Source organism: Astatotilapia calliptera, chromosome 13, assembly GCF_900246225.1.
Source record: "Astatotilapia calliptera chromosome 13, fAstCal1.2, whole genome shotgun sequence".
Taxonomy (NCBI): domain Eukaryota; kingdom Metazoa; phylum Chordata; class Actinopteri; order Cichliformes; family Cichlidae; genus Astatotilapia; species Astatotilapia calliptera.
In genome coordinates, this window is record NC_039314.1 from 28,610,957 (window position 1) to 28,673,811 (window position 62,855).

General features: G+C 42.4%; 1 protein-coding gene across 4 annotated transcripts; it reads left to right on the forward strand.

Annotated features, from left to right (window-relative positions):
• Window positions 1-19,039: 19,039 nt before the first annotated feature.
• On the forward strand, window positions 19,040-43,105 carry LOC113034800 (polycomb group RING finger protein 5-B). 4 transcript variants are annotated; one of them, XM_026189850.1, is made up of 10 exons: window positions 19,040-19,405; window positions 24,286-24,369; window positions 24,534-25,261; window positions 26,117-26,213; window positions 26,615-26,670; window positions 28,830-28,889; window positions 30,239-30,414; window positions 30,692-30,790; window positions 32,556-32,645; window positions 42,655-43,105. In XM_026189850.1, exons 3-10 carry the CDS (start codon window positions 25,147-25,149, stop codon window positions 42,700-42,702), a joined length of 741 nt encoding a protein of 246 aa, XP_026045635.1. In that variant the 5' UTR covers window positions 19,040-19,405; window positions 24,286-24,369; window positions 24,534-25,146; the 3' UTR covers window positions 42,703-43,105. The 4 variants fall into 4 exon arrangements, with proteins under 4 accessions (XP_026045635.1, XP_026045636.1, XP_026045637.1 ...); XM_026189852.1 differs by lacking the exon at window positions 19,040-19,405 and adding an exon at window positions 19,573-20,316; XM_026189851.1 differs by lacking the exon at window positions 24,286-24,369.
• Window positions 43,106-62,855: the final 19,750 nt, after the last annotated feature.

Below are 62,855 nucleotides of genomic sequence, written 5' to 3' on the forward strand. Positions count from 1 at the left end.
TTTTGGTTGTTAACTCCAAACTCTGGACTCTGGTTTAACCTACACTTCTGTGCAAAGATTCGTGAAACAAAGCATTAGCTGTCATGAAATTTCATCTATTTGTGGATTTTTATGAAGCATATCGAATATATTTGCAAGTTACTTCGATTTTATTTTCATGATTACAGACATTTTTTATGATTTAAAAGAGTGTGTATCTTTGCTGAGGAACAGGCATCAGCAGACATGGCCGTGAAATATCTCAAGACCTTCAAGACAGACCTGTTGTAAGATGACTGGAAGTGTTTAGGATGTTAGTTTAAGGTATATTTGGTGTTTCAACTATTAAAACAGGCAGGTATAAGTGTTTTCAGAGGGGGTCTCAAGTACTGAAGGATTTCTATTTGGAGGTGGCTGTGTGTCCCTTATTTTTGATTACGAGGAAATAGAGATATGCAATATGTAGTATAATATTATGAAGTACAATATTCGTAATGTATACCATAAAGTGCATAATCTAAAAATTACAAAGACAAATACAAACTTAAATAATCACTGACTTTCTTCTGGCTCTTTTTTGACCCTTCCCATCAAACTGGGCTGTCACTCATATTTGCTCTGTGCTGTTCCGACCCCTCAGTTCCTCTGAAAGTGCAAAACCTAGCTGTGGGCTATTTCTGAAACTGACCTTGTGACTGAAATAGATGGCAAAAGGGGGAAATCTTTTTGAATGGAGACCTTCACAGTTACTGCACCGCCTACAGATTACAGAGAGAACTGCATGAAGGAGAGGCTGAAGGAAAGCAGGAGTCCAATGAAGAGCTTGCGGATCAATGCTGTATAAGCAGTTACTAAACACACTAAAAGCTTCACAGCTGAGGTATCCTGTTAACTGGATAATGTTCAGCTGGGAATTTTGTATCCACATGTTGTGTTGTAGCACAGTGTTTATGTTGGTCAAAGAGCTCGTTCCTGATTAAAGAGCAGGCTGGTTTAATCAGCTGAGACTCTGCGACTTGCTTAGTTCACTTTCAGTCAGAGTTGTCTAAGTATCTACGTTTTTCGACTCGTGACAGCCCGAGTTTCAGACACAACGAACTTAAGCAAGTCGTGGTCTCTGTTATCTGTGTACACTCTTATGTTTTGGGCTCAGTGTGGGAGTCTTTGCAGCTTCTTTCCCTCCTGTGCTCCTTGTTTTCCTGTATGTCTGCGTGCACCTCCTCTGGTGAGGAGTTCCCCCGTGCTTTAGGGTCATCGACAAGCAAGGTTTGCTGCTGAACCACAAATGTGTAGTTTGATCTTAGTGGGGAGTAAAGGGTGGGCTCAAAACTAATCAAGCAAAAAAATCCAAAGTAAAAACTAAGACAAGCACACTAACAAATGGCTCTTATACCTCCACCACTCATCCCTCCTCCAGATGCAGACTTATAGCTCTTTAAAGATGACTGTCACCTCTCTGGGTTCAGTATTTCCACAAAAAAGCAGCAGCTGAAGGTAATAAAGGTTGGTAGAGACAGCACTCGCACTGATGTCCGTGGATGCAACGCTTCACTGATAGCAAATGGTTATTTTTCACCCAAGAGTCAAAAGTCTTGTCACGGTACTGGATCTGCGACACAATATTTGTGTTTCAGGTTTTGAATGAATATTCTTTGATTTGTTGTTATTCAGGGTCTTGATCCTCTTTATGGGTTTGTGCGATAGTTTTTGTCCTTAGGTTTCTGTGTCTTCCCGTGTTTCACCTTTTTGAGCCGCCGTGTTCCTGTCTCAGTTAGTGGCTCTTGTCTCCGTTCGCCCTGTCAGCCGTGTCTCCTTGTCAAATCCGCGTCTCGTGCCCGTCTTATGTTTCCTGTTTTACTTAGTCTCACGTCCTTTGTTAATGTTTTCAGTTTTGCTTCCTTTCCGTCTCGTTATGTGTGATTAGTCACAGCTGTGTTTCCCATTCCCTCCTTACTCCCTGGTGTATGTAAGCCCGGTGTTTTCCTCTGTCCTTTGTTGTGTCATTGCATCACTGCTCTGTGTTGTTTTAAATAAAGCTGCCTCCCTTGTTTCATTCCTTTGCTTTTGGGTCCTACATCCTGCCTGCCGCAGCACAGACCATGACAAGTCTTTATATGTACAGTTGTGTGCATTTGTCCGATTAGTTTTCTGCCTCTAAAATATGGAACCGTGTATAAAAACAGTTAATACAACACTTTTGTGAAACCCTTGAAATAAAGCTGAAAGTTTGCAATTCAAGCTCAACTCTTCTGTCTAAATAGACGCACAAAGTTCTGTGTCATATCTGTGAACTGACTTTTATTTGTGTTTGATACCAACACAGAATCGCAGCCATCGGATGGATTTCCTGAGGATCCTTTTCTGGAAGCAGCAGCTCTGACCAGAAGCTGTGAACAGGCGTGAGCAACAACGTCTCACTCAGTTATTTCTGTTCTGTGATGAAGTCTGTGACCGCCTTGCTGACAGCTCCATGGCTCGATCGCGAACAGGAGTATCTCACCGCTTCAACACCAACGCTGATGTTGACTGAAAAAAGGTGCAGCCCACCAAAATAAAGCCCCTCGTGCCTATTTAAACTGCCACTCCCTCTTCTAAACACCCATTTTATATCCTCCTCCTATATATGTCTGTATGTATGTTATTTATTTATATGTCAGCAGTCTAAAGGAGAGTGTGAAGATCACAGGTCTGTATACTGTATGTGTCAGTTCCCGTGCCGGCAGTCTGAGCGTTGAACCCCAGGGGGATACATCATAGGATTCAGTAATTATAAATAGACCCTGTGCAGAATTCCTTCTCTGGAAATATATCTAGTTTATTATTAGCCACGTAAATCCTCATCTCACCCGGTATCCTCATTCGAGGGGGGGCGGGCGCTGCATCTGTGAGATGGATGGCCGCTCCTCGGCACTGTTTACGAGTGTGTCATCGTATGAAGATAATCCTTCAGTCAGAGAGACGAACCGTCCGGTTGTAATTCACAGCACTGTTGGCCTTCTGACAAGTGGCTGCAGCCTGCGCAGCCCCCAACCGTCCTCCGTCAGCCTGACGGAGCCGTAACTCTGACAGGGATGAAGTAATTTGTGTGATTTCAGATATAAGTTTGGGTATTTCTGCAAATGATTCAACACTTAGTTGTTGCTGAAGGCTGGAGTCACTTCCTCTTCCTTCCTTCCTCTCTGTGATGTTGTGTCCAGTGTGTGCTGACCGCTCCAACCTCAGCTTTGCGGGTGTCTTCGCTGGCATCACAAAGGCAGGACTACTTAATCATTCCAACCTGTCGATGGTGCTCAGGAACAGATCAACTTCAGCTGTAGTATTTAAAATACTGAGCACATTATAATCATAATTTTACTATTACAGGCTTGAGCTGCTGGGGGACTTTCCATGACACACTGAGTGCTTCTTCTCCACTCCCCATGTTTCCCTCCACATGCATTTATACACCATATTTGCATGCTATTCATTCCTGTCTACTCTGTTCTGTCCTGTTTGTGATTCATGGTTGCTGAACTGTATGTATGTCCCTCTGTTATTTCTTCTCTCTCCTCTCACCCTCCAAAGAGCCTTAAAAAGATAAAGAGATGACTGTTGATGTGGACTGGCCACCTGAGGCCTAAAGCAGAGGATTTGCTTCCATCGCTATCTTAGTGTTTTGGTGGCTCATATAGTAGCAACTGGTCATGAAGCAGGCCTAAGCCCTGCTCTCATTTTCAACTCTCGAGAGACCACAAACTACACAATAAACATAATTTTTTATTCAGTTAGATTTGAATCTAATGGCTCATTTATTTTCAGCCAGAGACACAAATTCCCTTTGGGGTCATGTGACGAAGAACATCCAGCATCAAACTACCATGTTTTTTACTTTTCATGGTTTTCTGCACAACCGGGCATTTCTGTGCTGCAGGCCATCAGGAAGAATCCAGATTTAAGAGTGAAGCCATTCACTCTTAAATCTGGATTTAAGAGTGACCTGGAAGCTATGTTCATTTTTTATTTACAGTCTGTGATCTTGAAGACTCATAACAGTGTGAAGCTGCAGCGAGAGCTCGTCCACCCACAGCACCGATGCTCCTCGACATACTGGTTCAGGTGTTCCCTCCAGGAAATTACTTATGGAAATAAAGTTTGTTGCTAGGCAGCATCGTCCAAAATGTAGTTTACTGGAAAATAACTTATTAGTTGCCCAGCAACATTATCTCATTGGCTGTGCTTGGAGACGTTGAGAAAAACTGAGAGGTCCGCAGTGAGGGGCGTAAACTGTTTCAGTTCATGATTCACACTTATTAACATGTTCATCATCGGGTCGAGAGGACACGGAGAAGCTGCAGCCTCACAGAAAAACAGAGAGAAGCTGGACCACAGTGAAGACTAACAATGATGAGATGAGACAAAGGAAAGAGTTCGCATTAAAGGAGTTTCCAGTTTATTCTTAGTAGTTTTTACTTTACTTCATTTACTTACAAGAAAATTGTTGAGGGTACAAAACTCTTCCTGTCCTGTGAATGTGTACTGTTAGATCTACAGGTGTTTGTTTTTGTAGCTGTCCAGTGTGCAGCAGCTGACGGGCATATTAGCTATCTGGCCTCAAAGGTTCAATTAGCACTGTATTTTTAGCCTATGCAGGAAAAGACATGTCCACAGGTGACTGCTTGGCAACAATGGCAACCATGTGTTTGTACAGTCATGTGAAACTGTGTCCCTTATGCACCACAGTGTCTCAGTCAGGTTCAGGTCTGGACTTTAACTGGACCACTGCAGCACCTTGATAGTTTTCTTTTTCGGACGTTTTGTTGGAGATTTGCTGCTGTGATTGGGACCTGCAGCAGGACAGAGACCACACCCCAGCCACACACATTTAACAGTTAATGAGCTCAACTAAACAAAAACCTCTGAGCATAGTTAAACCCAGCAATTGATTATATAGCAATACTTTTACAGTGATATATGCTACAGTTAAAATTTCCAATAATTACGTCAACATATATATATATTATGTAAGTAATTACAGTAAGAGAAAAATTCTGATTCCAATCTGATTTCAAACTATTCTAAATACTCAATTTTTTTAGTTTTTACTGTCTTTTGTAATCTAAGAAGAAGAGTTCTGCCTTTAAGTACAGAAGCCCCGCCCCCTTCTGTTGTCCATGTCCAAACCTTCTGTTTGTTAGAGGCAGCCAATCATGAAAAACTTGGCTAAAACTGTTGTTTTGTTTTTGTTTTTTTCAGTGGATGAACTTGGGGCAGGACAAAGGTCCAGTATGAGATAAACAGGGACTATTTTGAGATGTGAATCAGGAGAGAGGCACCCAAAGCAAGCAGCGTGAACAGCCATCGTATTTATCTGTTAACCTTTCTTATTTCATTCCTCACACATCACTTCTGTCGTTTTCCATGTTTACAGCTCAGTGAAACATCCTGAGTGTCTCTGAGGGGAAACTCTCCCAAAGTGTGCAACACATTTCGTGTCACGTCTCGTCACAGCCAGGTGTTGTTAGGGTCTGTGACACCTGTCTACAGATTCAGAATGTAAACATCACATTCACGCTGCTCCCCGAGGTAGTCTGACACAGAAATGTAATCAGCTTTATCACTTCATGTTTTTCTTCTCTATATTATCAAATGTGATAGCTCACTGCATTAGTCATGCACCTCACAGTCTGTAAGACGTTTGGATTCATTCACTACAGATTTCTCTTTAACGCTTCAAGAAAATTAACAAAAAAGTGCAACAGCAAAGTGAATACAGGCACCAAAATCTGTGGCTGGTCCCTCTGCGGTCAGTAAGATGATACGAATTTTCAAAATGACCACAAATATTTACCTAAATGTCCATTACTACAGAATTTCAATCACCAGATCAATTCAATTTAGTTTTATTTATATAGCACCAAATCACAACAACAATCGCCTCAGGGAGTTTTATATTATGCAGTAAAGACGCTACAATAACAGAGAGCAAAGCCCTCGACTCTGATGGCGTCCACAGGGGCTACTGCGACTTGTACACGTAGCTGTTCATACTTTGCTTTCATACTGGCAGTAGTGTGAGCTAAGGGATTTTCAACTAGGTACATAGATGTCATTGAACTGTAGCCCCAATGACATCTTTCATATTTTTTAAATAAAACTACCGGGTCAAAATATGGATCACAAGTCCCCAGAATTATAGGTTCTCTCCATATCTTCCTTTTTGCTCCATGGACAGATGACACTGTTTTCCTGCAGTACTACTGACTGTTCACTATTAGCAATCATAATGGAGTAATGCTTTGCCCGCCAGGGTAGCAAGTAGGTCACATGACTGAAAACTATGACTATGGGGTTCAGTATCATGTCCAGTGTAACACTGGAGACTGACCTGCCAACATCCCAATTAGTTAATTGGCCACTCTGTCTCCTGAGCAGCTTCTAAAAGTCATAAGTGAGAGTTGGGCAGGTAGTGAGGAGTGCTTTCTAAAGTCATCACCTGCACATGCCATTAAAGATGATATGAAAATGCTCGAGTCACTGGTCATCTAAAACTTATAAAGGTTTCCGGGCTTTACCAAAAAAATGATCTGCATGCCAAATTTGGTACTTTCCCTGGAATATGAAGTCATCTGTGGGACTAAAAATCCTGTAAAATACAAATAACCATGTGTTTGTTATTGCAGAGTGCATGTCAGTGTGTTTGTGAAGCAACTGTTTTCTGCTACAGCTGATAACAAAGACCGTGAGGTCAGCTTGGATGTTGCTGTTTGAGTCTGAAGCGATGTGAGGACCTGTCATCGCCACCTCCCTGTAACCCCCACCACACGGCAACACACATAAACACTTCATGTGAAAGCTTAAAGAGAAACATCTTGGTGTGTATTATTAGACACGGGGAGCTTGATGGCAGTAATGAGGGTCTTTAAGAGAGTGGAGATGTGTCGAGATTATCCACAGGTGTTATACTTGCACAGGTCTGCATGTTGGCGTATGCAGGCATATATGGACAAACACTAAAGCAGCAAATCAGAGAGATTCATTCCTCAGGTTGAAGGGGTGACTGTGACTTCAAGTGTGCACATGTGATCATCCTCATAAAATCAGGGGCAAAGATCAAGTTCAGAAAGCCAGCACCTGCTGTAGTTAGACACACACACACACACACGCACGCACGCACGCACGCACGCACGCACGCACGCACGCACGCACACACGCACACACACACACACACACACACACACACACACACACACACAACACCCTATACAAGCTATTTCTGTGTGACACCTCTGATGGTAAACAATTCATAATTCCCCTCTAATCTCCTTCCTGCCTGATAGAGTCTGACACAATGGAGAGAAGTTACTCAAAAGAGAAATAACATAAATAAGTAAAAAGGAAAACAACAGCATCTGGATTGAAATGTTTCTAATTTTCATTTTCATGCATGTTTCCTATGAATTTCGCTATAATAAAATTGTAATCATTATGATTAACATGTTGGAGCAGACGTCACAGTCAACCCACTGCAGCTGCTCATAGATTCTGTTGGCAGAAAAACAGAAGAAACGACAGACTCGTGTTCTGTTGGATAAGTGTAAGGTGAATTTCCAGCTTTCCCCTCTTTCCCGGCACACTCAGTCCATTTGTATGTTCGCGTGGATGCTTCACCACCAGTGCTGTTACCAGTCCTCCATCACCAAGTCCCACCACTAACCACACTTCACATTAGTTGCAGCAAAATGTTCTTTTCATCTTCACATTATCTCAAACTGATTAAGTAGCTTTGGGACAATCTGGACCAGTGTGTTACACGGTGCTAACTTGAGTTTTGTGTAATTACTTCACGATTGTGTCAGCAATGAAAAGATTTTGTATATTTGGAGGCCTCGATGAACTGTTCTGAGAGACAGAGGCATACATTGCCTCGGATGTTCTGTTTTCATTGAAGGAAGGTGAGAAAGTCCCAAAGCTTGCTTCAGTATTTCAACCCTTCATAATTATGAGATACTTGACCTGCTGCAAGGGTGACCACACATGGACTTAAACTTGTCACAGAGTGGGTGGCATAGGAGATGGACTTGGTTTGGGTTCAAAAATGCTAAAGAGTTAGCCTCAAGAGATCCAGTGACCAAACTACAAGATTAACCTTTGCTAAATAAGAGAAGCCTGATGAATAAGGCAAATGTCTGGTTCTTATTTTGAGCTATAAACACAATCTTTTTTTTACCTTTTAAAGAATCCCTTCAGATGTAACTTTGTTTCTATTTTAAGTCTTTGCTCTACATGCTGTGGACGGCACAGAAGCTAAACCAGACAGTGAGTCTACAGTCCTGTGGCATGTATGCTGTGTGAGTCTCGTGGTGTGTGTTTTCGTGAATACGTATCCTGAAGAATGCCAACTGCTCACCATGAACAGGTGGAGCGGGTGCTGGAATGGGTCCGTGTGGAGGAGAGGCTCGCCGGCGGCGAACAGCAGCTCCAGAGGAATCCGAGCTGGTCCTCAAATTCAAGGTTAAAGACGGGAGGAAGGGAGGGGAGAGCTAATAATTAGAATAATAAAATGCTTCTTGTGTGACAGCCTCTGCAGTGTGTGCTTATACCCATGATTGTGATATAGTTCGACTTTTATTTTCAGTCCCTTCATAAAAAGGCTCACACAGAAAGAAACCCACAGTATTAAGTGACCTGTCCAAATTTCAGCAAACAAATTACTTAAGAAAAATTGTCTGTTTTATTTTAAGACAGAAAAAAAATGCTTGTAGATTCATACAAATAATTTTTATTAAAAAATAACTATATGAATTACCCCCTCCCAAACACACACAAAGTCTTGAGATAATATTAAGTGATAATATTAAAATGTTATCGTTTCATACACACAAACATGTTTCAGTTGCCTCCTGCCAAATTGTGTAACTGCAGTTCCCATAATGGCCACATGAGGTTGGCTCCAAAAGTGAGTCAATCCCCACAGACTCAGACAATGTTACTCAGTGGGTAATGTCATGGTGGTAAACAGCAGTCATGAGATACACTTTGTTGTCAAGTTGTGAAACTGAGTATTAAATAAAACTGAAACTGTCCACTGCAGTCATTACCCGTTCTCTTTACTCGTACTTCCTTGTTCTCTGTCCTCTCTTGTAGTTCTTCGTCTTTGTGGAGAACTTGGCTATGGTAGTTGACTTTCCAGTTACAGGTCAACACTGAAACTACGCTGTTGACTTGTCTCTGTGTAGCCTCTGTGTTCATTGAATTGCCATAATCCATCTCTCAGACATGCACGACACCCAACAGAGTAACACCGTTGCTTTGTTTGTGTGACACATGCAGTTCTTCCACATCTCTCGAAAAACCTCATAAAGAAGACAGTGAGCTTGCAGATACGAATGTGTATGGATGTTTCATAACTGGTTAAATCTATACAAATCCTTATTTGGCGTACTGATGTCTACATGTTTTATTTTACTGGCCATTCATCCATCTATCCCCTACCGCTTGGTGCAAGCAAGCAGTGATGTCTATACTTCTGTCTTCCTCGAGCTTCCAGGTGGATTGCCACCTCATGATAGCAGTTGGGGTGATTTTTAGAATAGAATAGAATAGAATAGAATAGAATAGAATACCTGCATTTATCTTTGTGCAGGTGTGCCCAAAGCAAACGGAGGTGTGATAAAACAAACTCAATGAACAACAATATCTTGCTGGCACAGGGTTACTGGGGTCCAACCCTGGAGCCATGCTTGGGGAGCAGCTCATGGACACAGCACCTGGTAGCTCAAAAAAGCCGATGAGCTTCTCTTCCTGAAGCCCAACACCTGCAGAAAGACAGCGGCCCAATTCCCAGTTCCCTAAACTAGCTGTAGAGAGCAGTTTTTCTTCTCGCTGTGTTTTTTATTGCATTTAATACTGGCGAGATTAACCTCAAACATAATTTTTCTTACTTTTCTTTCTAGAAATATGGTGAATAAAGTTTTTCATTGCAATATTGTTACAAAGCAGAAACATTTACTCAGACAACTGACAATTTGTCAGTTGTCTGAGTAAAGCTAACATTAGACCTGATAAGCTTCACCAGACTGTGGGGTAGTATAGCAACAAAACAGCTGAGCATCTTTTAGAGAAATGGGGTGTGTTTTATCACTTCAGTCAACTTTTGTCTGTTTTCTTTTTTAATCACAGGCTGAAATATTCAAGTATCACATTATAGGAGTAATAGAAGGAGGTGGTAAACGTTTACTGATTACTCAAAAGTAATTAATCATGGTCCTCTTTTACTACCGCCCTGCTGCCCGGAGCATAGCTGTGGTCAGAGCTGCAGTGCAGAGGGATTTTCGTGCAATAGTACCCATCACACCCTGATATTAATCCCAGTTTGGTATTTTCTGACTCAGCTGCTGTTCAGCTGCTGCACGCTTCATCAAGAGGGATGGCCACTCAGCCCACACATGTGGCTGCCTACGATGGATTGCTTGTGCTGATGGAGCAAAGGGACTCAAACGTTCCTTGGTACGACCACAACGATAATTTGGGTAAAGACATCAACATTTTAAAAGATTAACAAAATTAGTGCCACTTCTTATCAACAAGGGTTTTTAATGTGAGGTAAAGTACTGAAAACAACAAATGCTCACTGGTGAGCGAGCACTTGGTGATCGTTGGGGAGAAGAACTCCTTTTTAACAGGAAGAGCTTTGAAAGATGAGGAACAAATCCCACTCAAATCTCATTTGGACAGTTTCTTGTACCACTGCATGTCCACTAATATGTTGAATTTGATAGGAAAGATACGCTTGTGGACTGAAAATTAAATTTAAAAAGAAAATGGGCTGCCATCCATCCCAGCATGCTCTGGGCAGGAAGTAGTCTTTCTCTCTGGATGAGAGGCCAGACTGTGACATGGCAAAATGCAGTTTGGAGCTAAAAGCTGAAGCCTGATTTCTTTGTTTCTCTTCAGCTCACTAACAGAAACTTTGCACATGGCTATGTAAAACCATCCATCTGTGGAAGTGTCTTTGTGAATGTGACTGATGTAAACCGGAGAATAATGAGTCATTCAAAGTAAAAGGATAACTGAGGATGAGTCAGTCAGCCGGGAAACTATTGAACGAGCCTTTGAGACAGGAAATAAAGATGAGGGGTAGAGGAATAGACGGGGCGAGATGAGGAGCAGGAGAAGAAAAGGAATTGTCAGAATGAGAAAAACACAAAAGAAATCAAATGCATTGAAGTGCCAGAAAGGAAAAGGCGGCAGTGAAAATGAAAAGAACGGAGTGGATCAGATTGGGAAAAAAGAGGACTGGAAGAGAAGCATTCATGAGGCAGTGGTCAGTAATTGGGGGTTCAGAAGTCAGCCCACATTCCTGTAGAGTGAGGATATAGAACAATTGTGGCGAGCAGTGTAAGCAGGCCACTGAAACACCCCGAGATTGTCCAAGACAGAGAAATAAGGAGGACAGATGCTACTCCTTCTACTCCCTTTAACAGCATTTGGACCAAGGAAGTCTCCTTTAATATGAACTCTTCACATATTGTTAAATTGCGTCACGTTTTCAGTAGCTTGGCTCAATAAGAACGTCTTTTGTCAGGCCACCAGCTTGTCAATTTATTAGTCACTATTTGATGGATCACTAGATGTTCTGTACAGACATTTATGATCCCCAGGAGAATCATTTTAATAGGACTGGCAATCCAACAAGCTAAGGTTGAGATTTCTTCTGCTTTTAGGGGAAGAACTCAGTAACCGTGGGCTGAGCTGACATTAATCTGGTGCACACATTCGTGTCCTCCCCGGGATGATTTGTCCTTACTCTGATGATCCCTTGACTTCACATTTCCATTGAATTTGAGTTGGAATACCGGCAGCAAAAGCAATATTTATTAATCTTAAAAATGATTTAAATCAGTGTCTGTCGCTGTGTGAGGATACGGGGTTTCTGGATGTGGCAGATTCCCATGGTATCTATGAGACAGGTTGACAAACGGATACGTTATCATGGTCCTCCAATTTGTTTCGCTTCCGCTCTGCAGTCCCTTCCGCTCTCTTTCTCCCTGTGTCTGTGTTGGGTGCATGTTAACCAAACCTCTATTTGCAGGGATGCAATCCTTCTGGCATTCCCGCCCTTTGCTCCAGCACACCTGTAGGTAATAAGTGCACCTGCGCATCATCATCTGACTCCACTGCATATTAAACACAGGGAAGACCTTCATTCTGCACCTGACATCGTTGGTTCAGTCGGTTTCCCACCTTGTACTTTTGGCTATATTTAGAATTCGTGACTGAAACTTACCTTCCTCTCCTTCAGTGCAGGAAACCCTGGCATGTTTGTGGAAACGGGGTTTGTGAGGGTGAATCTTTTGTGGAAGGCCAATATTTGCTGGATTGTTGTTTATGGACCCAAGATGGAAAAATGTTTGTTGAAGTATTTTTTCCTGTAAATAATCTGATTCTGAAAGTCCTGTTTGAGTCCACCTGCAGCACTATCTGCGGCAGAATGATAAGGTCAGGTATATCAGAATACTTTATTCATCCCGAGGGAAATTATGAACTCAGACCCAATTCTATGTTTCCCCACCCAACAAGAAGCTCCGTTAGAAAAGCCCAAACAGATGCTGCATCATTTCTGGAAAACAGGACACCATGTTTCAAAGAGTCATGCAGTTTGGAGGTATCACACTAAACCCAGTACGACTCCTTCTCCTTCCACGGTCCTAGACACCTGGTCTGCTTCCTCCACCACCCCTGGAACACTCAGTGTTTTGTGGCCTTCAGACGGCAGTGCCACACCTATTCATCTGACAGTGCTGAAACTGTTTTTCTCAAAGTGGACACGCACTGCTCAACTCTTACCCTGGCTTTGTGGAGTTTGTCTCTAAGTTCAGGAGTGTCTTTGAAAAGGCTCCAATCTTGAGCTGCAGTTTATAAACTCTTTTTTAAAAATGTCAAGCTAAGAGAAGTGTGTCTAATTATTCTACTGAGTTAAATGCAACATCTTCCAAGCCCTGGTAAATGATCTCTGAGAATCTGAGAAATGTGAATTGACACAGTTTCCTTCCAGGTTGCATCACTGAGAAGTGACCCAGTTATGGTCCAGTCAGTAACTGACAGGCCCATTCCTTCCATCCCAGGTTAGTTTATCCTCTGGTAATTTATCCTCAGCTCAATGGACGGACTGAGAGAACTAAACAAGAACCGGAAGCAGCTGTCCGATGTGTGGTCCTCTATCTCAGCTTGCTTGGACTGAGTATGGAAACAGTGAGACCCTGACCTCATCTGCCAGCGGCCTTTCACCGTTTGAATCATCCTTGAGTTACCAACCACCTCTCTTACCAAACATTGAAGGTACGAGTCCTGTTCCTTCTGTTTAAGACCATCTGCGCTGTTGCGGGACACTCTGGCATGAGACTCAACCTGCCCTCCATGAGAACCAAAGAGAAGAATAAACACATCACGATCACAGTCGGACCCCTGCTCCAGCCGACGTACCAGGTCAGAAAGTCTGGCTCTTAACCAAAAATATTCCATTACACACTACGTCAAAACTGTCTTCAGATTTTACTGGGCCATTTGAAATTGAGACTATAAGTAACCTTGACTCTGTCCATCTACTGTGAAACATGAGAATCCATAATGCCTTTCATGTCCTACACATTCAGTCCATTAGGATGATGATGATGAAGATCGGCTAATCAAATGTATTTGATTAGCTGATCATAAATGCATACCAGAGAGAAAGGGGTAATAATGCACAAGAGAAAGTAATCAGACTTAACCAGGCAAGAAAACACAGAAGCCACTGGAAAAAACTAAGGATTACAGGCCTGCATCAGCAGGCTGTTATTGTCTGTGTTTAGTCAAAAACAGCCTGCAAAATGATAGCAAACCCACTTAAGAAGCAAATACTATGAGAGGTTAAAAAAAGAGTCAGCAATTTGTAAGACAGATGCAGCGCTATCTATAAAAATGATTGCATATATATAGCTTGTGTCTCTATGTAGAGTAGTGTCAGGGTTACACAATAGATTAACTGTGACACTTTCAGGGATTTAAATAAACAGATAAAAATACAAAGTGGTGAAACTGTTGCCATCCTAAGAACAGCTTCTTCTCTTTCTCCCCCACATACACTCGTGCTCTTTATTGATTCTTAGTTCTTCTAATTTTGTCTTCTTTTTCTCATCTGATATCCATCTACTCCTTGTACGTATTCAGCCCACCTAATTTCACAGATGCTCTCAATTCTTCAATCACGTTGCTGCTTCTCATTCTGTTCTTTCGTTATCTTAAATTCACCACAGAATCATTCTCTTCCATCTCCATCATTTTGTATCTTCTCCAGCTCTTTTATTCGTTTGCAGCTGTCTCAGTTTCTTATCCCTGTATCTTTTTCCTTCTGTACCTTATTCTTCTGACCTGTCAGTCTCCCTCCTGTTTTCTCTTTAATTGTCTCTCTCTTACTCGCTTTCTTATGTTCAAGCTTTTGCCCTAATTTGAACTGACATAAACTTCAACACACACATTCTTACACTTGGCAATAATTGGTCTAATGAGAGCATGTAATTTTTTACCATCAGTTGCACTGGACCATGGGTTTTACATACTTCTGATATATTTGCATTAGTATTATTATACTGTGCACTAGAAACATTTAAAAGACGTAAAACACAATTTAAAACATAAATTAAATCCCTGAATATTGTTTTATTCACCTTTATCCCCAAACCTCCAGTATACTCCAGTCTAATGGAAGCCTTAAAGTTAAGTCAACATTTCCAGCTTTAACTTCCCACGACTGAAACGCTGCTTGTCTCAAGTTTCATTATCTGTCTTGTAACTCACCGGCCTTCTGGGAGCCAGAATCATGATGATCATTAATAGGGGTGCTGGTTTTATTGTTGCCTCATTATAGTAACAAGAGGCTGGAAAGCCTTTGCTGTTCATGTGTCATTTTCATTTTGTCAGGTCTGTCCTGGCAGGAACTAATGCATGAAGTCTGGGTGCACTTTAATAAGAACAGCCTCCACCTCTGGGATGAGATTCCCAAAACAATCTCCTGCAAGAAAGAGAAACACTCTTTTTTTAGGGGGGGCTGGAAAGGCAGCATTTTCATTTTTGGAATTTTACCATCTCAACAACTCTCCCTCTGCAGGACTGGGAACTTTGTTTCCATGGTGATACATTCCACTTCCCAAAACAGGAGGTCATATCCCACAGGGAGATGTCACTGAAGACTTTTTGTTTCCCCTCCTGCGGCCCCTTGTGTGAGTCAGTGCTGAACCAACAAGTGTACTAAAAGCAAACATGGGAAAATCTAAGATATTCTTCTTCTTTTAAGATTAATTTTGCAGTCATAAATCAAACACTGACATTATGGCCTGTCCACTAACTTACTCATGTGTGAGTCAATAAAAAGAACCTGAGGCCAGTGGTTCCCAGAGGGTACCTGAGGTGAATTTGAGTGTCCTGGAGTGTTTTGTGTTAGCCATATTTATGACTGCACTAAAACAATGAACAGATTTACTGTATCAGTATTTTGTATCATCAAACTATAATGATTGTAGCACATGTATGTCTGCAAGCGCCTTGAGGCGACTTTTGTTGTGATTTGGCGCCATATAAATAAAATTGAATTGAATTGAATTGCATGTTTGTTCCTGAACTCCTCCTACATGACTAGTTTAGTCTTGATGAAAGTTTTTAGTAGATGCACCTATGGTATTAATTTAATTCATTTTGAATTATCACATCCCCAAAACTTTCAGAAAATTTGACCTCTTACCTTGATCGAGGTCACTGAGATTCAAATTTGTCCAAGATTTTTAGCAGATACATCTATGATATCAATTTGAAGCTCACACATTGCCTCAGAATCGAGTTATCGCTTTCACACATACGGGCAACCACCTAAAGACCCCACCATCCTTTTACAGCTGAGCGGTAAAAACTGTTATGCTGGAGAAAAATCATTTTATCAGTTTCCACTTTTGTATAATGTTAAGTAAGATTCAGTTAAGTGTCTGTGAAGGTTCTCAGTCATCCAGGTCATCGTAGTCAAAGGAGCTTGGAAAGAAAAGCGTCTGGACTTCTTTAAGTTACTTGAAGACGTTTCACCTCTCATCCGAGAAGCTTCTTCAGTTCTAAGGTCAAATGGTGGGGAGTCCCAGATTTAAACCTAGTGGGAGTTTCCCCCCACAGAGGGACAAAGGACCCCCTGATGATCCTCTAATCGCCTGAACCAAGGTGTGAAACTGGGTGTGAAACAGTTTCACACCTTGGCTCAGGCGAAGTCCAGACGCTTTTCTTTGCAAGCTCCTTTGACTAAGATTCAGTTAAGCATCAATCCTAATGAACATATTTGAGTACGGGAAGTAGAAATGATGAAGGAGTACTTGAGTCTATTGAACAGGCCTGTGGGGGTACTTCAGATGAAGAAGGTTAGGAAGCACTGCACTAACTGATGAATTAATGACATAAGTGTCTGTAGCAGATATCACAATCCAATTCATTCTCAAACTAGTTTCAAATGCTGCCATTCTAAGAGATCTGAACAAAGTCTTTGTCACTGATGCTTCAGCAGTATCAAACTACAGAGGTCTGTATTTATTAGCTCGAGAGCCTAGAGCAAGGTTTGTCAGCCATTTGGGTTTTCACTTACTGATTAAATTCATTTTCCCTCACCTTATACTTGGACACTGAAGAATGACACTTACCCACTGCATTTAAACCTGACTATTTTGTAGGGAGGTTGCAAAGCTCTTTCTCGGCATTAGCTAAACCTATACCAGTGACCCTGGGAAACATCTTAGAGTTTGTGTTCTATTCACTCTTTCTGTGTAACCACCATATTTACTGTGCTGAATGAATGAGTTAACAAATACCTGCAAATTTTGATATGTTTCCATCATCCTGGGTCCTGTCTGCATCATGGCTATTGAAGATTGCCTGGAATAGTAAAAATTAGCAGCATTAAAAGTTTCCCCACACACAGACTTCATCTGGGTGAGCCCAGGTATCAGTGCTGACTTTTTTTTTTTTTTTTGCCTATCCAAAGGAATGACTTTGATTGATTTATTGGTGGACAGCCTCTTTATTCTAGCCCCATATTCTGGCCCTGGTCTGCCCTGTTTTGTGTTTCCCCAGCAGCTGGTGTACCAGTCTCTGTTGTGGCTCTCCAGGGAGATTCTCCTCCCGTGTTGGGATGGAATTCAATTGCACCATCTTGGACTGCAGCTGCTTAATGTATTTTTTTATGCTCCAGAGATCAGTAGTACGCTGGAGGGCCACTCTAACTGGAGCCTGCAGAAGGCAAGTTTATCAGGACTACAACAGAAAATGGATGGGTCAGGCCGTTTCTCCATGTGTAAAGAACGGAAACATGTATCCATGCACTTGGATACACCTGCATGGGAATGCCCTGCTCCTCCCACACCCACTGCTGCCAAAACAGAATCAAATCCTGTGGGAAACACACACTTACACCTGCATTATTGTTCAGACTGTCGTCAGAGCATTTTTAGCATCTGATTTAAACAGTAGCTGTCAAAGACGAAGAAAACTTTTTATACATCCTGCTCATTTATGCAGTTCTGCAGACGCTGTGCTGGTCTGTTCTGGTGAAAGAAGATGTTCTCGATTAACTGGTTGATTTGCCAAAACAAACAAATGCATACAATACAAATACAAGAAGTGAGCTTCCTCCAAAGGGTGACTAGCTTTTAGTGTTGCTCCTCCCAGTCCAAACATGCCAGTTCACGTGGTTGGGGCGTCTGACCAGGATGTCTAATTAACACCGAGGGGATGATGGACCAATTATATCTCTGTGCTTACACTGGGGAAACTTTGGTATCTCCCCAGAAGAGCTGGACAACATAGTCATGATAAGTCAAGGGCCTTATCCATAATTTAGAACTTGTTTGGTGCAATATGGTTTTTCTATAGCTGAAATGTTTATTTTGCTCCACTTTGGAATGGGAAAATTGCACAGTATGTGACATGTGATATGCCCTTCTTTGGAATAAGCCACAATCTACAATTTGGAATCAGACCCACATTTCCTCTAAACCTGTTGAGTTGAGCTGCATCAACACTGAAAATGCTTTGCTTAATGTGCCGGCTGCTTTCCATATAACTAACCATAAATAATCTTGGCCTATTGCAAATGCAACACACAGCCTGTGGCAGTCTTGGTTGTTTAAATATTTTTTCTTTGGACGGCAAATAATTATTTTCGTTGACCGAAGTAAGTAACAGGGATTTGTACATCATGAAAAGCCTTCTTTTAATGCATAACTCTGAGCCACAAAGTAGTGCACATCCTGCACCAGCAGGTTCTTGGCCACTTGAAGATGCTGGTCAGTGATAATGACCATTAACCAGTGCTTGCCCTTGACGACAGAGCGAGAACGAACTGAGCGGTGAATGGATAAACAAACAAACTGAATCATCATAAATCTATTATTTAATATTTATTACTTTTTTATTATAGAACTAGGAATAAAAAATACTATAATAATAATAATAATAATAATAAACTATAATAATACTAATAATAGAATTCTGGATCAGCACCATGATGCAAACTTGTGGCCATAACATATACAGTATGCTGGAGAAGGCATAAAATGTCACTGTGTATATGTGTGTGTGTTTTATGTGTGTCCTTTACACTTCAACGATTGCTCCTCAACATGTCAAACAGACACCATGAGACTGTAGTCTAGTCTCCCTGCTTGATTCAGATGACAGCTGTTCCTTCTTCAACGAGACTGTATATTTACCCAAACTTATTATCTTTCCAGAACAGAGTGCTGATGAAGCCCGAACACACCAAACTACAAGTTATCACAAAATGCCAGAACTGTTGAGCATTAAAAAAACCTGACAGAGGAATATGGCCATCTATTTTATACAGTCTATGGTATAACCCGAGTTAATTAATAACTGGGATTTCGTCACTTACTCGTGTTTATAATTAAGTTGTGAGAAATGTTGCCTTAAGAAGCAAACAGTTTTTCTGTGGCAGCACACACCTGCACGTGTCTGATCTGATTTCAGGACGTTTCTTTCTCTAACGCATAAACTCTGCAGTCACATCGCTCGCTCGGGTCTGGCCAACTGAACAAAGTGAGTAGCGGCGTTGATCGCTACACACCGCGGCTCGGTGTGTGCATGTGCGTGTTGTGGGCCAATAGCCACTCAGTTACACAACTGCTTTCAGTTTCCGAGCCCTGCCTGCTCGCCTGGTGGTTCCCCGCCCACCGCTGCTCTCTGCTGCCTGCCTGCCTCTCTGCTGGGCGGACTGGGGCAGATCCGAGCCGACCAGTTCCGTGTTTCTCTGCTCACCCAGTTTACGGAGCAGACCGTACCGGAGGACCGGACAGCGTCACGGTGGACATTCCTGTCCAGCAGCGGCATCCGTAACTCCGGGGACGACAGGAAAGTGAGCGCGGAGGTGAGTAATGTCTTATTGCTGCTCATTATTTGTGCGCGGACGGAGAATCCATCAGCCGCCGTCGGTCGCGTTACGTTTCAGCCAAACTTTGACGCTACTGGCTGTCCCTCCCTCCCCCTTCTCTCCCCTGCTCCCCCCTGCTCCCTCCCTCCCCACTAACGCAAAGTGCGTCGCGCACACATGCGGGGATCGCGGTATGTTCACGCAAATGTATGCCTGGCGCTCCTCGTTTAAGGCCGTGACACGAATCTCCGCAACTTTTATCGTCGCTGCGATCCGCGCACCGTAGGTGTGCAATCGCCGAGCAGAAGCTGCGACGCGCGAGCGCGAGCGTTCGCGCGTGCGTTACACGTCCCACTGTGTCGCTGCAATGTGCGCGTGTCGTCCATTGATGTTGTTTTGACAAATGTGACGTAGACCGTGACGCGCCGTAACGATGAGATAAGCAGATTCTCTGTGTGTGTGAATAAATAACGCTCGCGCGTCTCTGTGCGCGTGCGCGCGCTCCTAATCTCGTCGGGTGGATTTCTAAGCTGCGCACTTGAGATTTTTCTAGCAAAAAGCGAGACGCGCTGATGAGCGTGGAGTGGAGTACACGCTGTTTCCTCCGTGGACTTTGTCCGTGCAGCGAGTGGGCTCCCTCAGTCCAGCACTGCACGCACACCTGACGTACACGCAGCACCTGAGCCGTGTGTCCGGGTTCCAAACTGAAGGAAGCGGCGTGAGGGTAAAGTGCACCCGGGATGACGAGGAGTCACCGTCTTCCTAAACGTCGTCCAGTTGTTTCTCTTTGCAGTTCTGACCCTGCAGCACAGCCCGCATGTAACATCGTGTGATACAGCCGGGTGTGTGCAGGTGGTGGGCCCAAAGTTTGCGCTCAAACGCTCACTGCGTCCGTCTTTGAGCCAAAGGTGAGATTGGCTCAGGTGTCAGCTTGGTCAGTAAGCTGCATCCATATCGTCTATGCTTGTACACAAATGTGGCATAATTGTGTTATGCCAATAATTGCAGATGGTAAATGGGCTGGTTCTTATATCACGCTTTTCTACTCTGAGCACAACAAGCACTTCACACAACTTGTACATTCACCCATTTGCACAAGCACTTTTTTTTCCTATGCTGTTTCTAAGTGCTTCCTATCTAACAGTCACGCACTGATGGATGCATCGGAGACCAACATGGGGTTAGTATCTTGCCCCAGGATATTTGGCATGCAGACTGGGCTCAAACCACCAACCTTCCGGTTAGTAGGTGACCTGCTCTACCACCTGAGCTACAGCCACCCCACAGAGCAGTCAGTCACGATATTAAAACCAGCTGTTTAATCCTGTGCAGGTCCCACTAGTACCGCCAAACAGCTCTGACCTGTCAGGACTCTCAACCTGGAGTTCTTTGGGACACGCGGGTTCTGGTGTGGGACTCTCACGAGTGCTCTATTGACTACTGGATACTGAGTGGGAGTGTTTCAGTGCAAGGTTAGCTCATTGCACTTTGAGCAGCTTTTTGCAGTGTGGGGCGGTGCTCGTGGTCCAGGTGAGGCGAAGCAGGTGCTGCTGGATTGTTGGTGTTGACGTCCAACCTTGTACTGTAAAACAACAACAACAACATTATTAAAACCAGTGAATGGTTTTAATAATGTGGCTGATCAGCATTTGCTTTCCAGCCACATTCATATGCCACATGTCTCCTGTAATACCTCTAAATTGGCACAAACCCATCCCACCCTTCGTGGAGTTATGTCTGAACTCAAATCATCACCTGAACATTATTATCCTCACCAAAAATCGCTTGAACTCTGACAGCTATTATGTATCAGGTGAATTTTTGGCAAACATCACAGAAAGAACAAGAGTGCTGGATATGGTAAATATCTACAGCCTCCCCACACAAAGCAAACAGTTCATGCAGTAATTTGTATGATAATTTTTGTTTAAATGTTGTGTGGCTGTTGTGTGGTTAACGAAGGGAATGAATCTGACATGAAAATGCTGATTAATTTCACATCCAGAGAGATTTACCAGCCATTTACTGTAATCACAGCACTGACACCCATCAGTTGTTTACAAAAGGGGGTATCCACAGTAAACATGAAACTTCAGAGTGGGTTTTGTGGTGACACCACATGATTAATATGCAGCTCGGTGTCTATATTTGAAGCAGGCAAGCCAAAATTCAGCCAGATCCATCAAAATGGGGATGGAATGGGGGCAAGTTGGAGAGGTTAGCTATTCATAGTTGGGGTAGTGCAGTAGAAATGGATGCATGTAGGTCAGAGCTGTCCTGCTGGGTGAATGATCACGTCACTGTTAGTTAATGATAACCACATTCATTATTAAGTGTGCAAATACAAGATGGCAGCTGAACTAGAAGTTTGTGCTTTTCTAGTAAAGTCCCATGCTTGCATTTTAGCCTAACAGTTCTACTATCATAAGCTTTCTCATTTGGATATGCAAATTGGGACAAAATCTATCAAAAGAGCCAGATGTGAACCTATCCTCAACTGTAGACATGGTTTGGAAATGACTGGATATTGCTGACTGTCCCTCTTTCAGTCTACTGACTTAAAATAGTTTGTAATAAAGAAACAGCCATGTAGAGGCCAGCAGGTCACTCGAGGCTGCTTACATGGTGTTGTGCAAGGGAGAAACAACAGAAAACAGGAAACATTGATTAAAGATCCAGATGAGGCAGAAGAGCTCCACTCCAGGCTCTGTGGGTGTTTGAAAAGCAGCACCACATGAGCCTCATCGAAAGCTGGTTAGGGCAGAGAAGATGAGGGGTCAGAGTTAGAGTTAATCATTAGGCTAGCTTTCAGGTGGTACCCAACCCCTAGCCCCCAACCCGAGCCCTAACCCTATTTGTCCCATCAATGTCAAGCTTTGAGAATAACTTGAGAATCGTTACATACTATTCTTATTACAAAGGGTTATGATCATCATCAGTGATGACTTAAACCTCAGGGGATTATGGCAAAGTACAGACGAAAGAAGAAACATTTCAAGGTTTATGGTTAGAGGTAGTTATAAAGGTTAAAGTGTGGGAATACTTAAGTTACTGCTTGTACTGATATCTGTATGTACCCAAGCGTTATAATACTGATTTATGAACTTATCAGAAACTGTGACTTAATCGTGTTTTTCTGACTCGCATCTCGTTGAAGACCAATGAGAAATGACTCACAAGGACAAAAGTAAGGTGAAGCTATTAGTCCCATAAAACCAATTTAAGATTATTCACCTTTGGTGAGGTTTTTGTTTTCACCACATTTTGAGTCACATTTTGAGTCACATGTTCCGTCAACAGTCAACACACGACAGGCTTCTCTTAAACACTCAGCCCTAATAAAGTGGGGTTAGTTTACTGTATGGGGAACTTCGTAGCTACCAGATTAAAAAAAACTTCTCATTTTCTATAGAAGGAACTGAAAACAAATGATGGCTGCTTCTCAAATGTCAGGTGTCATTTGTGTCATATGTCATAGATACTGAGCATTGTAAATTCTAAATACCAAATGTCACGGTTCTGGGTCAGTTTGACCCAGCATTTTGAGTTGTTATGGTTTGGGTTTTTTTTTCAATGATGGATTGTTCTTTATGTTTCTCTGGTGCTTTGTTGGGTTTTATGATGAATCTGTGTTTCAGTTATTTTGGTGTGTTTTTGCATTATGGATTGTTTTCTTATTCTCTTGTAGTGCTTGTGGTGGTGATGATGATGATAGATATTATTATTAGTTTCTTGTTTCTGTTTATCCGTGTTTAAGGATTTGTTGTTTCATGTATTGTTTGAGTTGCATGTGTTATATTCTGTCTGCGTCTTTGTTTAGTGGGTTCTTGTTTCCTGTTTTATTGTGAAGGTCTGTGTCTCATGTGAGTGTGTTCAGTTCTACTGCTCCCCTGTCTCGTTAGTCCAATTTCTCCCAGCTGTGTCTCCCTCCTGTTTCTCATTCCCTGATTACCTCCCTGTGTATATAAGCCCTGTGTGTTCCTGTGCTCTCTGTCGCGTCGTACCATCAGGTCATACCTGTGTGTTGCCGGTTCTCAGTGTTCGTTGTTCTGTTCATGTTTTGTGCTTTGCCAGCAATAAAGCTGTGGTTTTCTGTTGACATTTGGCTTCACGAGTCCTGCTTTTGGATCCTCACCTCCGCCTGCCGCACACAGAGCCCTGACACCAAATGAGGCAGACAGAGGAAACCAACAAAAGAAAAGTGTAAACAGACCCTCAAGGGCCAAAAACCACTTGCACAGGGTTAACTGGAGGAGTAATGTGGTAGAACTGTATGTCAAGTGAACATAACCATCAAATAGAAAAAAGGAAATCTATTTTTCCTTTTGAATTTCTTCAAAACACAGGATAAGATGTAAGGTTAGACCAAACCCTAACCCTTTGGTGGGTGAGAAACCAACTGGTTAAATTCACAGTTAGGAACTGTGTGTAGAATAACTGAAGGCTGATTTAAGGCCTAGCAACTAGCTTTCGCAAGTTGCTCAGTTCCTTTCATACATCGTTTTATTGTGTTTGTGCAGGTTCTCAGTCATCCTGGTCTTTATTAGTCTTGAGGGCTTGAAATGAAGATAAAGGCAGCATCGCTTCTCTTGTGTTTGTGAAGATGGAAGGACTCTTGGATGAGAGGTAGAGCGTCTTCACAAACCAAAAAGAAGTCCAGCTGCTTTTATTTCAACCGCTTTAGGTATTGCGTTGTATCTTGTGTGAAGATTCGTCCTTTGAAAGTATTTAATTTGGGTTATTTTAATATTATCTTTATTTTGTTTAGAATTTTTGAAGATGTCTGTTAAAGCCATCAAGCTCTTTCCTCTTACGATGTATATGGGTGGAGATTTCTGGAAAAGTTTACAGCACTAAAACTGTTCTTCTTCTTTTAGGCTTTCCTAAAGTCAATCCGGTTTCTAATCAGAGCTCCACTGTCCCATCCGTTGCAGGACTGCTGGTTCTTGAAGTCTCTGAAGGTCCTTTTTCATGATTCTGACTGCATAATCGGGCTCGCTGTCCTTCTGCAGATTGAATTTGCATGATTTTAAAAAAGTTGCCTAAAACTTTTGCACAGCACTATTTTCAAATCCATCGACACATTTCCCCCCCAACATTAATTTTTGTTTTTGATTTTCTTTAGGTTACTTCATCATGACTTAAAGGATCATTACGCTGTCCGCGTCAAGAGTAAAGACCACAGCGACGCCACCAATGGTGAACAATCTGATTATGCAGAAGACTCTGAACTCTCTGTAGCTCACCTGGGAAGCTCCATGGATTAAAAAGGTCACTTTACCAAAGTCAGGGAGGAAGACGTGACGCCCGCTCTTTGGGAGTTCTGTGCCTGAAACAGGATCACATCATCTGGACGAGCTTTTTGTATTTTCTGTTCATTTGGAGTAATATGGTTCATGGAAGATGGAATAAAATATCAGTGGGAGTTATTCCTAAACAAGGACTGACTGCAAAATTCAAGAATGGAGCAGGATTTTACACAGTAGGATCTCGTATCTCATATCAGTTGTGGATGGTGTAGGTACCTTGTAGGTACTACCCTGGACACAGTGGATTTTACACACAATTCATCTACAAACATCTGAAGTGCAGCAGGCAGTATTTGTCTGTAACTGGAAAAGTCTTCCTTTTCTCACTGTTGTAAATGGACGTCTGAGCCTTCTAAAGCTAGAAGGGGATATTTTCCATCTTCTGTTTGGTGTCTCACTGTTGGCAAAAACAGGGAAAGCCCTCCAAACATGTCCGGTACGGGAAGGAAGCACTTGGTCAGAGACTTTAACCATTTCATCACCTGCTACCTGTGTCGAGGTTACCTGATTAAACCGACCACAGTCACCGAGTGCCTGCACACATGTGAGTCAAAATAACACGCAGCAACACACAGAGGTGACAGTAGGGGTGAAAATCCATCGAGGTAGTGGGACCAAACCCAGACCGATCTAAGGTTACACGTAACCCTGACCAAACTTTAAAGAGCCGTAAAGAAGCAGGGCAGGGCTCAGTCAAAGTACAGCTACTGTGTATGACAGGTGTGAAATGAAGAAAAGTACAGATGTTCAAACTGTTGATCCGCCTTGGTGTCATGCTCATGTCAGACTTAATTAATAAGTAAGTTACCACTGATGCGAGCAAATGTACCCAGCTGCAAGTGTTAGAGCAGAGACTCCTACAGAAAGCTAGAAGCTTCAAACACAGTGTCACTTCTTGCTGTTCCTGTTTTTCAAACCCAGAATTACAGCTACCATAGTTCCAGTAAAATTCTACTTTGACAGACTATTTGAAGTGGATGTGAAATTGTAGAGCAAGGTGAATGAGGCAAATGAGCTGTGAAGCATCGGAACCGATGTCGGCACTAAAACGCCGACAAAGTCTGAAGTTCAAACTGCAGGATTTCAGTTTTTTCATAGAGAGATTTGGAGGCTTCCCCTTTTTCAACATGAGACTAGTTTGGGCGGTTTGAGAGTGTGCAGCAGATCGTGACAACCTGGTGATTGTCAGTGGTTTAGAAAGCTGAAATATCAGCTCGAAACAAGGCAAGCCAACATGCTGCCCCAAAAAAACCTCAATGACAAGGCAAAATGATGGTTTCACAGATGAACAGCTCATTTCTCTGCCTCTCTCTCTTTTATTCTGAATGACCTTTTAAAAGATGGGTTTACCTGCCTTAACCTAGAGCAGAAGCTCATTTTGAATATATTTCTTTTGCAGTCTGTAAGAGCTGTATTGTGCAGCACTTTGAGGAGAGCAATGACTGTCCTAAATGTGGCATTCAGGTCCATGAGACCAACCCACTGGAGATGCTCAGGTAACTTTTGGCTACATAACATGTTTTTCTTCTCTCACTTTATCTGTTTTTTTTTCCTGTCATTCGCATGTTGGACACTTTGTATTTCTTTTTATTTAATCTTGAAAGAGCTGCAAAGTTTTGTAAATGACAGTTTTAAGAGTTTCATTCTTCTCTGAACTTCTTGTTGTGTTTCCATTATTCAATTGTACTTTTCTACATTTTGCTTTTGTGTGTATTTCAACAGCCCGAGCTACTGATTTTCTCTCTTCTATTCTCTCCTTTGGAAACTTTTATTCCTGCTTGACCTCACCTGATCGCTCCCTTCACCTCCACCATTTAACTTCTATTGCCTACTTTAATTTCTTGTTATCCCCCAATGCATCATCCCCTCCACCTCCTTCTCACTGTCATATTCTCAGGTTAGACAACACCCTGGAGGAGATCATTTTCAAGCTGGTACCCGGACTCAGAGAAAGTGAGTTTGCCAGATGGTTTCATCAATCTGTCGCCTCAGTTTGCAGTCGGTGTTAAATTATGTGACTATTCATGGGAGGTCGGGAAAAGAATTTACAGCACTCCCATCACACAAATCACTGGAAGACTAAGGCTTGCAACCAGTTTTAATGAAATGCACAAATTGCCTCCAGCATGCACTCTAGCAAACATGATGCTGCGTCTTGGTGGATTGAAAGCAGTTTAAAAAAGGAAAGAGTTACAGTACACCATCAGAAATGCTTTCAAAAGACTAAAACTGTAACTTTTCAGAATTTAATTTGCAGCAGCAATTATCGCTGTCATTGTTTTAGACATATCTTGCTTACTTTTGTCCCCTTTCAGTTTGATTTTTCTCTAATACTCATTCTCTTTAGTCTGTAAACATGTTCATTTCTGCTGTAAAGTTGGACATTTTTGACCTAAGGTTCACTTTTACGGCCAGTCGCATGTGGACAAACCAATCATTTGTCAGCATCACATTATTTCCAGAGAGGTGGAAGCTCAAACGTTTAAAACTAGATGAAGATGTACAGCCTTCTCTCTGTGGCAAGGCCAACGGGAAGCCAAGTCAACATGTCTAACTAAAGTGGTGATGGCACTATAATTTTATTGCTCCATAACTTCACCTCAGCTGATAGAGCACTCTGGCAGCAGAACGATGGAACAAACGTCATATATTTTTGTAGCTTTCGGGCCTCTCGGCCAAATGGTGTAAAAGTCACCGTCCTATGAATCCTCTCGTATGGTCTACAGAGAGAAGACTGTGGACAGCAGGCAAGGGTTTTGGTTTTTATCTGTCATGTAGATGGTGATGGTACAAGCACAGCATTGCTGTTCACAGTAAATAATAATGAGCTTTACGTTACAATGCTGTTCTATCCGGATGGTGAACTACCGTCTAGGTGTTAAGAGATTCTGAGTATGAAGTCTCCAGGCCCACTGACGTCTTAAATGTGCAACAAAGACAGGAAGAAGATAGGAGTTTTGTTGTCCCTGTTGCTAGTAAGCTGGAAATCATGCCTGGAAATTCTACTCGACATAAAAAAATCCCAGAGGTCACAAAGAGCATCGAGAATTAGCGATACAACGTAAGCACAAGTGAAGTTTACCAGTGTCTCCAATTATGCTACCTGCTCTTCACCCTGGTGGCCCGAGTGCATTGTCTGGCTAATGTTCAGAACGCTCAGCAGACATCAAAGCAGATCTGGATCTGCTGGATCTGGATTTAAACCAGAGGCAGCAAAACTGGTCTGTTGGCCAGCGTAAAAAGTGAAGGTGTCACGTCAGATTAAGAGGCGACAAATGGGCTGTCAAAAGGGAATTAGAAGAAGACTTCCAGGCTGTTTTGAGGAGATATGAATATGAGGGTGCCTGTAAATTTTGGTGATAACACAACAGTGACCACTGTCTGGTACCAGGCGGCCTGGGTTCAACTCCCGGTGTGGGAAGAGCCAATATAGCAAATTGTCCTTAATGAAGGGTGTTTGAGATGTTAGAATACGCTTCAATTGAGTGATAAAATGGCCCTTTGAGGCTGACAGCTAACTTTAATTATAGCAGTTATGAGCACATCACAGCAGGGCTCGGTTTGATGTGTCCAGGAGAAACGCAGAGACTTAAAATAAATACATTCCCAGCTTTTCTTCTCTCTAGCAGCTTTAAAATTGGTGCAAGTGGCTCATTTTCTCTTATGGCAAGACAGCATATTGACCTTTTTCACAGCAGTCGTTCTGACATGTCAAAGCATGCATAGAAAAGAGGCTGCGTTGTTTTTTGGAGGAGGTCCTTGTATCACTGGAATGGCTGGAATAACCAATCCATTGTTATTGTTATTAATTACACCCGCTTTTCCTGCTGTTAAAGGCCAACTGTCTGCTATGAAAAGCTTTTATTGTGCAAGTAAAATAGTTTTGTAAGCTTAGTTAAACTCCTCCTAGGAGCTTCAGTGAATCAGTTTTATGAAAAACAAAAGTCTAAATTTAGTACAGGAGAAATGTAGCTGTTTGATCCCAGACTCTTAACACAGCGTAGACAGAATTCAGTAACCGCGATGTTAGAATCACCCATCCTCTTCTGATGGATTTGGTCTCTATGATTGCTTCATACTTCATTCTACTTTTGTTTTTTCCTGTAAATTAGAAGAGGAACAGCAAGAGCTCGAGTTCTGGAGGAAGAACCAGCCCAAAGAAAATGGCCAAGGTAAGCTGGACCCAACAAAACCCTTTATATAGTAACAGTAACACTTCATAATAAGCCCGCAGCCAGGGGTGTAATTCCCCTGTAATTAAATTAATTTTATTATAAATTTGAATGCAGTTATACAAATACATAAAGTAGGCACTCTAGAATAATTATTTACTTATTTATTTCATTAAATATAAATATTGAAAAGTACAGTGTGCCTATGATGTAAGACTGGGAAATTTTGTTTGTTTTTACACAAAATGACACACTACTTACAATTACGCTGTACTTAAAATTAATCATGCTTTATGTAAAATGACACATTACTTCAAATTACTTACACACGTGACTAAAATTGACTTACAGTATAATTATTTCTTTGTTTTTTTATTTATAAAAACCTGACTTCTTACCCCCTTTTTGAACTGTACCTACCTGTAAGTATTAGTAGGTAAATATAATTACGCTGTCATTTCAAATAAAACACATTAGAATTCCATTAAATTACAGGAGATTTCCACTGTGTCACAGATTTCTCACCTCGTGTATTAGAGTGGGTGGAGATGACTGAAATAGGAACACTGTCATATGCAGTGTAAAGAATTTGCCATGTAGGGGGACGGGTGGCTGCGTCGCCTCTGTGCCTCTCACACCTTTTCTTTAAAACTGGCAAAAAGGAAAAAAACCATGCCATGGAGGAAGGAAGCCAGTTGTGGTTGTTGCATCTTACTCAGAATGTCTGCACGCTTGCTTTCATTATTAGAGAAGAAACTCTGTAAAGAAGGGGGGAATTTTTTATCAAGTTTTGATACATCAGCAGGGAATTTTCTTGTCAGACTTCGTACCCCCCTTCACCACATTTTTCAGTGCAAACAGAGCTCGTGTTTACAGACATTGACCAATGCACCAATGCATCAGGTTCAAGTTAAAGAGAAACAACCCATATGGAAAAGAAATAGTAAAAACTTATAAAAGACTTGCATAAGATGTGGCCTATTCATATAGTGAATCACAGAAGGCTTATATGATTTACTCGTGAAAGCGGCCCCTTTCTCATTACTTTCATATATTGTTTTAGGAAGTATCCAAAACATACAAGTTTCATTTATATAATTTTTCAAGGGATCTTATATCTGTTTTCACTCTTGTATGCTTTTCATACAAGTTCCACACAAGACAGATACAAACTAAGATTTATATCTATCTTTTTTATATATATCTTTTCCATGTGGGAATGTAACAAGTAATAACTGGAACAGTTGAAAACCGATCAAAGGCTAGACTTGAATATTGTGGTTGATCATCTGGCCCAGAGTTTTAGCGATGCAGCTTATCCACAACTAACATCCTTAACCTGCCTGTAGAAAACCTGAGGTGTCCACGGTTCGGGGTCCCCGATGCTGGAGGCGACGCTGGTGATGGTGGAGGCAATGAGGCGGACGGTGCCGGCGATGACGACTATCACAGGAGTGACCCACAGATCGCAATCTGCCTGGACTGCTTACGCAACACAGGACCGTCGGGGGAGAGCACGGTCACGGTGTGTGTTATTTTACATATAACCTTTAATTAAGAAATATTAAATACTTGTACAGGCATTGAAACACAATATCACCTTGTTTTGGTCCTCTCTATGATGTAAAAGGGTATTCCATTTCTTTGCTGCTGTATGTGTTGGTAATGTTTCCAAACTTCACGGGTGCTTGGTGCATAATCCCCTGTAAAGATGTAATTGTGTTTTCATGTCTTTTCCTTTAAAAACCTGCAATTATGCCTCATTAAATCAGTGTGTAAGAGTTATTCTCTCATCCAATTAGGATTTGATGAAGAGGTTCATCCGCTGCTCCAGTAGAGTCACCGTGGGAACAATTAAGAAGTTTCTCAGTCTTAAACTAAAGCTGCCGAGTTCCTACGAGGTATGGAGCACACTCTGTCCTCCTGTTTTCATTCATTAAAATATGTGTGTCATGATTCAAAGGCATGTTTTTCTTTACTTAACCACACAAACTCAGAGTTATCTTTCAAGTTTTCGGTTGATCGGTAGGATTACCTTCGTGGGGCTTGATTGTTGGATGTTGAGCAGTGATGGTCATAAAGCTCTGCAGCTCTGCCCATAAAAGGCAAAAATCATACTTGAGTTTGAGTTTGACTGGTCTCCCCTTCAGGGTCATCTCCCCGTGCACTTCTGGAGCACCTTCAGCACTCCTGCAAGTGCTCAGTCCCATTCTGACCACCTGCACTTGAGTTTCTGAGCTTTCACCATAGATCTCAAACAGAGCAAAGAAACGTTACAGTGGCAAACTGACACTTTTAGAGGCTTAATTTGGCTTCCTGGAAAAAAATAAATGAAATCATGGGGTTTTTTTTCTTTATGGCCAGAGTTGCAAAAATCACTCCACTTTGAATATTTACAGGGTTAAACTTACTTCATAATGTAATGAAGTTACTTTCTTCACTACTTTGGGAGGGCTGACTAGAGTGTAGGGACCTCTTTATCTAAGGGAACCTTTTAGGAGATGTCTGTCCTAACTGTACCTCACATTATTACTTTGCTCAAACAGTCTTCACGCACATTTTCATTTTTTCTTTGTACACATAAACACAAGAGTTACCACAAAAATGGCTTCCCTCTGAGAGACTAGGGTCCACTCTTTGGATCTGTGGTGCATAGAGTCATGGATGTCTTCTTCTCAGCCCACTGTAATTCAAAGAAATGCTGAAATGCGGTGCTTTCCAGCCACATCACAGATCTGTTTTAGTTCTGAACTACTACAGTTCTACTACAGTTAGTGGGACCTGACGGTACAGGTGTTGTCACACATTCAGGGTGTGAAGTCTGACTGTCAGAGGCTGACTGTCTCTGACGAGGATCTGCTGGAGGTTTCTTCCTGTTAAAAGGGAGTTTTTCCTTCCCACTGTCACCAAAGCTCTTGCTCATAGGGGGTCACCTGATTTTTGAGGTTTTCTCTGTATTGTTGTAGGGTCTACCTTAAAATAAAAAGCGCCTTGAGGCGACTGTTGTTGTGATTCAGTACTGTATAAAAATACGGTTGGATATCATTAAAAAATGCAGTGCAGGCACAAAAGTTAAAGTTGCAACATGCTGAAATTCCATTGTATAAAAAGGAAAATGATGCATGTATTTGGTAGCATAACTCTGAATTGTTTAACCAACAGCTGTACTGTGTTACATATAAAGTGCAAAATGCTGGAGAGTTCAGTTCAACATAATGAAGATTTAGTGGATTGCATTAAAACAGCAGAGAAACAGCATGTGGTCAAATATGAAGCCAAACTCTGACCAGGTTAACAGTTCGTAGCCAGATGCTCATTAATATTCCATGCAAGCTATGCTATCATCTGCCAGCTTTAGCAAAGGATTAAGAAACTGTTAGCTTCCACATTTGGAGCAGGCCGAGCTAAAAGTGGTATCACACACTCTCATTTACACACTCACATATTCAGAGAAGCCTCCCACTCACCACCACAGTGAACTTCCCCTCTCCTTTCATCTCTCGTAGAAGTGAGAGCTCAGCTTTTGTTTTCGTTTGTCACCTTCTCTGTCTGGGAGGCAGCTTGGGCAAAACTTTGTGACTGTAACCGCTTCGTTAAAAGCTGTTTGTGTTTGTTTTGGACTTGTCAAAGCGTCCTTCTTATGTATTTTCCTTCTTTTGTTTGCAGCTGGATGTTCTGTGTAACGGAGAGATCATGGGCAGAGATCACACTCTCGAGTTCATCTACATGACCCGATGGAGGCTACATGGAGAGAATGTAAGGCTGTCACGTTCACTTCCTGTTCATGTGTGAGTGTTTGCATCTTCGTGTGTAGATGCATCGCTGCAGGAAATGTTTGCGTGCACGCGTGCGTCTGTGAATCTTATGCATTCATGCACTTTAGTGAAAGCATGCGGTCCTGGTTGAATGACTTGTATATTCAGTGTGAAATGCTTTTCCAAAGGAGCATTTCTGTTCAGAGAAGGTGTCAGATTGTGAAAAAGGAAACTCGAGACTTTTTGCAACATAAATTTATGGTGTTGGTACAGAATACTGATGTTCAAGAGACGCCCGGTTTGAATAAAAGATTCGCCTCTCATGTAACATTTCGACATTTCATCTTTACCTCTGTTTGCTAAATTTGAACCACGTCCATCTCCTCTTAGAGGCTCGGGGTTACTCTGCATCCTGTTTGGTTTTTGTTAAGGTCACTTTGCAAAGTGAAGTCAGTCATATCTGCATGTTTAACAGATGCTTAGTAATGACAGTCAAAACAGGAAACGCATTACTGATGATAAAAGAGATTCTGTGCACCACATTTATTTTGTGCATAAGAAGGTATATTTCTTCTTCACAGCCTTTTTTATATCTACAAGAGGAGACAGTGGGGTTGTTTTTAGGTCACGTTCTTACCACCAGGATGTCAGAGACCTCTCTAAGGTTAGGGCTCACCAAAATGCAGCTCTTATATGCAAAATAACACGACTTGTATAATGTTGATAACACAGGTAACATTATCTGCTTTTTGAAATTTGGCTTATTTAACATGTGGCTAAAAGCCATAATTCACTTATTTAATAAATGCTGGATTGATTTGATTAGACGTAAACAGCGCAGTGTCAAAGGAAAAGCTTTGTGTCAGTTTAGATCCACTAAAAGGCATTAGAGTTGATTTGTGGTTTCGATAGTTCCCAGGTGAATATTGCTGAAAAAGGCAGATTAGCTCTGTGAGGCCGAACCTCTGATGTTTTGGAGAAAGACAAAAAGGAAGGAAAGAAGTTTCTGATGTGTGGAAGAAGAATTTCATTAAAAACAAAATTTATACTGTGCAAAAGTTTTATGCAAGTGAGAAAAACATGTTAATCATTTATTTTCATCAATCAACAAAATGCAGTAAAAGAACAAACGAGAAATCTAAATCAAATCTATACTTGCTGGGACCACCCTTTGCCTTCTTCTAGGCACACACACAGTTTTTGAAGGAACTCGTCTCGTAGGTTGTTCCAAACATCTCAGAGCACTAAGCACAGATCTTCTGTGGATGTAGGCTTCCTCATATCCTTCTGTCTCTTCATGTAGTCCCAGACACACTCCATGATGTTGAGATCAGGGCTCTGTGGGGGCCGTACCATCACTTCTTGTACGTCTTGTTCTTCTTCTTCCTCGCTGAAGATAGTTCTTAATGACTTTGGCTGTGTGTTTGGGGTCGTTGTCCTGCTGCAGAATACATTTGGGGTTAATAAACAATCACTTATATTTCTGAAAGCTTTCTTTGTTTACAGCATTTTTCACACTTGCCTAAAACTTTTGCACAGTCCTGTATATTCTTATTGCCACAGGTTATGGTTAGAGGTGCATGTATTAAGTAACATGAAGCAGAAATAGATGGTGATTTCCAAAAGTAAATCTTATTTTTATACCTGGCTTAACATAAATATGTTCAGCAAAGTTACAGGAAATGTAAAAAATCAAATTTTAAGGCCTTTGTTTTATTGATTTTTTTTGACTATTTAGTTTGAAAATAGGAATGCTTTAAAATGCTTCCAAAAAAGCCGATGTCATGATGTACATTAACTGACACACACACACACACACACACACACACACACACACACACACACACACACACACACACACACACACACACACACACACACACACACACACACACACACACACAAAGCAGGACTTGTCACTCTGAAACGTGCTGGTACTCTCAGCCTTGGGCTTCAGGGTCATCAGTCCTGTGACGGTTCAGCGAGCCAGTGTGTCTGCCTTTGATCTACAGTAATTGTGCTGACTTGTGCATGAGTGGCTGTGTATCTGTTTGCACGGGTGAGTATTTGCATGAACTTCTACTGCTACTGAAAGCTCCCGTCCATTTCTGGATGGTAACTAATGAGTGCAGGCAGCTGGCACAGCAAGACGCTTCAGATACCGGGTCAGGTGGAACTGAGAAGGAAAGGCAGCAGGAAGGAAGTCAGTATGAAATGACAAACTTATTAAGCGTGTAGCTTTTCAGCTCCAGCTGAGTGTCATCATGTCCTCTACAAAGTCCGCCTGCCGCTGAGCTAAAATGTCTTTTTTGGATCTGTTTCACTGACTAGTCAGAGAGGACGGAAAAGAAAACAGAATTATTTTTCCTTCTCATTATATAATCGTGTCGCACTGTGACCGGAAAGCTACGCAGGCCAAAGTTGCATTGAGTCAACTTTAAATGAGTCCCAGCAGAATTCGGATCCAGTCTAAACTCAGCACATGCCAACCCTGAGGAAGATGGCGTCTCTGCTGCTTTATTTTCCAGCAACGCAGCTTTTTTGAACCTATTAATCCAGCTTGATTGGACATCCGTCTTCTTTACTAATGTTACAGACTGTTTTATTGTGCACAGATTGTCAGAATTGCAGGTCACGTCTTTTTCCATCTGGGCCTTTTTCCCATATGGCGAATTATCCGCACAGATTATGAACACATGGTTATTACAGGATTTAGGACAATTAAACAAATCATTAAAAGAGTGCTGCTTTGGAGAGTGCAAGTAGAACAAAAAAGATTTTTCTGTTACGTAAACTTTTACTGAAAACATCTTGAAACCACAGATAAGAGTGAGGATACTTAATCTCTTCGGTCAGTCCTGTTCCAGTGCTTATTTACCAGTCATCACAAAGCACTTGGTGGTCTCCCCTCTGTCTCCACTGTGAGTCTCTGTGTAGTAAATGTGGCCTCGGTGATACAGGAACTGCCACAAAGGTGGTTTTGAGTACTTTGGCAGGACTCGTTTCATAACTCATCCTCACGATACTTGATGAGGCACCTAAAGGGAGCAGCCAAAAGAAGAAAAGGTTCATGCTCATGGACGTGAAGTTCTCCCTCACTTACCTGAACACCGTTTTTCATTCTATTGCTTTCATATTTATTGATTTGTGTCTATGTGTCATAAGGTGTGATACAGTCTGGATGTAGAGGCACGAGTACTTTGCCAGCAGCGTAAATTATGTCTCCAATTAACTTTTTTTTATTTCCTTCACACCTTCTTACTAAACCCACTCAGGTTTAGGCAGTAAAATCACTTGGAAGGATTAGAAAAAGATCACCGCTTGGTTAAAATGTCGTCACCCTTTAAAAATGTCCACCTGCACGCAACGTTTCAGCAGCAAGAGCTAAGTGAATGTCGTCCGTCCCATGAGTCCTGAGTAAAAGTGCTAGATGCAGTGGGACCAAGTGTGGATTTGATAGAGTTAATGGATCTGGAAAGCCAGTCCAAAGCAGGGAGACCGAAGGAACTGGAAGACAAGAGGCAGGCTGGTTGGTCCATGACAGAAGTCATGCACATGGAGAAATGAGTTAAAGTTTATATAAGGCACGGTGATGATGAGATGATGCCAGGGGAAGACCATCTCTGAATCGAGGAGGGGGCCTAAGGGTACATCTGTCACCATCTTACAATGCTGTGCAGCCATTCCCCAACTCTCTGTGAATGGGACTCATGGCCATTGATCAGTGGTTGTTGATCAATGGTCATGAGAATTTGCATAATTAAGATTAAGGAACTGACCTCCCAGCCCTTTGTTTCCTCAGCGGGCTGGTTTCAGTCATTATGCAAATGTACTGTTTCTAAGGTTGGAAACCTGCAGTCAGCTGACACTGAAGAAGTCACTTGGATGAAACGTTTCTCCCACAAAACGCTACGTCCAGATGAACAGAATCAACTTTTGGAGATTTACTTACCTGGATGATTGAGCGTGCATCAAGATACTTTAAAGATTGATAAAACAAACACACAAACAGAGCAACGAGAGGCAAAGCAACTGTGGAAAAAGGAAGAGGACACTACAGTTTAAATTCTCATAGACTTACCATCCATAAATACATATTGTAGGGAACAGACCAGGGAGAGCATAACATGGGCCTCAGATGACTCAGTCGCAGTATCCCATCCTAGTAAGGACTGTGAAAAACCAGGCTACGTGTCAGTTATCAGTTAGGTTGTTGTCACTGATCGTAGTTTAGTTCAAATAACGTTTTTCCTTCTTAAAATGTTTTTTTTTTAATCAAATCACTTTTTGTCCTTTTTAGCTCAGCTTTAATCAGTGGTTTAATCAGACTATTTAATCTCTTTGAAAACATTTAGACGTGGAGCTCAAAATATTCCACAGTGAAATAAAACACTTGGAGTATCCCCAGAATACACACTGACTCCAGGTCAGCGCTCAGAAATTGAAAGCATTCAAGCCAAATGTAAAAAGAAAACATGTTGAGGGAAAACCTCTCACATGACATCAGGAGCCACATTTTCTATCTCACCTCCGCCCACCGCCCCGATGCTCCACAACAACAGACAGAAGTCTGTCCGTCAGAATTATTTATGCCCTCGCTGGTGAGTCATGAGGATAAACAGCCAGAAATTATTTTTGAATCCTGTTTGAACCCTGTCTGGTTAAGGAGAGGGATGACAGCGAGAGCGAGATAGATGGATACAAAGCGCCAGAGTCGGGAATGGAGGCAGAAGTCGGACAGAAAAAAAGATACGAGCCATTCATCAGTCTCATCCTTCTGACAACTCTGCAGCTCGGCTTCATTTTCTCCCTCCGATTTAGAGGCCGGTCAGGACGGATCCGCTCACACGGGAGCAAAGGAAAATCAATCTGTAACCTCCCGGGATGTCATTAAGTCAGGAAACCGCTTTCTGACTGCCACCGTGGTGACTTTTAAAAACACAGGACTGAAAAACGTTTACGAAAAATACTCTTAATGTACACGCACTGATGTCTGTTATTAACGAATGGTATTTAATTATGTTGCTAAGCACTAAAATCTCTGCTTACTCTGGTTCATTTCTGTTTAAATGAGTCAGATTGGACTATATGAAGGCACCAAGTCACACACTATTAATCAACGGCTAATCTTTATCCACAGCGCGCTACAAGGAATTAGAGCGCTTTATTAAAGGATTTTAAATCCATGAAAAGCACCATGCTAATCTAAAGCACTTTGCATATTTACCAATCTTAGAATCTTAAAGTTGGAAAAATATGTTAAACTGCACCTAAAAGTATGCAAAACTCATCTGTGGTGTACAATTGGCCAAGAATCAAAAATCAGTGTGTTGTGTCATGTGATCAAAGTCTTAACAGTAGAAGACGGGGAGAGGCAGATGGTGATGGCGAAGAACTGTCCACATAAAGTGTCCAAACAACAGACGTCCAGTCTCTGAGTCATGATGACTAAACACAGCTGCTCCCGATCTGGAATTTGGCTCTGATATTTAGAAAAGTGTTTGCCGTTTTTTTAAAATAGCAAACGCAAAATGTGTTTCTGGGGTCGGGTAGAGTCACAGACTAAAGCTGCAACGCAGACGTTCCATCTCTCCTGCAATCAATTCACCTTGTTAAAGCACATTTCGAGAGCTGGCACCGTGCGTGCAGAAGCAGGGAAGCATTTGGGCCGAATGATGGAACTCAAGTGTGAAACTCAAAACGTATTCCTCAAACATCTTCATGCATGTTTTCCGCATCCAGAAAAAGCTGAGCTTATTCACAGCCCCCACCGTTTGGACTCTAAAGAAAGTTTACAGCAGAAAGAAATCTGACTGCCTCAACTTTGTGTTGTTGTGGGACGATATTAACCCTCTGAGGTGACGGTGATGACCCAGCACTAACCGTAACTCCGATTCTGAGCAATCAGAGGATATGTCATCTTGTTTTCTCATGAAATTGTTCTCTAAAGTCTTGGAGAAAAGAAAATAGTCATTCTAACAAACACACATTAAAAGCTATTAACAAAAAAGAGTGAGCTTGGGCCTTCTCCAAAATATAGGATTAGGGTTAGCACCTGTGATGTCTTAGACCTTGGATCAGAGGAGGCATCTGTACCGGAACAGCAGAGATAAGAACTTAATTTATTCTTGGAAAAGTCTCTTACACCTAAAATAAAACTGCAGAGGTGCCCTACTGGGCAGTAGTGCAGAAATAAATCTCCTGGTATATTCAATTACAAGAAGGCATCGGACCAAAATGTCCTAAAAATAGACACAGCATTATTACTTAGTATTTAATACACTGTCCATGTGGTACAGTGAGGAGCAACACAGAAACAACTGTAGTTCGATGGCAGCACATGTGAGTTTCACCATGTGTAGTTCCTTTGAGTGTCATGATCCTAATGTTGGGATGTAGGTCTGCAGAGTGGTCGGCTGACACATTATAAATCAAAGAGTTTCTAAACTATTTAAAGAAACTTGTTTCATCCCATTTGAAGCCACATTAGATGCAATCGTGAAGTTCACGAACCCAAAAAACAAAAACCATCCTAGATTGAAACTGGGTCGTTTCCCACTTCAGCTCCAACTGGGCAAATATTCAGATTCCAATTATCAATATGATTTTAAAGATTATGAAAACAAAATACTCCCAATAAAACAATTATCTTTTGTTTCTTGCTGTTCTTATTGTTACATACTGCACCTCCTCCATAAAAGATCTTCCACAAAGAATGATTATTAAAGATTATTTTGCCTAATTGCCCAAACTTCTTTTACATCCACATGCAGCCTACTTTGATCTTATGTGGGTTGGACTGGAATATAAGGAAAAGAACAGTTTCTCAGCATGTCTCAGGTTTTCTACATGATAAAGAAATATTGCTGTAGTAAAAACATCTATCAGCATAACTCTTTAGGCTTCAATTGTAAGTAGTGTATGTATAAAAAAGTAATAGAAATCTATTACTCTGTTGTAGTAAGAATGACCATGTGGAAGATCTGTATTAGCAGGAAAGCAAAAATACTGTAAAAAGTCCAAAATTTATGTCATCTTTAACATTTTCCGAAGCCATCCACTGGTGCAGGTTGGAGTCTTCGCCAGCTTGTCTTCAGCCCTGGGCCTTATGTTTGACACCCGTGGCCTGAGGTACAGGTTCAAACTCCAGCCCTCGAAGTCCTGAAACCTGCTGCAACACACCTGAATACAATTAGTAGCTCATTAGCAAGTAGCTCAATGGCAGTTCAGCCATTTGATTCATGTTACAGCAGCTCATGAGATAATCAACATGGTGCAATAAAAGTACTTTTAGAAGTACATTTTTCCAAACACTTACATTTGCTTATATTTACTTGAGTAGCGTTGGGGGTTGCCACCTCAGCATGCAGTCAAGTCTCGGTAATGACCTACTCATTTTATTCAGGTGTGTTGCAGCAGGGACACGTGTGAAAGTTTCAGGACACCGGCCCTCGAGGACTGGAGTTCGCCACCCCTGGCTTAGGGTGATCACTGCCTCTGACAGTGGAGACGCTGCTTGTCCTGTCAGAGTTAAGGTTGGTGTTGGGCTGGTTTAGGAAATCCCTGATGGAAAAGAGTTAAGTTCTGTCATGGTGTCTATGCCAGTGAGTAATCAGGTTACAATAAGATTATAATATTTAGCAAAGCAAATGATTATTGCCTAATGTTTTGCTGACCTTAATTTGAAGGTCTGCAGTTGTCACTTTGTTTCCTGGAAGTTCAGCTCTGAGAATGAACCTTTGTGATCTGTGATGTGATAGCTTCTCCAGTGTGTCTGAGAGCAGAATTTCAGTCTCAGGGGGGCAAATCTGATGAGCAGGGCAGGTGTTTCCACTGAATGACCTTCACACGCTTCAGGATGGTACGGTGGAACTCAGCTTTGACTGACCCCAGGTCTGAGTGCCAGTTTTACATTTACAGTCTTTGTCCTGAATAAATAACAGTGTCGGTCTCAAGCATCCATCTTTGGGTTAACAAGGTCTTATCTTTGATCCACACATGATGTGGATCCTGGATATTGTCTGGTTTTTCACTCTGGTTGCATTCAGACACAAGTATCTACAACAAGATAACATGAAATTATTACAGCTTTCTGGTAAATATGTTATGTTAAATATGTTAAATATTAGGAATCTTCAGACATGCCATCAGCTTCAAGCACAATGTATGAAAATCAAGTGGGAGCTTCTCACTGGAGAAACCGTCTGAAAGCAATTTATCGATCAACATGTAGATTGATGGATTTATATTGTGATGATTTCATGATTAGCTGTGAGACCGGGCTGGAACAACCTTGCAGACTCAGCACAGCGTATGTATTTCTGCAGTGTAATTGCACTGTATGGGGACAGAAATGCTGAGTGAAAGAGTGTCAGAGATGCAGATGCAGATGCACACTGACAGAGCTGTTAGATTGGCTTCAGTGTTCTTTTTTATTTATTTATTTTTTTTTTGAGGCATGATACAGCAAAATGCAGAGGGAGATGACAGGAGCTGCACTCTGCTGCACCAGCAGCCTCGAGCTGCCAAAAATAGGAGACAGACTCCAGAATCAGGAGACTCCCTCTTCGCTTTGCAGCTGCTCAGACACAAACACTTTTTCCTTTTTGAATGTTTCATGAAAAGGGTAGCTCACATCATCTGAAAGAGGCAGGAATGTATGTATCTGTCAGGAATGACAACTTTCTTATTTAACCTCAGTGATGGAGGGATAGCACATGGACCAGAAGCCCATAAAGAGGCTGAGAGGTCAGCTTCCCTGAGGCCAGCTGGGATTAAAGCTGCAGAGATTGCTACTCGTTGATGCATTTGCACATAGAGAACAAAACCTATTGGATCTAATCTGCTTATTTTGCCGGTGGCATAGAAGTCCTGTCTCTCTGGTGCTGCAGTGTTGTGAGTTCTAGTAAAATGTTGATGTATTGAGGAGCTGCAGAACGACAACTTTTTCCCTCTAACGGGCCGATCAGTTCTCTTCATCACATCAATTTCTCTGGAGGATCTTTGCTGGCGATGAAAACTGGGTCTTTGGGACGAGCCAACAGTTTTCATATAAAGTGTCTTAAGTTCGCCTGTCAGGTGGGCACGCTCATCATTTTTACCCCTCGACCTGAAAGGCTCGGGGCGGGAGGCGGGATGACCCAACTTTGTGAGCGCGATAATTGATTTTCAAGTTGATACCACTGGTGCATCTACAAATACTCTCAGTGACGCCGACCTCAGGGTCAGAGGTCAAGTTTTCAGAAAATCTCGTGAATGTGATAACCCGAGAAGGAAGTCACCTAGGAGTTTCAAATTCTGCGAGCTGGCAGTATTTTTTCATCAGTTTGCAGATATTTGAATATTTGAGTTCTCCTGTAACATCATGATGCACCTGAGGGCAGGATTCACGATATCATGTTCTTTCTTTTCGTCTTTGCTCGGCACCTCGACCAAGCAGGTTTGCATCCTTGCTGAAAACAATCACTTTGTATTTTTGACTTTTTAAGTCACAGAAAAATCTGCTGTTCCTAAAGCGCCGATGTTGTTTTTAAAACCTGAACAAATTCCATGGATGCTCCTGCGACAGATATGAAAGACACAAAAGTACACACTGGATTTGAACCATGTTCTTCTGCTTCAGGCTTCCTCCATCGCTGCAGAGCACAGCCAGGTGGATCCGGGACAGTTTAATAGAAACTGCATTACATTCAGAGGCGGTGTGTGTGTGTGCATGTGTGCGTTTCAAACCACCTCTTATTTAATTCCTGTAACAAGTGTGAAAGTATGTGTTATTGTTGTGACTGCTGTTCCTGCACCTTTTACAAAGCTCTGTAAAGGTGCGTTCACTAGATGAACCGGCACAAAGCAGCTCCTCGCAGCGCCGTTTCTCCGATGATTCCTGTTCGTTCAGCAGCAGCAGCAGCAGCAGTGTGCATCGTCCTCTGAAGTGTGCTTAAGTTTACAGTGTAAAGAACAAACCATCGATCGTGTCTCTCTGAAACAGTTTCTCTTGTTTCTGTCTCCTTCAGACATATCCCATGGTACTCGAGTACCGGCCACGCATCGACTTTGGCTGAACCACAAGTGCAAGAAGAGGACCACACACACACACACACACACACACACACACACACACACAGTCATCCATACAAAGCAAGCAAGACATTAAGAACATCTGCATTTCCAAGAATAAACTACACATACACACACACGCACACACACACACATACACACGCCAACCATATGCAGAAAAAGAGAGAAATTTAAATGTATTTTTGTACAGCCAATGATGAAGTGCTTACGTTGTTATGTTAAAGAGCTTTTATGCTACATAGAATAATATATGCTATAATATATGATATTTTTAAATGTATGTCCCTGTGCCTAAAAGAGCTGTTCGGATCAGAAATGAAGTATGACCATATCTCCTCTTTGCCTGTCTAACTCTAACTGTAGAATAAATGTTGATTTTCTACTGCTGGCGGCTGTGTTTGTCTGAATCTGCGGTTTGATTGCTTCACTATCTCAGCTTGTGGTTAAAGAACGGTCAGCGTGTGTGTACATATGGTTCATATGGAGCTGATACCGGGTATCACTAAGAGGTCTTTGCTCAAACACAAGTATCAGCACCGAGTTAACTAGTGACCCTTTAAGTTTAGCTCCGCCTCTCATTTGGAAAGCCTTTTTAAACTAACCTTTGTTGATCCGACAGAGAGATTCTGTCACGGCGTACGGGGTGGACTCACGCGCTGGACTCCGGGGATGATGCACACAAGGAAATTTATTGTAGAACAATGTCCAAAGAGAGAGTATATACACAGATATGAGGCAGTGCTATTTACAAGGGGGTGCGAGGCAGTGCTATGTACAAAAGGTGAAGGGGGCAGGGCTCCGGGGAAAATCCAGGGGAACACGCTCGTCTTACTCCACACAATCCAGACACGAATCCACTCGCACACCCGGGGAACAGTCCAGGGAATGCGATTCTCGCAACGATCCAGCGAAGAACAGCCGTTGCTTCCCCTCTTAAATACCACACTGATAAGGCACAGGTGTTTCTTCCTCCGAGGGCGTGGGCCAAGGGCGTGAACCCATAATGAGTTCAGCCCTGGCGAGAAAGCGGAGAAGAGAGAGAGAGAGAGGACTAGAGAAAAAGAGGGGGAGACAGCTGATCAGCGACCAGCTGAACCCCCAGGCCGTGACAGTACCCCCCCCCCCAACGGGAGCCACCCGGCGACCCCCAGGCCTCCCAGGATGAGCGGCATGGAACGCCCGCACCATGTCCCCGTCCAGGAGGGCCGCACGCGGGACCCAAGACCGCTCCTCAATGCCATAGCCCTCCCAATCAACCAGGTACTGCAAACCACGCCCCCTGCGCCTGACATCCATGATGCGCGAGACGGAGAAGGCCGGAAGGCCATCAACGACCCGGGCGGGTGGAGGGGGCCCGGAAGGAGGGCACAGAGGGCTGGAAAGACAGGGCTTCACCTGAGAGACATGAAAGACATTATGGATCCGCATGGTCCGGGGCAGCTTAAGGCGGACCGACACCGGGTTCACCAGAGAGTCAATCACAAAGGGACCGATAAAGGTAGGGGACAGTTTCCTAGACTCTGCCCACAGCGGAACGAATCGGGTCGACAGCCAAACTTCCTGTCCGGGCGCATAAACAGGCGCCGGGGTCCTGCGGCGGTCCGCCAGGCGCTTGTTCCACTCAGCCGTGCGGAGAAGGACCCGCACGACCCCCTGTCCGAGACTATGTCCGCCGGAATGCCATGGAGACGGAAGACGTGGTTCGTCAGGAGCCGGGCGGTTTCCAGGGCCGTGGGAAGCTTGGAAAGGGCGATGAAATGAGCTGCTTTAGAAAAACGGTCAATGATAGTCAAAATGACAGAGTTACCTGACGAACGTGGCAAGCCCGTGACGAAATCGACAGCTATGTGGGACCAGGGGCGGCTAGGCGTAGGCAAGGGCTGAAGGAGACCAGAGGGGGGTTGATTGACACATTTGTTCTGAGCACAGACTGAACAGGCCACTACGTACTCCCGGACATCCTTGATGAGGGAGGGCCACCAAGCGAAGCGCTGAATGAGTGAAACGGTGCGGAGGATCCCCGGGTGGCAGGTGAATTTTGCTGTGTGTGCCCAATGTATCACCTGTGACCAGACAGCGGAGGGCACAAAGAGTAGTCCAGGGGGACCCGTTCCTGGGTCTGGTTCTGTTCGTTGGGCCTCCCTAATGGCTGATTCAACCTCCCACGTCAGGACCCCAATGACACACGAGGGGGGAATGATGGGAGAGTCTCGAGCAGTCTCCTTGGAGGCAGCGAACTGACGAGAGAGAGCATCGGGTTTGGTGTTGCGGGAACCCGGCCTGTAGGTTATGGTAAACTGAAACCTTGTGAAAAACAGGGCCCACCTAGCCTGGCGAGCATTAAGCCGCTTGGCTGACCGGATATATTCCAAGTTCTTGTGGTCTGTCCAAACTACAAACGGCTGGGCAAAAACCTCCAGCCAGTGACGCCATTCTTCTAGGGCGAGCTTAATAGCTAACAGTTCCCTGTCCCCAACGTCATAATTTTGTTCAGCAGACGAGAGACGGCGAGAGTAGAAGGCACAGGGATGGAGCTTGCCCTTCTGTTCTTGGGATAGAATGGCCCCCACCCCAGTGTCCGAGGCATCCACCTCCACAACAAACTGCAGGCCGAGGTCAGGTTGAACCAGGATGGGTGCGGAGGTGAACCGATCCTTCAGGAGATTGAAAGCCTTTCGTGCTGACTCCTCCCAGCAGAAGGGAACCTTAGGAGATGTGAGACGAGTTAGTGGGAGAGCCAGCCTACTGTAGTCACAGATGAAGCGTCTGTAGAAATTAGCAAAGCCCAGGAAACTTTGGAGTTGCTTACGGTTTGTCGGGACGGGCCAATCAACGACCGCCTGGACCTTAGCCGGGTTGGGCCTGAGGTTACCCTGTTCAATGATGTAGCCCAAAAATGAAACAGTGGTCACGTGAAATTCACACTTCTCGCCCTTCACGAAGAGACGGTTCTCGAGAAGACGTTGCAAAACCAGCCGGACGTGGCGTTCATGTTCAGAGACGGAGCGTGAAAAGATGAGTATGTCATCAAGGTAGACGAACACAAAGTGGTTAAGGAAGTCTCGAAGCACGTCGTTGACAAAGGCCTGGAGCACGGCTGGGGCATTGGTTAAACCAAACGGCATGACGAGGTATTCGAAATGGCCCAAGTGTGTGTTAAAAGCCGTCTTCCATTCGTCCCCCTCTCGTATCCTAACCAGATGGTACGCGCTACGCAGATCCAGCTTAGTAAAAACTGTGGCCCCTTGGAGCAGGTCATAGGCCGATGTTAGCAGTGGTAGTGGGTATTGATTCTTGATGGTGATATTATTGAGACCCCGATAATCAATACATGGCCGTAGGCTCTTGTCCTTCTTAGCAACAAAAAAGAACCCCGCCGCAACAGGGGATGATGACGGGCGGATCAGACCTGCGGCGAGTGACTCGTTAATGTACGTCTCCATGCTGTCCCGTTCAGGCTGAGAGAGACTGTATAAGCGGCTGGTAGGAAGTGGGGCGCCTGGGAGGAGATCAATTTCGCAGTCGTACAGCCGGTGAGGGGGAAGAGAACGTGCTCTATCTTTACAAAAAACCTGCTCAAGATCGTGATAGACTGAGGGTACAGACGAGAGATCGGGCGGCTCAGATGGTGGGGGGTTACTCAGAGGGTTCGCGGGTGGAGTTGCGGCTTTTAGACAAGACATGTGACATTCCTCTCCCCACCCCAGAATGCTTTCCCTCCGCCAATCCAGGACCGGGTTGTGTAGAAGTAACCAGGGGAACCCTAAGACCAGTGGTGTAAGAGGAGCCTTAAACACAAACAACTGCAACGTCTCGGAATGATTACCAGAGAGGGTTAATGATATTGGCTCCGTAATATGGGTGATATCCGGGAGACGCTGCCCACTGAGGGCGGTAACTTGGAGTGAGCGAGGCAGCGGTTCAGTGTTTAATTTTAATTCCCGAGCAAGGGACTCGTCAATGAAATTCTGCTCTGCGCCTGAATCGATTAGTGCGTGGAGTGGATGAGAAACCGAACGAACCATTAGCTTAGCCGCAAGCATCAAGCGAGGGGGAGATGGAGAGAGAGAGAGAGGACTAGAGAAAAAGAGGGGGAGACAGCTGATCAGCGACCAGCTGAACCCCCAGGCCGTGACAGATTCAGCGAGTGCTCAGCTTATTTCTGGACTCAAATGCTTTTCACAAACACATTTTCATTTGCAAGCATGACAAGGAAGTCGAGCAGACCTCGGAACCTGCAACTCTGTTACCCACATGCGGTGGTGCTCTGTCACTCTGATTAAAAATACAGCATTAATATGGAAATGAACAATGGCCCTTTTTTAATAAGATCTATTTGCTTTCACCACACTGCTGCTGGTTTAACAGTACGCCAGATCTGCAGTTGGATTTACATCTAAATTCAACTGAAACTACTATTTTTAAAGCTGTAAGGCTGCTTTATTTATCTTACTATAACACACCAAAATTCCTCCTACATGATCAGGAGCTGAGCAGCCAAACTTGGCACATCCTGGGCCCTGGGAGGTTCACATATGTGTCAGGTATTATAATCTTATGATATTTTCCAGCTATCGCCTTGTTTTTAGCAGTCATGAACCTATAACACCTCAAAAAAGAGTGGTATAATTTTTATTTCACCACAACTGCAAAACTTCAGTTAATGACTGAGGTATTATGATGCTATGTGGTTACCTGGCAACCACCTAACAGCAAACTAAACTGAACGTCTATGAAAGATGTCTTATTTGTTTAATTTCTGGACAAAAACATCTCAAGAAGTGCAATTCTACATGCTTAGCAACCACATAGCAACAAGCTAAAATTAACCATTTTCAGGATATAAAAACCATCTATCAGCCTTATTTTTTATCTCCTTTATGTGATTAAATATATCAATTTGCAAGAAGGACTAGCCAAAAACTACTGTAGATATGCTACTTTTAATTGCTTTATTTGCACAAATCCAGGTAGGGTTCAAAGTGGCTTGCACAGCCGCTCTGTTTAAAAGGTCTTTTTCCTTTCAGAGCATCAATGTTTCCTTTTGCTCTCAATTGTTATTTTATTTCTAGAAATGCAGAAATGCAGGAACATCGTGGTACTAATGTAATGAAAATATACCACATAGTAATTTAAACCTCACTTAAGTGGAGTTCTGTGGAAAAATATTTTAATTATTTACACTCAACAGACAGGTGTTAGCTACAAGCTCAAATATGAAGAAACTGAGATCATCCTACAGGATGAGAGTGTGACAGGAAGGCGGACAGCTGCACCGTCGCTTGTTTCAGAAGGATATTTAAAGTGGAACTACAGTGCTTTTCTGTCCTGTATATTCTGTTTCAGTGGCCGGTGTCCATAACAAACATGGTGAAAATTTGAAATGAGATCACTGTAAGTAGAAGTGAATCGCATGAGCCAAAAGTTCAGGTTTCAGACTGCAGTAACCCTCTGAAGTCTTATGTTCTCATCTTAGCCCCAACACTGAAACCCAAGCCAGTGTTACAGAGAAGAGCAAAAAGCACTTCCTGGAGACAAAACCTAAATAACCACCGAGGTCAGTCAGATTATTACAGTTCACATTGTTTTTGTCCAACAATTACAAAGAGGTGGGAGAAGTTAAAATGAGATAAATAACTCATAACTAGTGTAGCATCCACTGTTTCTGACAGTTTGATGAAGAACCTTCATGACATCAAAGAGATTTGGCTAAAGGATAAGAAACTAAAACTGCTTGGTTAGTTGGCTGTAATATGAGTGGACTACCCGAGTGGAGTCCAAGAATAAAATTATGAAATTCTGCTGGAAATGTGCACAATAATTCCCTTTAAAGTCTTAAAAAGACACTGAGAGCTGTTTGGGTTTAAATGCATTAGGATCTGAACGTGACCAAACATCCCAGCAGAGCCTGAATGGAGAGAAGGAGCTTCTTCCTTGAACCTTTGATTCTTCCGTGGACTTAAAGGTTTTACACATTAAATCTATCATATGTGATTTTTTTAAATAAAAGGCACATTTCTAAATTGCGAGCTAATCTTCTCCTCTGAACTAGAGAAATGGTCAAGCCTAGATTGTTGCAACGCCCTTTTTTACCAGATTGTAAATGGTCTCTGTCACGCCTCCAAGCAAAACAAAATTCATCACCCCAGTTTTATTCTCTTTGCATTGGCTCCGATTTTAGAATTCATTTTAAAATTCTCACACTTATCTCAGCTTCTTGTTAAACACACTGCTGCTCGCTGTCTTTGCTCACGAGCTCCAAATCTATCGGTTCACCGTTAAAGACTTTCGGTTTAATCAGACGTTCTTTTATTAGTTCTTTTGTTATTTTTTCCGTTCTCTTTTAATATTGTCTTTAAATTGTTGTTAGATCTTTATCAAGTCCTTTATAAATAAACTTTACTTTACAAGAATTGCAGGACTTAAGTCACCTACCGTGTTTGCTTGTGACCTTTAAATACAGTGGTTTGGATAATCTCACCACATGTTTGCTTTGACTACTTCTTGGCATATCTGCAGTCTCCACATAGACTGTGTACCTGCATTAAACCAAGGCTTGATCAGATGTGAGACGGACCAGTACAATTAGGACTACTCGCGACTATAAACACAGATCAGAAAGCTCCTGGTGGTCTTACTTTTGCCTACAGATTCTGACTTTTCACTCAATGACAGAGAAATAATAAAAGAGAAAGACGCGACACGCAAAGAAACAGGGATAGAAATCTGTGGGAGAGATAATCAATACCTGAAACAGGAAACATATCAGCTTTCACTCATAGATGTAGCCATGTTGTGACAGGCATGTCTCTCTACTCATTTCCATCATAAACTTGCAGGTAAGTGGGATTTTTCTTCCATGTTGTCACTTAGTGATGAGCAGAGACACAGTTACTCTAATAAAACTCTGAATTTTATGTAATTTTACAGCAAAGATTCACAGGAGGATTCCTTTCAGGGGAAGTGATGCTTCTTAGTTCAAAATCAGAATTTATGTTTTGAATTGTTTTTGCAAAGGAGCTCTTATGTCTGAGGTGTTTGTTGGAGGGGATACATATGGGCTTAAATATTTAAAGAACTCCAAGGCAATCCAATTTCAAAATAAAATAAAAATGCCGTATTTTCACAGCATTAAAAAAGCATTAAATTAAAGTGATTTAATTTTTTATTTTGAAATAAGAGGAAGGGTTTTTCAAATTTAATTTCATGTTTATTTTGTTACATGATGTTATCAGATTCTCCTCATACTGCTTTTTACGTCGAAGAATTTAATGTTGTTTTCATTCATTTATATAGAGGCTGTGAATACCTGCCAAGCGACAAGGTTTGCTGCTAGAAGGACTTTCCTCACCATAAATGCTTTCTTGATTGCTCATAATTGGCAGCACACACGCCCTGCAGTAGTCAGGGTCACGCGAACCATGTGCTGCTTACTAAACAGTCAGTTTGATGAACTGCATTTGAACTTGTAATCATACAGAAAGAAGAATCTGTGTGATTGCACAGACACGCCTCATGAAAACATCTAAACAGAGAGTTACAAAATGGGCCTGCATCCTTATGAATGTGTCTGAAATCATCAACAGGGCTTCTTCTTCTTCTTCCCTGGCAGTTACACTCACACACGCCCTTCCAGCTGTTTCTCTTTGCCCTTGCAGTTATTTTTTCAGGTCAGAGTTATGTAGGCCAGAGGTCCCTGTGGTTTTTATGACTCACATTGATGCTGCTGACCCACCAACACTGTAATCAACCTCAGCTTTATGAGGAAAGATGAATCGGAGGCAACAGCATTAATGGTGAGCAGATGAAAAACCTGCGCTGGACAAACTCGAGCTGAAACTCTAAAAACCTGAGCTGACACAGAATGTATAAACCTGCGAATGCTTGGTATCTAACAAATACTAATAACACTGAAAAGAATACAGGTGCTTAACCTCTGGGCATCCACCAGGTCGCCAATGATCAGCTTAGAGTTCATCTTTGGATTATTAAGAGTTCTTTGAAACTATTTTATACGAGAAAAAGGAATCGTATACAGTCCTCGGCTAAAATTATCAAATCGGCTGCTCAATTACTCAGTGTTGAGGAAAAAAACACCTATGGAAACGCCTTGTTACACCCGGTTTATTCAGGACACAACAAAGAAGACAGATGCACAAAAAGGGATAACAAAAGAAAACTAGCTGCTAACCTATAACCAACGTGTGCCGTAAATTAGAGATAGCTGCAAAACAAGCAAAGCTGGAAAAGAGTAAGAAAACAAATATCGGTGCCATGAAAAGGAGAGAGCGTCATCTTGGAAGGAAGCCTCCTTATAAGCTCCCAAAGAGGCAGGGAGGAGGTAGCATCTGAAAAAGAGCAAGCAAAAACAGACCAACTGAGCAATTTAATGAACAACAATTTCTAAGACGAATACCTGCACAAATGTAAATCTGCAAATGTTGTCAGACATTAAAGAGCTGTTGCACTTGGAGGCGTGGCCCCAGCACGAGAGCTGTCAGCTCAAACAAAGTGTCAAGACTGAAAGTGTGCTGTGAAAATGGAAAACACAACCGCCAGCAACCAGCACAAACTAGCAAACAGAAGAAAATAAGGTTAGAGCGGGCTAAAGGAGAAGGTGGAGGAAAGTTCAGTCATGAATCTGCATCGGCTCAGGGGATGATGCTGGAAGTTTTGTGTGCTCAATTCCATTCATCCATCCATCCATCCATCCATCCATGCATCCAGCCTCCTCCCGGTGGGACATGCCCGGAAAACCTCGCCCAGGAAGCGCCAAGGGGGTGAGCCAGCGGCTCTACTCTGAGCCTCTCCCGAAAGGCCGAACTTCTCATCCTATCCGTAAGGGAGAGGCCAGCCAACCTTCAGAGGAAGCCCATTTCCGCATCACTGCGGCCACAGCACCAATCTGTCTGTCGATCTCCCGCTCCCTTCTCCCATCACTCGTGAACAAGACCCTGAGATACTTAAAGTCCTCCACTTGGGGCAGGAACTTGTCCCTGACCCGGAGTGGGCACTCCACCCAGGGAATTTTGTGTGCTCAATTCCAGAGAAGCATAAAAACAAGAGGAAAACAATCAAATTTACTGATGACGCAGGTCAGCTAAAAGACCAGGCAAGGTGACAAACAGGGGTACATGGAAAGTTTTCTCAATCCATGGACGAAGCGTAGCTTTGGCGATGACGATCACGTCAGGATGATGACGGGAGGAACTGACCTCCCAGCCCACTGTTCCTTCAGTGGGCTGGTTTGAGTCACTGTGCAAATGTACTGTTTATAAGATTGGGGAAACCTGCAGTCAGCTGAGACTGAAGACTTCACCTGGATGATGATGAAACGTTTCTCCCACTGAAAACGCTACGAACAGATGAACAGAATCAACTTTCGGAGAAGTCTGTGAAGCTGTGTTTCAGTTTTACTTCCCTGCATTGTGATTTAGTTCAGCTGTGTCTCCCGGGTGTCTCCTCTCTGCCCCGATCACCTCTCTGTACATTTATAGTCGCAGTCAGAGTGTCTGTATTCACAACCATCCTGCTGCATTTGAACAAAGTGTGTGTGTTTTGCATTTCCACACATCTCGGCAGATTGTGTGTGCAGCTCAAAATAAACTTAAAGCTGCCAACAAGTTTTAAGCCGTTTTTTCATATGTTGTAGATCTGCATCACAATATCAGTATGACTAAAGAGTCCATTCAGTTGGCTTGTTTGCAGGCGTATTTTACTGATGAGTCGATTCAGTCGTCCATCAGTTTTCTCAGGCACTTCTCCGTGTCAGGGCTGCAGGGAACCAGTCCCAGCTGACTGTAGGCATGAAGGGAACTACACTGTGGGCAGGTCACAAGTGTGAGTGACTGGATTCACTCAAGCTTAAATAGATGAACTTGATAGTTTTGCCAAACTGTGAATATTGAAAAATAGGTGGCAGAGTGTAGTGTAGTGCACTCGATGCTTCATCTGCCCACAGTTTGCTCCTCTGCCTGAGAAATCTTCCTAAAGTCTTTCTCTGTATTCCCAGCAGTCATTATGACTCTTTACCAGGATTTAGCTTCAACTTTCAGAGGACGTTCTGCGATCATAGCTGTGAATAAAGGTCCAAATCTGTATTTTGTTAAGTTGCATTTAATTTTTTTAAGCCAGTTGGAAATCATGATCTAAACTTTATTTTTAGACAATGTGCTGTGATTTGGATTACATGGATTTGTCTTAAATTGATCAAATAACTTGAAATTCTTAATTGTTTTTCATTCTTTCTTCTTAAATCAGATCCTACATCTCCCAGCATGCCACTCGACTGCCTCTGCAGTGCAGTGGCTGTGTGAACTTGTTTCCTCTGTGAGTTCTTTTATCTGTGTAGGTGGAGAGAGTGATAATCAAAGAGCGAGAAAGTAATATATTTTTCCCCCGCTGAGTAAAAAAGGAGAGTTTCTGAGAACAACCTGTGTTCTAATTCAGCGAAACCGCTGTGGGAGGACAAATGAGTTTCAGTTCCTTCCTCTGTTAGATTCATTACAGGCTGTCAAGGCGAAAACAAACAGGCTGGGTGAAAAAATGGAAAGGGAGTCGTAACAATGACGCAGAGCAGGGCGTTGTTAACACTCGGGGTTTTTACAGCATCATGACATCACTTCACTTATAGTTTGTCATGCAGCACTGACAGATACTGTGGAGGTGAAGCAAGAATTAAAGAGTGGTTTGAGAATAGCATGTTGTCTGACGCCTTCCCAAAGTCTCACATGAATACTGAAATGACTTTTGATTTGCATGATTTTCTCTAGAGCCTTCTCGATGAACACATTTAATAGTTAGTGATACACGGCTATAAATGAGTAAACGAGAAGAGCTTCACAAAGGAAAAAGTGGTTTTGATTCTTGCATTTTACATGAGGATGAAAAGGCACCAAAGTCTGTCTTTGAATAACACAATATCATGTGAAGGTGATGAGAGGAACAGGCTGATTACATCAGTTTCGTCTTCACCTGTGAATAACCTTACTGATATACTTCAATAGAATTATACCTCAGATTGAATTCAGCCTACTTTCTGCAGACATCCTTCTCTGAGTCCTTCAGCTCTGGACCGCTGCCAGTGCGCTGGACACAAAGACGTAGTGACATCAGTGATATTGAAGGTAAACAGCGTCTGGAATGAGACTGTGATGAGTCTCGTATACCTGCAGCTCTGGTTAGACTCACTGACAGCCACACCAAAGGTTCAACCTTGGAAAGCAAACTCTTTGCTTTTATTAAGAATATATTATCCTTCAAGCACTCTCCACAGAGTGCACTCCAGGTACTGTATGAGACGGAAAAGCCTCTGTGTGACTGATGAATGTGCTTTTGAGGCTGATTCTTTTCTTGTTTAATGTATTTTTTTTTAACCAAAGAGATTCAAAAAGGATGATGCATCATGTTTAAAGTGACCAGTAACTTTCTGTTTAGGACCACCATCAAGTCAAGCCTGAACCTAAACGGGCAGTTTTTAAGTGTCTCGGACACACAGCCCTAGAGACCAGTTGGCAACATCTGGCAACCTCTGGCTTGCAATACTGCTTTGGTCACTAAATGATTGTCGTGCCCATAGGTTGCATGAAAGATGCAGATTTGTGTGCAAACACTTTCCATTTACTCTCTGAGCTGCAGTGAAACTTGAAGAGGTGCGATGCAAACTGCTTATGATGAGCAATCACTTTTAAAGTGAAGGTCGTAGTGCCATAACCAGCACACTGCAACTTTTACTCTGAAGGTGAAGAATATCCGTTTCTAGTTTGAATTCAGTTCAATTCAGTTTTATTTACTTAGTCGCTTCAAGGAATTTTATATTGTAACATAAAGAATACAAAATAAAACTGAGAAAACTCCCACAAACAGACAACCATCTTTGAGCAAGCACTTGGCGACAGTGGGAAGGAAAAACTCCCTTTCAACAGGAAGAAACATGCGGCAGAACCAGGCTCAGGGAGGGGAGGAACACAGAGCAAAGACTAGCATTTCAAAGCCTGGAGCAAGGTTAGCAGTTAGCAAGTGTTTGCAGACAAACACCCAAGCTACAGGTGACCAGGACACCACGGAGGTTATTAGTCCAGCACTAAGTACCCCTGCAGCGGGGCATGGTTGACGATGCTGCTGCAGTGCGATTGACACACCTGCGCGGCATCTGCAATCACGCCTCGCCTGCTTAAGTTTGGAGATTTGGTTAACAATGTTGTTGTTGTGTTGAGCTGGCAGTGTGTTAGCTGCAGCTGTGTGTGAGTGTTGATAGAAGATTGCTGAAAAGCATGTTTATCCATCGGGTCTGCCGTGGTCGTTGTGACCACATTAATGCTATCTGCTTCCAGCAACCTCCCACATTTACTTGCTAACTGGTGACCAGTGGTTACAAGGGGTCACTGACTGATCTTAACTACTCAGCTAGAACACATATTTTTCTCTAGCAACCAGAGATTGTCAGGGGTTGCCAACTAGTCTCCAGACCTATGTGATTTAAATGGCTCAATATAACCAACCAGCAGCTTAGTCTAAAACACAAAGCATGAGGCATGGTGCCCTGACTCACAGACCTTTAAAATAAGCCATGGCCACAGACTCTGTGAGTCTTTGTGTGTCATTATTGTGGTCATTATCCTGTTGTTGGTCAGTATTGCCATCCATCAAGGCACAACCAGCAAAATCCAGCTAATGGAGAAAAGCAGGCAGTGTCTGACAAAATGAGATTATTTGACATATTTGAATTTACCTGTTTGCTGTTATTTCACAGTTATTCTCAAAGGAGAACGCCTTTTTATTGTGTATGTATTTTAATATCGGATCATACGTGAATGGACGGTGAGGCCTGTGGTGTATCTGTAGACATGAAAATATGGACTTCTATAATGTTTGTTGCCAGCTTATTATAAAAACAGTTCAAAAGATTTATACCTGCTGTTCTTCTCTCTCTGCGGATCTCATCGAGTTCTTTTACCTGTTCGAGGTTTTCCACTGGCTTCCAGGTGCTGATTTGTGCAGGATGCAGCACACACAGCTTCAGTGAGGAAATAATGAGGTAAATATTGTGCTTCTTTGGACTCACTGCATCGGTTTGGCAAATGGATTGGAAACGCTCAGGTCGGGTGATGTGACAGACACGTGAACATTTCTGTAAACAAAATAATTTTTTATTGAGGTGAGGGGAGTTTATTGCTCTCAGCTCATTAAGGATCAATATCAACTGCAGACATTAAACCGAGTTTGTTTCTCATCCCCTGTTTTAGTGCATATTTACGTTTTGTGCCATTATGTTTCGGAGCAAAGCAAAACAAATGCAATATTTAAAGCTGGGTTTGAAGATGTGCCTCATTAACTGCATTTTCACTAACTGACACCTGTGATCACGACTCACCGGCTAATTTCATTCACAGAACTGTTGTTGCTGTTGGAGTATTTTTGTTGCATTTTTCATTTCGAGGTTTACAGTTCATCTAATTTACTATCTGTATCTATGCAGTTCAAGAAATGTTTTGATACCAAGTAAATACAGTGTCAGACTGTCAATACCAACACGTTTAAAGTACCTTATATAGGGGCAGAGCAGTGTGTCATGATTTATAGGATGAATCATCAGTTAGCAAGTTGTGAACATTATTTACCACTAAATCACCACTAAGGTCATTTTTCCTTTTCACAAAAACGAGTTTTAAGGCACTTTGAGTCCGACTCTGTTTTTCGAATGTGTTAGTGGCTATAAATTAAATAGACGTGACACTTTTCATTGTTTTTCATTTCCAAAAATGTAATGAACACATTGCAGCGGGCTGCATACTGAAAGTATCGATCATATTGGGCCAAGACCATTTCGATACCAATACCAGCGTTGGTATCAAAACTATCGATGTTCGCCCGCCTCTTCTTCTCTTCTCTTCCTTATTCTGCTTGCTTAGCATTAACTGGACACTTGGCATTCCACACTTTCTTCCACATTTGTCCATTAGAGGTGCCAAAAATTAATGTGCCACTACTGCTTTGAACTCTAAAACCCTGAATCCAGATTCAGAATCGATTCAGAGATGGTCTGTACCTTTTCAAGTAAAGAATAAAGAAGTCACGAAACGTTTCTCCCACCAAAAGCAGAATCAACCTTTTGGGAAGTGAAAGAAATGTGACCCAGTGATATCAGCCTCAGGTGTCATGGATGCAGCATATTACCTCACCCTGATACCATCCCACCATTCAGTATCAGTGACCGGCACAGATTTCCACGTGTCAAAGATTGGGCCAAGTCAAACAGCAGATGGTGCGGGACGTCCTGCAGCGAGCGTGGAGCTGACGTCGAGGCTGCTTAGAGAAACAGCAGCCGGCAGAGCCCTGCTGAGAGGGTCTGCATGTGCATCAGAGTACATGTTCACACTGTGCAACAGTGGAACAGTTTCCTTTACCCACATATCTCACGACACCTGCTGTAACTGCATTCTCCTTTCTCTTCCTGCAGAACATAAAAGGAGTTTTCATCACTTACCTTAACATGATCAAACACATTTATGCCACCAAACGTAAATTTGGGGAGTTAAATCCCCACTACACACCGAACAGTGACAGGCAGAGTGTTTTTCGTGTTTAGCAAAGATTTTATAAGTTGAAATCTCGAGTCCGGTAAAATTTTCAGACAGCAGAAGCTGTTAATCCTTCTTAAACGAGTGATCCATTTACAAACCTGAGATAAGTTTAAAGACATGTTTCACTTTTCCCCAACATATTCTGTCATTGTGCATTACAATTTACAGATCACAGTGGAAACGTACAAAACATTCAAATATAGAGTTTTTCTTTTCTCAGCTGAACATCTTTATCATTCAAACTGGTCTCAGTCGAGATTCATTTTCCATCCATGTTCACATCTGTGAAATGAGGCATCACCACAAAATGAACAGCAGTAAGTTTCATTGAACTGTTTAAGTAGTTAATCAGTTCACTTTCTAAAGCCATCCAGTGGGTCAGAGTGGACCATTTGGCGGGCCACTTTTGGCCCCAGGGCCATATGTTTGATACCTCTCCCTTACACTACTTTCACTGAGTAAGTTTTACAAACATGAGTTAGAGACCAGCAGAGGTCAAACGTATTGATTTGTGGTGTCAAACTGGGCGCTCTAACATGAAAGTCTGTGAGATTAAATAAAGATTTCATCTGTTACGTAAAACAAAGGCTTTTCCAAACAGCATGACTCTGCCTAAAGTTTTGTGGTCACTGGTTTCATCAGGTTTGAGATAAGGTTACGCGTTACGGTGAAGTTAATTTAAGGTTAAGCTTGGTTTAAAGTTTAGAGTAAGTCTCCAGTATGTTACGTGTGCATGAGTTTGCAGAGTGTGTGTGATTACATCTGTAAGGCATGTTGCGTATGTGTGTTTAGGTCATAAACGTATGTGTTGAAATATTTAAAGCAGCAGCTCCACCTTCTGCCTTTCGTCGCCTCCTCTGAGTCACATGTAGAGACACGCAGCTGCAGTCGCTGCCGCACAGAGCAGCCAATACAACCTGCTAACCGGTACCAAACGGAGAGAGCATATAACCCCAATTTTAGCCTCTTTACACTGGCTCCCTGTCCCCTACAGGATCCAATTTAAACTCTTACTTTTTGTTTTTAAGTCACTCAACGCCCGAGCCCCCCCCCTACTTGTCAGAGCTCCTCTCTGCCTATGCTCCAGGAAAACCCACGAGATCTAGTTCAAAACTATTGTTGTCCATTCCACGGACTAACCTCAAATCTCGTGGTGATAGATCCTTTTCTGTGGCAGGTCCCAGACTTTGGAATAGTCTCCCCTTTAATATTAGATCTGCTCAAACTCTTGAGCAATTTAAATCTTTACTAAAGACACACTTTTACGCTCTGGCTTTTAACACATTATGACCCAAGCATTTTGGATTTATCTGAATTAGTTAGTATTGTTTCAATTCTTCTATTTTATTGTTTCTATTGTTATTATTGTATTACACTGTAGTTTTTAATTTTATTGTTATTGTTAAGCACTTTGTGCAGCATCGGCTGTTGGAAATGTGCTATATAAATAAATCTGACCTTGACCTTGACCTTGACCTTTGATTCCACTGATTTTAATTAAGGTTCTTGAACAGTGACTCGACTAAGGTGGAAAAGTTGTTTGTTGTTTTTGCTGAAGCAGTGCAGTTATTTGTTGATACTGCTTCCTTATTGTGGGAGACATCCTGACTTTATCTGACACAGTTTGTGGTGGAGCACATCGTTGTGTATTTTTGGAGTCGTGCTATATACATCGTGACAGTTGTAGTAGTCTTTGGTCCTTCTTCCTTAATGTGACCTTGTTCTGTTGTTGTTTAATGGTGGCTGATAAACAGATTAGAATTCAACTTAATTCAGTTGTATTTATATAGGACCTCAATATAATCAATATGAAGTCAAATCAAGATGCATTATATTGATTTAAGAAAGAAAACCCAACAATCAGATGACTCCCTTTGAACAGGAAGACCCTCCAGCAGAATGGGCTCTGAGCGTTATTTGGTTGGATTTGGTTTTTCAGGTCAGTTGCATGTTTACACAGCATTTCCTACAAAATACTGCTTTCTAAAATGCAGAATCGCAGTTATCGCCCCTTGGTGGATAATAAGGAGAATCCAGGTAAATGACTTCTTGTGCTTCTGGGCTTCACTTTTCAGACAGAGAAGTTTATCTTTACGCTGCCTGCAGGTTAATTACAGGTCGACAACCCGGTTATCTACATCTTCACCTCTGCCCTAGTTTTTGGGGCTGCTTTTAACCCTCTGAGGTCTCAGTCATCATCAGTGAGAGCCACAGCTGCTGCTATGAAGCCCTGCCCCTTAATTCTGAAGACTGGCAAAAAATAAAATGAAATTAAATAAATACATAAAACAACGTTAATATTTTTTCATGTGTTTCTGTTACAACTACTTTCTTTATCCCCTGATTTCCAGGACCTTGGAGAAGTTCATGTTCATATTCTGATAAGTTAGGATTAAGGTCAATACCAATGCCGACTCGGACCTCACAAGGTTAAATTCCAGGCTTAAAAAGCAGGAGTAATATGAGTCAAGCATCATGACTTCAGCTGTGCTGTGGCACCAAATCTGGACCCTAACCTCAGACCTGAGCTGATCAGCATGTAGAAATCTGCCTCACTTAAAAGTGCTCAGGCCAGCTTTAGTTGCAAGATGACCGAAAGAAGCAGCTCAAATATGGCCGAGCCAATTCTGGAGCACCGTCCTCCACACATGTCAGGCTTTTGGCAACCGGGACCCTGAATAAGCTGCTTGTGTTTAAAACCATTAACCATTTTTAAACCGTAAGAAGTCATTTTATCTCTTCCAACTAATAAAATCATATCTGTCATTTACTCAGCTACATATTACTCTTTTATAAATGGTCACTTCATTACCTCTGAGGGCTTGTTGGACATACTAAGAGTGTTAGCAGTAATGATGATGACATGCATTGCTGTCCACTCAGCGCATGGCTTCGTGCTGATGGCCCATTTCAGGGAATGTCATGCTGATATACTGGTGACCCATTAGGATGACAAAGTAGTGACTGTGTGACTGCAGGGGGCTGCAGGTTAAAAGTCATTCAGATTTACAGGGCGTGAGGGTTTTAGGAGGGGTGTGTACAGCGTATGAGTGAGCCTGCCATGTGTGTCTCTGATAGCACTGAGTGTGACAGATGCAGAGTGCATGAAGCAGCCAGTAAGAACTTTAACTTGATGACAAAGATGAAAATGACACCTTTAAATTAATTTTTCAAACACGTCTCATCATGAAGAAGCAAGAGGGACTGGTTTATGTCAGAGGAGCTTTCTCTCTTTATGGCTCATACACATACGAGCACACTGAGATATTATTAGCAAAACTGTTTTATTCCAGTTACTCAGTGTGTGGTTTGTCAACAAGGCTTCAGATCAGAGAACATTCAAGTCCACCTGCTCAGTTTACCAGTCATGTAGGTAAATGGTGTCTGGGTGCTGCTGATGGCTCACTCCAGGCGTCACGGTGAAAACTGTAAGACGAGCTGACTCTGCTGACTCACTTCTAACTGCTCGCTTATTTTGTACTGAGGATTTGTTCTTATTTTATCACTTTATTGCCTCAAGGAGCAAAGTATGGCCAGAATGCCCCAAAATAGTGTTCGATTGTTATTCAGTCTAAAACTATTTTGATTGTAATAAATTTTCCTTTGGTACACTGGTTCCAAAAAAGAGAGACTGCTGTGGAGTTTATTGGTTAAATGTAATTTGCCATGATTAATGACCTCACAGTGAATCACGTGGGCAAAGCACCAGGCTGCAGACCCTCTCAGTGATGATTGCAACATCGTAAAGGGAGAGTGACCCAGTGGATATAAGACAAGCTGCAGTACTGGTGAGGCGAATGACTGCAGCAAGTCCATCCTGCTATTTTAACTCCACGCCAATGCAGTGGGTTTCATCAGTGACCTGCAGACTGGTGGATAGCAGACATTTGGCAAAATGTTCTCGCAGCATTTAGGTGGATTTTTCTTTTAGGTTTTGCAATAAATTACTGTCGTAACATTTGACCACCAGCTGTGAGTAGTGACTGAAGTTCACTGCTGTGGAAATGACCTTTAAACTCTGGTGTCTAGATTCCACCTTAACTCACATACTGCCATCCATTTCTCCAGATCAAAAGGAGTTACCTAAGGTGGTTTGGGTATCTGACTAGTTTCTAGACATCTTCAAGGTTTTTCTAACACTTCTGGAGGACACTTCAGTTAAATCTTTACTTTTTCTAAATAATGCATTACATTTCTGAATTACTCATTTAAGAAAGCCTGTCATTTTAGTAATCGCTTTGGAAGCAGAGCAAGATGTTCAAACTCAGTGTATGTAAAAAAGTTTGCACACACATACAGAAGACAACAAAGTCTCAACAACTAAGCAAAAAATACCAAAAGTAAAACGACAGACCAGCACATCCAATAACATTTAAACACGTCTCCTGGGAAACCACACTGACCTGATGGAGAAAGAAAGTCAAAATGACAAAATGCTCAGATGTGTGAGTAAATCTAATCATACCTTTAGCCCAGCACGCCCACATCAAAGCTGGGATTGTCAGATATTTTTAGTTTCAGCTTCATTTCTTGCCAGCACTACACTCAAACTCGTGGCCCGGGGACCACTTGCGGCCTACATCACTCCTACTTGCTATATTGACGTGAAGACATATAATGCAGTTTGGCTCTTGAAGAGACTTTTTTTTATTAGGGAGGATTTGTTCTTTAAAAATCAAAAAATGATTTAATGTGAAAGAAATATGAGCAGAGAGTACAAACATGTGGAGGGATTGGCTGTGACAGCTGAGTGAGAGAGTCAAACACTAATGTGAGCACTGATGTCGGCATTTTGATTTTGTTAAATACAAATTTAAGGATGTCAGACGTGCTGCCGCGTGTCCAGGCAGCAAGAGACGATCAGTGTGTTTTTTTGTTAGATCAATGAAAGGCTTCAGTTAGTTAACAATTTGCAGTTTTGTCTTGTTATACAATATTTGAAAACTAACAAAACGACTAAAACATTTTCTAAAATATTTGTGGGTGTTTTCTTGTTTGTTTGGGTTTTTGGGGACTACTTGAACACTAAGGTGGCCCTTCAGTGGGATGACAGTGCCAGCAGTGGCCCACAGCTCATTTAAGTTTGACGGCCCTGTTTTACAGGGTACGAATAAATGATATGATAAATGATGCAGTTGGAAGTTTGCGTTGGTGCCTTTTATGTCAGCAAATACTCTGTGAACAAAGTGTAATGTACAGTATGTTAGCCCGCCTGCAGGGGCACCAAAACAGAAAAGCTGTCACTCATTCAGGAGCGATCGGCCCTCCTGGTGTACCGAGTTTTTGTTTTGTCCTGTTACTCCGAAGAAAAGACTCCAAACGTTACACAACAGACTCAACTGTGAATTGAAACAATCGTTCACGTTCAGTCTTTGTAAAATTATTGCTGTGTGTCAGATCTATTTATTTAGCTGCTGTAATGTCATTTAAGTTGTTTTTTGGTCAGGACTTTCTCTCTGTCCTGACTGCTGAACATAAATTATGCAAAAGTGTCTCTGTGTATTCTGCTGCAGCCTAATGGGAGCGGGTTCAGGATGATTTAAGGGTGAAGGAGC

Coding starts and splice junctions, on each gene's coding strand:
- LOC113034800 (XM_026189850.1), top strand. CDS start 25,147: ATGTCCGGTACGGGAAGGAAGCACTTGGTCAGAGACTTTAACCATTTC. Junction 26,671..28,829: donor GGTACCCGGACTCAGAGAAA/GTGAGTTTGCCA, acceptor CCTGTAAATTAG/AAGAGGAACAGCAAGAGCTC. Junction 30,791..32,555: donor AGCTGCCGAGTTCCTACGAG/GTATGGAGCACA, acceptor TTTTGTTTGCAG/CTGGATGTTCTGTGTAACGG.